General features: G+C 37.2%; 3 protein-coding genes across 3 annotated transcripts; 2 read left to right on the forward strand and 1 right to left on the reverse strand.

Moving 5' to 3' along the window:
• The first annotated feature begins 19695 nt into the window (after nucleotides 1–19695).
• On the forward strand, nucleotides 19696–24316 carry LOC133803537 (putative disease resistance protein RGA3). The gene is made up of 2 exons (XM_062241619.1): nucleotides 19696–23104; nucleotides 23698–24316. Exon 1 carries the CDS (start codon nucleotides 19791–19793, stop codon nucleotides 21036–21038), a length of 1248 nt encoding a protein of 415 aa, XP_062097603.1. The 5' UTR covers nucleotides 19696–19790; the 3' UTR covers nucleotides 21039–23104; nucleotides 23698–24316.
• Nucleotides 21296–23082, forward strand: LOC133805652 (disease resistance protein RGA2-like). Its single transcript, XM_062243822.1, has 2 exons — nucleotides 21296–22129; nucleotides 22213–23082. The coding sequence occupies exons 1-2, from the start codon at nucleotides 21296–21298 to the stop codon at nucleotides 23080–23082; spliced, it is 1704 nt and encodes a 567-aa protein (XP_062099806.1).
• Nucleotides 24317–36270: 11954 nt separating the features above from the next.
• On the reverse strand, nucleotides 36271–38238 carry LOC133805653 (uncharacterized). Its single transcript, XM_062243823.1, has 2 exons — nucleotides 37665–38238; nucleotides 36271–37571 (listed from the first exon to the last, which is right to left on the reverse strand). Exons 1-2 carry the CDS (start codon nucleotides 38236–38238, stop codon nucleotides 36271–36273), a joined length of 1875 nt encoding a protein of 624 aa, XP_062099807.1.
• Between the last annotated feature and the right edge of the window lie 33851 nt (nucleotides 38239–72089).

The raw sequence follows: 72089 nt of genomic DNA on the forward strand, positions 1-72089 counted from the left end.
TCATTGTGTGTAAATAATGTGTGCAATTTCTATGTGTCTAATCATTACTCAATTGAAAAATGTCTTCAATCCACACAATTGTTATTCCGAAGTTTGATTTTTCATTCCTTTCTTTTTCATTCATTGTTTTTTTTTTCTTTTTTTTTTTTGGAAAGAAATGATACTTAATTAAATTTGGTGGAAATTTCTTCTTTGTGAAAAAGCAAAGCAAAAAAACGATCAAATGCTTTACGAAAAGTCTCAAACAAGACTCAATTTTAATAGCATGTTCCAACATACAGTCAATTACATTAATTGCTCAATGACATCAATGATCCCTACAAGTCAAGATACAATAATGCAGTGGTGTTCGATTAATTATTAATAAGTAGTAATAGATATATTATATTTTTCATCACATACAAAGTTAAAGTGTTGTCATCACTGTTATAAATATTAATATATATATATATTTGCATCATTTTCCTGATCACCTTTCAAAAAATGATGGCCGGCCAAAGATGTTTTTATTTAACATTGCTGAAAGTTTTATTAATTTGATAAGTATTTGGTTGGCGAAGCATTAAAAAAAATATTTTTGAGCTTTTAAAATTTAACAATTATTTTAAAAGTTTAGTTAGATTTTCGATGTACATCATGCTTTGTTTGGTAAGGATGGAAAGAGATAAGGATGGATTGTATATATTGTGTGAAAAAGTGAATGGAATGGATGGATTTGGTTTATACTTAGAAGTTGTTTGGTAAATTAGAAGGAAAGAAAAGAGTATTCCCTCTCCATTGTTTGGTAGAAGAAAGAAAAAGGAAGGAGATGATGAAAATATATTAGCACATTTACTATATTACCCATACTATTGTTTAGAGCAAATTATGATATGATCTATTGATGATGCTTTGAACATAATATTTTTTTTTTTATAAAAAATCATTATGACAAGTATATATCTAAAACAAACAAAGTATTGATAATTTGGCTAAATTATATACTCAACGAGATACAAAAAACTATGCACTTAATTTAATAATTTTGCCAAATTTAAAGATAAATTGTAACGACCCAACGAATACAAGACCAAAATTATGCAGAAATTTAAATTTTTTTACTTTTAACTCATTGTACCGAAAATCCATATAAAAAAAAAATTAAAAAGATCTTGTGCCCACACTTTTAGTTTAGCAAACAGAAATACAACTACTCTTCCACAGAGTTGTAACAAAACAATTATCCCAAAAGAAATAACAAACTTACAGCTTTTTCTTTTTAAAATGGTGATCCATCAAAAACCTCCCCAGGTAAGGCCACATGTACATATCTGCAAGCAGACTTTAACGTTCACTGATCCACTTTGCCTTTGCACTTACCTACAACATGAACAACTAGGTAAGCGACAACGCTTAGTAAGAATAGCCTTACACACAATTATACTAAAACCCAGTAATGGGTCGACCTAAGGTAGATATAGCTACCATTTACTAGGGTATTGGATATGTTCCAACCCTATCATACAATTTCACAAGTAATAACCATAACAGAAAATCAAGCACTTTGGTAGCACCCAACAACCAATTTTCATACATATCATAACTGTTGGGGTTTTATGCCCTAATTAAAACTCAAATTCTTTGTAATCTCGTTTTATTATCAATAAAAGAATAGAAATCATTTTTTGACTTGGTCAATCACTTTGCTCACATGTTTTATTTTCATGATTATTTGTTTAATATAAACTTCTATTAAATCCCGAGTGTAACGCCTTGGCTACCCCAGAATAGTTACGGTGAACGGTGGACCGGAAATTTGACTCATTGCCTGAGTCCTTTGGTCAAAAACATGCTCTAAGTGTGATTAACAGGTTAAGGTACAAACCAATAAAAAGGAAATGGAGATTTTATTACAAACTGCTCTGCAGAGCTAAACAAAACATTTACAAGTGGTTCTCAGTTCAAAATGGTCATTATAGTTTTAAATTTACAATCCCGCCGACCTAAGCGGCAAAAATAGGGCAAACCCCCTAGTTCCTCTGAGAACACCATGACCGTGGCGGTCAAGCGGCCGCATATGTCACACCACCACATCTGCTCTCCACTCAAGGCTAGGTGAGCTTTTCTTTCCCTTTACCTGCACCACATAGCACCCATGAGCCAAGGCCCAGCAAGAAAACATAACACTTTTCAATGACATTATCAAATGATTATCATTTTAATCATACTAAACATAAAGCTTTCAACAAGAAAATGAACATCACATGATTTTAGCGGGAGAGTGGCTGTTAAGTAAGCCACTAGCCTCCAAGCTCTCTATTCTAGCAGGAGAGTGGCTGATGGATAAGTCACTAGCCTTCAAGCTCTGTTTTGTAGCGGGAGAGTGGCTGATAGGTAAGCCACTAGCCTCCAGGCTCTGTTTGTTCATCGACCCTCAGGGTCGGTCAGGCATTAATGCTCCTTGAGTCATTCAATGCTAATGGTCGATTAGATCTAATCTCTGTTGGCTTGCGTGATTCACGCTAAGGCCGTTCTGACAAGTAAGTCAGCGCTTCCTGACCTGTGTCCAGTAACACTGCCGAGCCTGACAAATAAGTCACAGTCTCATAGCTGATACTAACACTTTTGTCGATTCTGTATTCAATCCATGTCCATATTTATACAATCAACATGCCTCACAAATATCCATGCATGTCACACTTTGGGTGCAATTTTCTTACCTCCGGTTCGAGCAAGAATAAATAAAAGAGTGACCCTGAGAACGATCGACCTTTTTGGTCCTTTAGCGATTACCTGGTCATAACCAAATTATGGGATTCCATCAATAAAATGAATAATAAAAGGTTCCCAAACCAAAACCTAACCTCCGGGACCTCAAACACTACTCAACCGGGTAGTAGGTTCAATCCCGAGGCCTTAGACTTGAATCCCCATGCTTAAAAGCTCACTTTGCCCAAAAATGCCTTAAGGGCCGCGGCCCTCCTTGTCCATGCCGCGGCCCGCCCCTCAGACAGAGGCGCCTAAACCCAGCAGCCACCAAGGGCCGCGGCTCACCCCTGCCATGCCGCGGCGCAACACCCAGTTCAGCCAAAAACCCCGTTTTTCTTCCTCTACGATTTCTCTTAGAACCAACCCTTAAAACCCATTTTAAACACCACCCAAACCTCTTTCAAACACCCATCTAACCACCAAACATCACCCATAGCTATCCCTCATCATAACCCAAGTAAAACATCCCAAGAACTCCCCTTAATTCCAACTTTCCACACCTAAATTAAGAGCTGAAATCCATGAACGAAAACAGAGCAAAACCAGTAAAACAATGGATAAAACTCACCTCAAACCTGGAATAGAACCCTCTCCAATGGCTGAACCAAGTCTATAGCTTAAGCCCCTTGATCTCCTAGCTTAGTTCCACACCTTGAGCTCAAAATCTCCAAAGGAGAAGCAAAGAAAATGAAGAGAAGGGAAGGTACGGGAAGGATGAAGCAAACTCTGTTTTGGGTTCTGTTTTACAGCCTTCCATACATCATATATATCCATATACCAAAAGACCATTATACCCCTAAGCATAATAAAGCTTCTAAAACCACCCAAGGGTAATTTTGACATTTTCCACCTACACCGTTAATGATAGTTAACGCTTCCCAATTCCCGCTAATCTCAATATTCTCAAACACCAATATTTCACCTCCCGTTACCCTTTAATACCCGGTAACACTCTAATCATTAAAAGCACCCCGAGACTCACCCCGAGCTTAAGCCCGTTATGACCAAACCGATATTTAACATTCCTTGATCGCCTCATGCAAAATGGCTCGAACAAACCCACATCATAATGTGGTCTCAAATTATATCACCAACATGTGAACAAATAATCAATTTACCCTCAACGGGTCAAATTACCATCACACCCCTGTATAAAGAAATATGGACACATATGCATGCATTTCACATCAATCATAATATAATCAACATATACATGCATTTAATCAATTAATAACATAATTAAGCAAGTACGGCCCTCCTGGCCTACTGTTCACGCCGTTAAAAACATCGGAGAATTCGGGTCATTACACCGAGCATATAGTTAATCTTATTTATAGTGACGTAATCACAGTGGAATATAAATATGATTATATGTTCAAAATAAGTTAGTCCTAAGATTAGTCAGTGCCCATGATTTACACTAACTTGCCAATCTACGATATGATATACTTACACATTATAGTGTTATGTTCTTTCCAGAACATTAGTAAAGTAGATAAGATCGGATGTATTTGTTACATCGGACTGGACCGATATTGACAGTTGATAAGATAAGTAAACATACCGTTACTATCTATTCTAGTCATATCATATAGTTGACCATAGGTCAATTCAATCTCAATTCTGAGTGGTTAGTATTCTAACTGATTGTATTATTTTAGTTCTTTGACTTGTTCGTTACCAGCTTACCCTACGGACTAGCCCATACTTACATCTTGGGAATTCGGTAGTATAATTGAGCGGGAGTGTTAATCATAGATATGAACATCTATAGCTTCTGATTAAGAAGTGAAACGATGGTTTCCTTTTAGTTTGGTTCAAGGTGTTAAATGATAGAGATCTCATTTTAGTAATTGAATTAGTTTACTAAAATACCATTTACAAGGAACTAAGTGTTTTAAGGATAAAATACAATGAGGGATAAAATAGTATTTTAGTCCTATCTCATTGTAGACCGTCTATAGAGGATTGAGTGACAATTATGGTTGTAACAATGGATAATTAATAGTATATCTATATTTGTTATAGAGCGTTCTATGAATTCAAGAGTGCAATTCCAAGTCTATAGTGGAGTCACGAGGAATTAATAAGTTAGTAAATTTATTTGTTAGATTTATGATAACTTATTGGAGCTTGATTTCATAGGCCCATGATCCCCATTGTACCTTGGATAAAATCATCTAGATAGTGTCAATTAATTGATTTAATCATCAATTAGAATTATCAAAGTTGACCAGGTCAATTTTGGATAGTTTCACAGAGTTGTGTAATTTTGAGAAGAAAAGAGAAATTATGACAGATTTATTAATTAAGATAAATTGGTATCTAAATTAATAAATAAGTTTAAATCAAGGTTCAAATTATAAATAATTAATTTGATAAAAGATTTAAATAATTATTTAATTAATTAAATCAATAAAAAATAATACAGGCTTGATTTTAAGTCCAATGGGCTTATAATTAAATGGGAAATTTCACGGGCCTATAGCCCATGATAATTTCGACCTAGGGCTTCAAAATGGCTATTATTTTATTTATTTTTTAATTAAAATAAATGGCATAATTGATTCTATAAAAGGAGTGCTTAGAGAGAAGCCAAAACATAAGTTTGATAAGTCACGAGTCAGATTTTCTGATAGTTTTAGATTCTCTCTAAACACAAGTCCTTTTCGAAGCCTCTTTGTTATTTTCTCTTCTTCTCTCTATATCTATCTCATGTGTTGATAATTGCCCACACTAGTCTAGGTGGTTCTAAGGATACATTGGAAGATTGTGAAGAAAATAGAAGATCGGTTCAGTTTCTTGATAATACTCTGCGACAGAGAAGATACAAGAGTTAGAGAAACTGAAGGAATGACTCTTTAATTCCGATGTGTATACTGTAAGTATTCTATTCTTTGTTTCTCTTTGAATTCAATTTTAGAAACATGTTTTAGGCTATCTCGTATTAATTTTTTTAATATTAGATATACATGAAAATAAATAAAGGTCCTGTATAAGTTTTTTCCATCAACTGGCCTCAGAGCCTTTGGTAATCTTTATTTTCATGCATGAACATGTTTAAAATTGGATTATTTGATATGTTTGAATAATTGGATGGTTTTTTCATGTTTTTATGAACATATTGATTTTATGTAAATTTTAGCAATTTTTAGGTTATTTTATTGTGTTTTCTATGCTATTAATTTTTATATATGCTTTATTTTGTGTAAAACATGTTAAAAATTAATTAGAAAATGGTTTTGTTTTGAAAAATTTTGAAAAAAAAAAATTTGAAAAAAATTTGCACTGGCTCCCATGCGCGCACGCGCACCCCAGCCCCCGCGCGCGCCACCACCAGCCCAGCCAAGGGTGAACAGTACCCATTTCGGGTACTGTTCATCCAGTTTTTTTTTTAAAATTAAAAGAAAAAATTTATTTGTGGAAATAAATTATTTATAATCAAAACTAAAAAAAATATCTTTTTTGTTTTATCATTTAAATTTTTTTTTTAAATAAGATATTTTGTTAGTTGAGATTTAAATAATTATATATTTTCTATAAATATTCAAATTCAAATTTAAAAATAAACTAACAACTTAATTTTAAATCTTTTAATATATTAAAATATTAGAATTATGATATTAGATATTTAAGATATTTTAATTTAAATTCTTGATATTTTTATTAAATCTTTATTTGAAAATATAAATATCTTTTTATTCTATAGTTTTTTTAATATTTAAATTATTTGAAATTTGAACATTGTTAGTTAGATATTTTTATGGATATTTGAATTTGTTTAACTATTTGTGATATTTTAGGGTTGTTATAACTATTTGTATTTTATTATTTTTAAATGGTTAAAATATTAGATAATAGTTGTAACAACACAAGATATTTTTGGAAAATAGTTTAGATATTGATTTTAAATTTTAAAATTGGTTAAATTTTGAAAATTATCATTTTTTCAGCCAATTAATAAAATATTTTTTTTAATAAATGAGATTTAAATTAACTTTGGTTAATTGTTGATAAATCCTATTTAAATTAAATTAATTTTTTTTTTTTTATCAAATTAACCTAAAACCAAGTTGATTGTTGATAAATGAAATTTAAAATAACTATTGTTAATTGTTGATAAATTTCATTTAAATTGACTTATTTTTTTTGTAAAAATTTAATTAATTTGAATTTTTTTTTTTTTTGATAAATTCTAGATAATTAATTATGGTATTTTTGCAAATAAAATAAATTGTGGTATTTTTGCATAAATTCATAGAATTGCTCATATAGTAACATGATTAGGCCCATCCAATTATAACATGTCTGTTTGCACTATATGTGGTATTTTTGCAATTGGGCTTAGATGCATATAGTGGTCCATATGTTTGTTAGATATATGCTATTTTGCCAAATAAAATATTCATAAAATGATAGGTTTTATTTGGGCCCATTAGAAAATGTAAAGTTGAAATTCCTCTCTTGTGGGTGATTCCACTTGTGAATGCCCATTTGCTTTGCATGACTATAATGGGCCTAATCAATTAATAAAACGAAGATTTAAATTCCTGTCTTTTGGGCCTTGTATGGAAGATGGGGGCCTTTGTAGTGGGAACGACATACTGGACCCAACCCTCCACTATACAAGCCCAATTGTTAAGGCCCATTTACCTGAGTTGGACTTAATTGTATAGGTTTATTATATTAGTTGAACCTAAATATTGATTAGCAACAAATTAATTCTAAATTAATTGAATTTGTTTCAATGTGACACTTTAGAATTAATAAGAAATTATAGGACTTTGGTTTTAAAAATTTTAATCTGTTTAATTTTTTTTGGAAAACCATAGTCATTAATTTTCTAAAAATAAATAATAAAAATACTAATTTTAATTTTATAATGAGCTTATTTTAAGAATTTTATTCGATCTCCACCGTTGGTTTAACATAGTCAATAGCTTAATGGGGCCTCGAGGCGCTTTGATTCGTCCCCCTACGGAAGGTGTTCATTAGTTATTTTGACAAGGTTAGATTTCGAAAGATAGATAATTATAGGTCAAATTCTACTAGACTTACCCCTACGGTGACTACTAAGACTAAATCTATGATTATTGAAACCGTGGGTCTAGCTCATAAAATAAGAGATTTTGTTTTCTTATTTTGATCGAATAGTAGGTTGTTAATAACAATGTCCATTATTAAATGAGTTTACAACTCTATTTAACTAGTGGTATTTTTTACTCTCACCAACCGGGACAAGAATATCATAGATTAGTTAAAAACCTAAAGAAATAGAGATATGATTGTTTTTGGTATTTTTTTCTCATATCATACATATTTTTGGTATATGTTGTGCTATTTCTTGAAATTTGTGTGAATAGAAGTTTTATTGGGCAAATGTGATTAATTTCTATTTTATTGATAATTTGTAGTTTTAAGTTAAGTAGTGTCTGTGTCTACTCCCATCCTTTCTCAACTTTCGATGGAGAAACTCACTGCAGAAAACTTCCTTAATTGGAATCATAATATCAACATAGAGTTGATTGGTGACAACTCTGAATACGTCATGATTGAGGAATCCCCAGAACGAGCACCGTGTCCGCACGTTAGTGATGGCACCGTCAATGCTCGTGATGGTACCGTAAATGCTTGGATATCACCATCTCTGCATGTTCGTGATGGCACCGTAAATTCTCGGATGGCACCGTGTCTGCACGTTCGTGCTCAACTCAACTATAGTCTAACGCAGCTCATGAACGAGCTTCAGATTATTGAACCTGTCATGGGTGGACCTAGTAAAGGAGGAGAACATAAGACTACTGATGTTGCTGCTGATCTAGCTAAGGTTGAAGCTCATCCAGCTTTGTCTTCGAAAATAGAAACAAGAGGAAAGGTGGACAAATCAACAACCCCAAGCCTGCAAAGGCTGCAAAGACGAGTGCACAACCACGTGCACAGACGCCTAAGGGGAAGAACATGAAAAACAAGAAAGGTAAAGATAAATGTTTTCATTGGAAAGAGAAGGGGCATTGGAAACGAGATTGCCCCAAGTTTCTAGCAGCTAAAAACAAAGGTAACGATTATAGTTCATTTATCTTGGAAACATGTGTTTTAGCGAATGATAAATCCGTTTGGATTATTGATTCTGGATCTACCAACCATGTTTGTAACTCTTTACAGCTTCTTGAATCGTGGGAGGAAGTGAACGAAGGCGGCTTAAAGCTTAGAGTTGGGAACGGAGTGTTCGTTAAGGTCCAAGCTAGAGGAATAGCTCGTCTGAAGTTCAGAAATAAATACTTAATTTTAAAAGATGTATTTTTTATTCCAGATTTTAGTAGAAATTTAATTCCAGTTTCCATGTTGCAATTAGAACGATTTGTTATGACTTTCACAAGTTTTAATATATCTATTTCTTTTAATGGATCACAATTGTGTATTGCATGTTTGGAAAACGAGCTATATATTCTGCGACCTAATGAACCCCTCGCTCTTAACAATGATTTAATCAAAGTAGCTAAACCTAGGACCAATAAACGTCAAAAGACCGATAACAATAATATGACGTATTTATGGCACTTGAGACTAGGTCACATTGGCTATGATAGGATTCAAAGACTTACAAAGGACGGACCTTTGAGGGAACTCACCTTAGGTGAATTACCTGTCTAGAAGGCAAACTGACCAAGCGTCCATTCTCTGCAAAGGGTGATAGGGCCAAAGAACCACTTGGTCTTGTGCATTCAGATGTTTGTGGACCTTTGAATGTACAAGCCACGGGTGCTTTTGAGTATTTCGTCACTTTCATTGACGATTACTCTAGATACTCATGTCTTTACCTAATGCATAGGAAATTAGAAACATTTTCAAAGTTTCAGGAATTCCTAGCAATGGCTCAGAACCAATTAGGTAAAACGTTAAAGATCTTGTGATCTGATAGGGGTGGAGAATATTTGGATATGCAGTTCCAAGATCATTTAACTGAACTTGGGATTTTATCACAACTTACTACCCCAGGTACTCCGCAACAAAATGGTGTAGCGGAACGCCGGAACAGAACTTTATTGGAAATGGTTAGATGCATGCTTAGTTACTCAACTCTACCAACTTTGTTCGGGGACATGCAATTGAAACCGCGAATGACATTCTCAATGTCGTGCCGTCAAAATAAATCCCCAAAACACCTTTAGAACGCTGGAATGGTCATGAACCTAGTTTACGCCATTATAGAATCTGGGGGTGTCCCGCTCACGTCCTGGGGAAAAAGGAGGGAAAGCTAGAACCGTGAACTAAAGTTTGCATGTTTTTTGGCTATCCTAAAGGTACTCGGGGTGGACTTTTCTATAGTCATTCAGAAAATAAAGTGTTTACTTCTACAAATGCTACTTTTCTAGAAAATGACTATGTCCAAAACTTTAAACCTCGCAGCAAAGTAGTTTTAGAGGAGATGGTCAAAGAATTGACTCCAACCAATGTTCCATCGTCATCAACGCAAGTCGATGATGAAATTCCCACTCTTCATGTACAATCGACGTAAGTTGATTTAAATGAAGAAAGTACCACTGTTCCTGAGCAAACAATCACGGAGCCTCGTCGTAGTGGGAGGGTTTCTAGGAACCCAGTTCCCTATGGTTTGGATGGTGAAACCAATATGGTTGTTGGTGACACTAGTGATTATGATCTGTTTTCTTTCAAACAAGCAATGGCTCGCCCTGAAAAAGTTCTATGGCTCGAAGCCATGAAACAGGAAATGGAGTCTATGTACTCAAATTCTGCCTGGGATCTTGTGGAAGCACCTAGTGACTTTAGGGCCATAGGATGCAAGTGGATCTACAAGAAGAAACGAGGTGTTGATGGAAATATCGAGACTTATAAAGCTCGATTAGTGGCAAAGGGTTATACCCAAAGAGAAGGCGTGGACTATGAGGAAACTTTTAGTCCGGTAGCCATGCTTAAATCCATTCGCATCCTCCTATCCATAGCAGTTGCTCTCGACTATGAGATCTAGCAAATGGACGTCAAGACAGCTTTTCTTAATGGAAAGCTTGACGAAGTCATTTATATAGATCAGCCAGAAGGATTTAAAGTATTTGGACAAGAAGGAAAAGTTTGTAAGTTAAATAGGTCCATCTATGGACTTAAGCAAGCTTCTCGTTCCTGGAATCTTAGGTTTGATGAAATAATCAAAACCTATGGCTTTGAACAAAATATTGATGAGCCTTGTGTTTACCAACTGAAGGCAAATCAAATAGTGGTATTCATGGTTCTTTATGTAGATGATATCTTACTCATTGGAAACAATGTAAAGAAATTATCAAATGTGAAGAATTGGCTGAGCACTTAATTCCAGATGAAGGATTTGGGTGAAGCAAGTTATGTTCTAGGTATCCAGATCATCAGGGATAGAAAGAATAAACTTTTAGCTCTATCTCAAGCAGCTTACATTAATAAAGTGCTTGAACGTTTCTCAATGACAAATTCCAAGAAAGAGCATCTACCGTCCCGCCATGGAATTCATCTTTCAAAGAAGCAGTCTCCCCAAACTCCTGAAGAGGAAGATGCAATGAGAAAAGTTCCTTACGCATCTGCAGTTGGAAGTCTAATGTATGCCATGTTGTGTACTAGACCAGATATCTGCTATGCAGTGGGAGTAGTGAGCAGGTATCAGTCAAACCCAAGACCGGAACATTGGATAGAAGTTAAGCATATCCTGAAGTATTTGAGACGGACTAGGGATTATATGTTAGTCTACAAGGGCGGTGTTCTGAACCCTGTAGGCTACACCGATTCAGATTTTCAGACTGATGTCGATGACAGAAAGTCTACTTCTGGAACGGTGTTTACTCTTGGGGGTGGAGCTGTGATTTGGAGAAGCGTAAAGCAGTCTGCAATCTCATATTCCACCATGGAGGCTGAGTACATAGCCGCGTCAGAAGGAGCTAAGGAAATAGTCTAGCTAAAGAAGTTCTATTCGAATCTTGGTGTTATTCCAAAAATGGATAAACCGCTTGTGTTGTTTTGTGACAATACAGGAGCGATAGCCAACTCAAAAGAACCTCGAAGTCACAAGAGGAGTAAGCATATATAAAGGAAATATCACATTATTCGAGAATATGTGGCCAGGGGAGATGTGAAGGTTATGAAGATTGCAACTGAAGACAATCTTGCGGATCCATTTACAAAGACACTACCAGAAGCTACATTTGATAAGCATATCAAGGAAATGGGATTAGTAGAATTAAGGCATTAGTTTCAATTAGTGCAAGTGGGAGTCTTTTGGGGTTTTATGCCCTAATTAAAACCCAAATTCTTTGTAATCTCATTTTATTATCAATAAAAGAATAGAAATCAATCTTTATTTGCATAAGCCTAGACCCTTTACCAGATAATCACAACGGCTATAAAAATTCACGAAATAAAATAATTTCATATAATATCATTTATCAAAATAATATTCCGCATAATTCTTCATTGGCTCAAACCGGCTACTAACGCGTGTTCAAAACACGGGACGTCACATAAATTGTAATCATTTGGTAAGAAATGTTTGTCCATATATAATCAAATGCAAAAATAATCAAACATACATTAACATAATATTTAATTAATAATAATAAAATAAATAATGTCAAGACCCATTTCACAAGTGGAAACATTGTAGCTCATATTCAAGAGTTTTACATATATGATAAAAAAAAAATTACAAAGCCAAAATGTTGTGCAAGCTAAATTAGCCTCTAAAAGGTCAAAATATTCCAAAAATAAATCATATTTTTCTCTGAAGCATATTATCACATATGTTGGCCAGTGGCTTGTTCTCTTTCACCATAGTTAGATAATTTATATTGTACTTTCCAAAAGGCATATTGTTGTTTAGAGTTAAAGTTCCATTCAAGTGAGTTCAATGCTCACTAGATGGATACATCCACTTCACTAACAATTCATAACGTTTCTCTCTTGGTATTGCAAAAAAAGCTCGCATTTTTTGTGCACCATTGATAAAAAATAAGAAGACATCTAGTATTATAGTATCAGGCACACCAATTTCAATTAGCTCTGCATAAACTTCATCCTCTGAATAAATACGTGGTCGTGATTTGTGAAGAACTTCAACCCATTTTTCAACAATGGCATTACCCTCTCTAATTGCTTCAACGACATTGTTTATACTAGATTGGATCAATTCAACTTGTGTATCTTGTGAATCCATCATAGATGCCTTTCTTTTTAAATTATTATGTATGGTTCCACTATGAAAATTAAAGTGTGAATTAAGAGGGTCAAGATTTTTTTATGTTACCTCTTCTTGTCGATCCAAGTCTACAAATTGGGTTGAACTTCCCTATTTTTCCCATTGTTGGATTTTTTTTTTCTTTTGCACTCAAGGCACCCTCCCTTATAGCTTGTAATATAAATAAACACAAGAATAAATATAAAGTCACAAATATAAAAATAAACATATAACACCTTATAAATCAAAACCATATCAAACATCAAAATTATAAAGCAGCTTTTGAGGCTAACACATTTAAAACATAATATGTCAAGTGAATAACTAATAAGTATACAAAAAGAAAGAAAGAAAGAAAAAACAAAACTAACCTCTAAAAGAGTATTCCAAACTTAAGCCTCTGCCTCAAACATCTTTGTTGTTGGACTCCAAGAAAATTCACTCAGTCCTTTAAATATATCATGACAAGTATTGAAGTGACTCTTTAAAGTTTTGATGCGATTCTTCAAATGTTCTTTGTGAAATGGATATTTGAGCTCTTCTCGACAAACTTTCAACACATTGTTATAAGCAGTTGATGTAAAATTTCCATCAACACAATTTCCATTAACTTGTTTCTCCAATAATGAATCAATTAATACAACATCCATATGATCACTCCACTTCACTATGTCTTTCTTTGGTTGATCTCCTTCAATGTTGTTGCTTGCTTTTTTAGTCATATTCACAAGTTGTCAAAATAAATTAAAAATAAAATGATTTTCTAATAGCATAATAAATCTCATGATAAACTAATATTCACTTATCAAAAAATAATGTTTCATAGGAAAGTGCAATAATGAAATTTTCAAAGAAAAGAAGTATTTCTTAACATATGTCCATACTAGATTAATCTCCACCATTATTGTAATCATTCCACATCCTTTGTGCTATATCATTTCTTATGGCTACCCCTTTTTTAGCATCTTCGACGTCATTAATTCTTGTATAAACTTCATCTCCTTGTGAAATTTGACTTAAAATCTCTTGATCAACTTCACTGATTAGATTTTCATGTGGATCTATACCCATAAGAAAATTATGTAGTATGCAACACCCTAGTACAATTTTTCTAATTGTCTCAACTGGATAATGTGGTTCTGTTGCTCCAGATATAATAGGAAATCACTTTTTCAAAACTCCAAAAGTTCTATATATAACATTTCGCAGTGCAATATGTCTTAGATTGCACAATTCTTCAGAATTTTGAGGAGCACATGTTGAATATTCTTTCAAATGATATTGAACTCCTCTATAAGGAGTTAGAAGGCTTCGTAACATATAACCAGCATCTACCAAATAATATTTGCCTATAAAAAAACCATAATTTAGTTAAGTTACAAACTAAAATTGTATCTTACTTAACATATCTTACCTTTAGGAATAATAAGTTTATCTTCTCTCACTAAAGCATTTTTTTATGACTCTCAAATCAAATTTCATCCCTTCCCAACTGATAACTCTACAAAATAGAGTTATTTTACCATATTTTATATGCTAATTGTTGCTTAGTTCTTGAGTTTTTAATTAACTTATTAAGTTTTTAAGTAATTTTAAATTTATTAGTCTTATTTTGACTTTATATAATTTTGTGTGTTTTTATAGTTATTTTGTTGTAAAATATTGTAGTTAATTATTTGAATTAATGTTGTTTAGTTTGAGGTATAAAAAATGTTGTTTTAGTGAAACTAAATGTTCAATTAAATTAAGTCTTAATTAATATTTTCAATGAACTAATATGATTTATTTTATAATTGAAAATATTTGAATTTGATTTAATTTATGTTTCTTTTGTTAGGGATTTTGGTGTATTTTTGCTCTTGAAAAGCAAGAAAAATAAAGATAAAGAGTGGCATTTTTGCTGAAAAAGAGATGGATAATGGCATTTTTGAAAGCATCTCAGCCTTTCTCCTCACCAGGCCCAGCGTGAAGCCCATCTGGCTCTCCCAGCCTTGCGTCTGGCACAGCCCCAAGGCTCAGCAGGTGTCTCCAACCAAGCAGCCATTTCCCTTCCAGCAAATTATCCTCCAGCCGCCAGCTGTCATCCATTCAACATCACTTCACACCTGATGCCACCAAGTCCCAAGCCATCTCTTCAGCAGCTCTCCTTCACGCCAAGACAATGCCCAGCCGCATATATGAAGCCAGGCCCAAATCATGCCCAGCATGCTCTTCCAAGCCCAAACGTGGGCCTTCCTCCTCTTCAACCCAACCGGCCCAGGTCCCCAACTTGCCCAGCAGGCCCCGAACCTCCCAGCCGCCTGTCACTGCCGTACAAACACCTCTTGAGCCCATAAATTTGCTTATTGTCCCCTTGTCTAAAATGCCACCTTTTTACCCATTTTCTACACACTTTTTTACCCCAAAATCATCATCACTCCTACAATTTACCCCTATTTACCATATTATTATTAATTTAATCAATTTACTTAATTTAAATTGATTATTTTAATAATCTCATTTTGGCTATAAATAAGAGTTTTGAAGACCATTTTGGGGTGCTTAATTTTTGGTTACCATCTTTTGTCTCCCATTTTCTCTCTATCATTCTCTCTTCCATTTGAGTTTTTCAAGAGCATTTTGCAAGTATGTATGTCATTTATTTTGTAATTTCTACTCTAGTTATGTGCTTCTAATCTTTTTCATAAGATTATTAAGATCATGATGAAGCAACTTGTAACTAGGTAATATTTATGTTGTATGTTGATTTCCCTTGTAATACAACAAAGTTTATGGATTTTTCTTCTTCATATATTTCTTTCATCTTAAATATCTTGTATTTTAGATTGTTAGAACATATTTACACTTTGTTCTTCATTAGTGCATAAACATAATATTCTTTGTGTAAGATGTGTCATTAAATTGTACACATCCATGCTTAGAACAAAAATATTATGTTTTGCCTTATAAATAATGTTCATTGATTTATTTGTTATTTCGTTAGATTGATTTACACTAAATGCTTTGAAATTATAATTTTGAAAAGTGAAGAAAAATCCTATCTTTTTATAAGAAATTTGTGTTTAAAATTATAAATCTTTTTGGAAAAGGATAGTTTAAATTATTTTAACTATCACTAAAACTTGGGAATCAATATACTAATAAATATTATTAAACTTACATTTTGTGCATTCTAGTATCTTAATAATCTTTTCTTTTAACACTTATTGTCAAATCATTATTGGTTTATTTTCATTATCTTAAATAGCTTTATTTTTCAATCTTTTATTTTATGTTCATAATATTAAAACTCATCAATCTTTGGAACTAGGTTAGAATTTATTACTTTTGATTTAAAATAGTTTTCTTTTTTATTTTAGGCAACTCATTTGGGTTCGACCTCGTGCTTACACGAAAACTATTCTATAAATACGATTCGTGCGCTTGCGAGTATAAATATTTAAACATATCCGTTTTGGGTCCATCACCAACCAGGTAAGACATAACTAAATCTCATGTCAAAGTCACATGCTGCCATAACATTTTGTGTAGTATAGTCTTTTCTTCTGCGATATCGAGGTGCATCCTTCTTCGATACTTTCACTCGAATATGTGTTTCATCAATTACACCAACACAATCCTAAAATATGTAAAAAAAAATATTTTATTTTATTAAAATAAGAATCATCACTAGTTTATATATAAGTTGCTCAAGATACTTAAGTACCTTAAAGTATAGATAGAATCTTTGACTATTAAGTATTTGTTGTGGTACTTCCGCTCCATTTGGTTGTCTTAAAAATTGATCTTCTATAGAAATTACTGCACGCAACACCTCATGAAAATATCGACTCATTGTCTCACCAGATCAACAAAAAAAGAAAACCATCATTCTATTTTTCACATTATGTGCTAATATGTATAGAAATTTGGCCACTTGTTCTTCCACTATTGAGTTTTTGTTATCTTAAGGCGACAAGTGTCTCGTAATAATTCACATAGCCTACCAAATGCCAATGGACTCATTCAAATTATATCACAACATTTTCCATTCGTACTAAGGCGTAGCATGAGCTCACTCTGTACATTTTCATTTTCAATACTGTTATTTCTAAGGCTTTTGTCCATATAATTTGAAAAATTCCCTAGTTTCATTACATAAAGCAAGTGCACCACATAACAAACTATTTGCACAACAGCCATTTGTCTTTGACATTCCCAACTACTAAGGAAGCTTATGAAATATTTCTCATCAATATCCATTTGAGTCCCTTCATGATTTTCATATTAAATTTCCTCAATACTTAGATCCAAAATTTCATCTTCATCCATCTACTTATTACACTTTAGTTATACATCAAAACAATGTACAAATATTTTCAAGATACTAACTAGTTTCATGTGTTTTCAATACAAAAAAAAAAAATCAATCATCTAACAATATAAGAAAAGATGAATAAATTCTAACATCTATCATGTCTTTCCAGCCATATTCATAAAATATATATATATATATATATTAAATTGCATTACTCTTTTGTATTCAGAATATGATTACCTAAAAATAGATCTTATCATGAGTTCGTGTACAAAAAATAAAAGAAAACTATGAAAAAAAATAATATTTCATAGTAAAGTTAATGTTAATATCTTTCAAATTAATGTATATATATATATTGATAAATTTAACCAGTTTTTCTTATCTAAAACATATAAATATAGAATCTAAAAGTACATAAGTCTTCAAACCTTAATTGCATTTGACCCAAAAAAAAAACTAAAAAAGATAAAAGCATAAAGTATAATCAAGTTTGTTAAGATTTTTTGTACTGAGTTATAACTATGTTTTCCTTTTTTTTTTTCTTATGCTATTCATGTTGAAGACTACAAAAATCTTTCTTTCTTCTTACTTTTTTTTTGTGGAAATATCGTATTTTCTCAACCTACAAAAATCTTAAAAATTGATTCTTTCTAGTTCTCTAGTTTTTCTTCTCAAACACAATTAACAAAAAAAAAATCCTTCTTCTTTCTCCAAGTTTTTCTCAAACAAAATCAAAAATTATAAATTTTAAAATAAAAAATAATCAAATAATTTTATAAATAAAAATAGGAAGGAAAAAATAAGCAAAAAAAAAAAAACCTCATAAAAGTATTTTGTAATTTGTAGAGAATTTTGGTAGGCTTTCTCCAAAGATTTCAAATCTCTTCCAGAAAGATGAATTCGTTGTTGTAATTAGAATTAATGGCAAAAAAGAGATATATGTGTAATGAGATGTCTTCCCATCAATTTACTTTTTTCTCTTTTTTTTAAGCTTGACAATCCCTCCTAATAAGAGGATTAATTTTGGAGGGCCTGATGGATTTAGAATCCACACCTCCATCCTTTCCTCAATACTTCCTTCTATACCAAACACATATTGGCTAAGGATGGATTAGCCCAATCCACATTATTAAATCAATCAATCCATCTTACCAAACACACTGTTAGGAAAGAAAAATAGGAGGAAAGAAAGTTTTGGAGAGAAAACTTGAGAGAAGCAAAAATGAATATTGTTTGGTAGAAGAGAAAATGTGGAGGGAAAGAAAAGTGAGAGGAAAAAAAAAAAGTGGGATCGACAACAAATATTTTCTCTCCAAATTGGAGAGAAAATAGGAGAAAATGCTTAATAATTTTATTTCATTAAAATAATCTTGTGTTACTCCTACATTTTCTCTATTTCCTTTTTAATAAATTAATTCTTTTAAAATATTTTTTTATTTTATATATACATGAATATGAATGTCATTACTACTATCAATATAAACATCCTATTTATATTTATTTTATTAATTTGTTCACAATACTTTTTTTAACTTTCTATGTTAAAATCATTCATTTATATTTTATCTTCATATTTTTATATATCGCTCAAAAATAATATATATTAATTTTAGCTTTTATATTTGCTCCTTTATTTACTTTTAGTCTAAATTTTATAACATTATTATTTATATGTTTTATTTTAAGAATATGTCAGAAAAGAAAAAAAAATAGAGAAGGTAGACATAATTATTTATTTAAAAAAATATCTAATTTTAAATAATAGGCAGAATAATTTATAAAACTTTGGGGTCAAAATAATAAAAAATACATATAAAGATTAATATGAGTATAAACAACATATAAATATAAGGGCTAAAATGTCAAAATATATTTCTTTTCTCTAAATTTTAACTCAAATACCAAACAAATAAAATAAAGTAACTTTATTTCCTCTCTTCCGAAACAAGTGGGTGAGAAAATATATTTCTTTTCTTTCTTTTACTTTTTCCATCTTTCTTATTTTCTTTCCTCCATACCAAACATAGAGGCTTAATGTAAAAAGTTATTCTCTGTAAAGCTAATCTTTATAGCTAGCTTCTCTAAAGCAAAATGTTGCCAACCAAAGCCTACTACCACTATTATTATCTATTTATTTCTTTTTCTTTCCTTTGGCATGACCACTTGAATGAATTGATATCAAAATAACATGGAAGCAATTTATTCTTTGTGGATAATAAAAACAATATTCCCCCCGAAGAAAAGATCAAACAAATCATTTGAGAAAAATCCCCTACACACACAATTCAAAAGCAGTGGGCTCAATCAGTTTTCAATGATACCTAAAAGACAAGAAATAATAAAGCAGTGGGACTTGATTACATCAATGATGCCTATAAGTCAAGATGAAATAAAGTCGTGGTGCTTATATAAACCAATAAATATATGTATTGTTTATTTTCATTTTCTTATATGTCATTACTCATCTCAAACTAAGACATTAATTACTCAAAAAACATACTTGCCTGCTTTATCTCACCTTCTAAAACAACAATGGCCGAAGGAGTTTTATTCAATGTTGCTGAAAGTCTTGTTGAGATGTTGCATTCTGCAGCATTCGAAGAGGTTGGAGTGCTTTACTGTGTGAAGGACGAGTTTCAGAAACTTGTTGATACGACAAACATAGTTAAAGGTGTACTTCTTGATGCAGAACAGAAGATGGCTGTCGATAATAGTGTCAAAGCTTGGCTCAAACAGCTTGGAGACGCATTTTTTGTTGCTGATGACTTGGTGGACAAGTTTCATACAAAAGCTATGCAACGTAGAGTGATGTCTGGGAATAAATTCACCAGACAGGTACGTGTTTTCTTCTCCAGCTCTAATCAGCTAGTTTTTCGTATTAAGATGGGTCATCAGATTAAAGATATAAGAGAAAAACTAGATGATACAAGAGTCGTTAGCAACAACTTTAACTTAACTCATCGTCCAAAAGAAACAATAGTTGCTAGTGGAAGTAGTATGAGGGAGACCTACTCTTATGTGAGTGAAGAGGAAGTTATTGGGAGAGAGGATGAAAAGAAGGAAATTATTCAATTGTTGGTGGAAATGGAGTTTGAAGAGGATGTGTCTTTCATTCCAATAGTAGGTATTGGAGGGTTAGGAAAAACCACACTAGCTCAATATGTTTACAATGATGAGAAAGTCCAAAAACATTTTGAACTCAAAATGTGGGTGTGTGTTTCTGATGTTTTTGATGTCGATTTACTAGTTGCAAAAATTATAAAGTCGGATACTTGTACCAATCTAGGAAACCTTGAGTTGGAACAGTTACAAAATGAACTTAGAAGTAAGCTAAGTGGAAAGAAATACCTCTTAGTATTGGATGATGTGTGGAATGAGCATGGTGAAGAATGGCATAAATTGGAGATGTTGTTAAAGTGTGGAGGAAGGGGTAGTAGAGTCTTAGTAACTACTCGCAGTGAAATGGTTTCTAGGATAACTCAGACAGTTCAGCCATTTAAAGTAAAAGGTTTGAGCAAAGATATGTCTTGGTACTTATTCAAAAGAATGGCATTCGAGAAAGAACAAGAGCCGGTTGAGGGCTCAAAAATAATGGAGCTAGGGATGGAGGTTGTAGAAAAGTGCAAGGGAGTTCCTTTGGCCATAAGGACAATAGGAAGATTATTGCAGGTAAGATTATGGCAGTCTCAAAACCCAGAAAAGGAGTTGTCATGGTTTCTGAATAGTGAATTTGCAAAAATAGATCAAATGAAAATTACATCTTACCCACCCTCAAGCTAAGTTATAACCATCTCCCTTCACATTTGAAGCATTGTTTTGCTTTCTGTAGTTTGTTTCCAAAAGATCATGAAATTTGTGTGGGTGAGTTGATTCAACTTTGGATGGCACAAGGATTTATAAAATGCTCTGATCACAAAAACCAATGTCTTGAAGATAATGGCTATGAGTATTTTATAAATCTCCTATGGAGATCCTTTTTTCAAGAACCAAAACAAGGCAGCCTGCATAATTTTGGTGACATAATAATTTCATGTAAAATGCATGACCTCATGCATGATGTGGCTGTTTTGGTGGCGGGATCAGATAGTGTCATAATCAATCAGAATACTAAAATCTCTAATGGAAAACATCTTCACATGTCATTAGCTGATTTTGATTTTGATCTAGAAACCCACAAATCAAGTGAGATTTTAGAATTCTTTTCTCAACAAAAAAGACTTCGAACTTTTCTTTTACATAATTGTCGATATTTGGGCTTCTCTAAACTTGAGGATTATTTGTCCAAGTTTAAGTGTGTACGAGCTTTGAGTCTTTCCCGCATGGACATTGAGGTGTTGCCAAAGAATTTGTGTGAATTGGAACATTTGAGATATCTTAATCTTTCTTATGATTCTGAATTAAAAACGCTTCCAAGCTCTTTGGTAAGATTACAGAATTTGCAGACTCTAAATCTCGTAGGTTGTGAAAACCTTGTTAGATTACCTCGAAACATGAAGAAATTAGTCAACTTAAGGCATCTTATTATTGAAGGATGTTCAAGTTTGACAGAGATGCCCCCTGAATTTGGGTATATGACTTCCCTTCACACATTAGATAGATTTGTTGCATCTGAGTCGAGTGGGTTTCCTGAAGTGAGCAACCTTATTAACAACTTACAAGGAGGCTTAAGAATTGAAAGACTGAGACACACAAACTATGTTGCATCAAAATCCACGGCACCAACTTTAAAGCGAGTCATTTGTGAAGGGAAGCATAATCTTCAACTGTTGATTTTAAAGTGGGAAGAAGTTGATGATGGCAATAATATGATGGAAAATGAGGAGATGGCACTAGAAGGTTTGCAGCCACCTTCCAGTGTAAAAGAGTTGCAAGTGTGGAATTTCATGGGCGTGAGTTCGGAGGTTGGCTTTCTTCATTGGATAACCTTGTTCTATTGGAGTTATACGAATGTAAGAATTGCCAATATCTCCCAAAATTAGATCAATTGCGTTCTCTCAAGGAACTTAACATTAATTCTGTTGAAGCAGCGTACATGTGCTCCTCGGCCGAAGATGAATACTTTGATGATGCCCACTTGTTCTTTCCATCCCTGGTGAGTCTTTGTATTGAAAAATGTCCAAATCTCAAGTGGTGGTGGTGGAAGAGGGGATCAGATGGTAATGGGATTAGATCATTTCCTCGTCTTTCCGATCTAAACATATGGAAGTGCCCTAACCTCACTTCAATGCCCTTGTTTCCATGTATTGAAACACTTGATCTCACTGCAAGTAGTTCAAAGTCATTCCAAGAAACGTGGATAATGATGAGGGGGAAGAACACTCAAGCCAACATTTCATTCCTCAAGTCAATCACCATTAAGGAATGCCGCGATTTGACAACACTTCCGGAAGGGAGAGAGAACCTTCCTTCCCTTGAGTCTATCACGATATATAGCTGCCCCAATTTGACATCACTACTGGAAGGGGTTGGGAACCTTCCTTCCCTTAAGTCTGTCTATATATACGGCTGCCCCAAGTTGATTTCATTGCTAAAAGGCATTGGTAACCTTCCTTCCCTCGAGTCTGTCACCATAGATAATTGCCCAGTGACTTCACTGCTTCCAGGAATTGGAAACCTTCCTTCCCTTCAAGATTTCAGGATACGTCACTGCTCCAATTTGACAGCAGCACTAGAAGGGATTGAAGAGATTGGAAACCTTCCTTCCCTTGAGACTACCAATATATGCAACTGCCCCAATTTGATATCACTTCCACGCAACTTGAGTAATTTTAAAAAGTATCATATTATGTATTGCCCCAAGTTGGAACAAAGATGCTATAATTGAACTTTCTCGCTCCATTGTACACGTGAGTTCATCTTACCCTTTTCTTTTTTTCTTTTATTAATGAACTAGGCAATATAGCCGCGGCTCGCCAGGTATTTATAATAATTAGTATTATAATTATTTTTTGAAAAATAAGATTTTGGTTTTTTTTTTTTAAATTTTAAGTTTTTTTTTATATATATATTTAGAATTTATAATTTAAGGAGTTGTTAACATTTACACTAAATGAGTAACATAATATGAATCATGATCTTTTGATGTTTGAGAATCATTTATATATATATACATATTTGTTGATTCATTTTAGAATAACAATGAATATTATATTTAGTAAATAAATAAAAGAGTTAATGTAATTCACGATTTGGGGAAAAAAAATCATATGTAGTATTATTTTGATTAGATGAGTTGTGAAACAAATAAGGTAAGGAATAATATTGAAATTAGTTAATACTCATTTTTTTTTTTACTACTATGTTTGTGTAATGAAGTTAATATTGTAATTTACAATAATATAAACACATTGTTACACCCAGATTTCGAGCTATATTAAATATGACCTCGAAATTCAGATTCGCAAACAAGCGGACTCATAAGGCTGGAAATATGCTACAGGATTAAATATCGAGCCTGCAGGACATAGACGACCTCGAATATGGTGACCTCGGAGTGTTCATGATCTCGAAAAGGTGGCTCCGGAGACGCATCCATCTTCAGGGATGGCCTCGGATCAGGGGTCCCGAGCTCGACGCACATACGATCTCGAAAGCCACGTGACCTCGGGAGATGTTTCTAGCTCGAAAGATGGCGGGAAACCTGGGAAGCTAAAGCCTTGGAGATATATGATAACCACCTTGAATATCTATAAGTGATGTAAATACGAAATGTAATCCTCATTTATTACTGTAAATCCCCTAGAATCGTGGGATATTATTTGGACAGTTATACGTCCCCTGGTCTTCAGGGGACGTTTCCTTTTATATCTGATTATAGGCATTAAAAGCCATTTATTTCATATGCACAAAAAGAGTAACTACCCAAAATATGTGGGATAGTATTCTGCATATTTCTCTATAAATAGAGAGGTTAAGCACCATTGTAATGGACCGAAAATTCTGATCCTTGAGAGAAAACTCTGAAGAATTCATTCCTGAAGAATTCTCAGAGATAATCTTGAGTATTAATAACAGAGACTCGTGGACTAGGCAGATTTAACTGCTGAACCACGTAAAAATCGTGTGTTTATAGTGTCTTATTTAAATTGGCCATTATCAGTTATTGTTTACGTGCTCTTCTTTCACTGTTGACGAAAAACGGCGTCAACAGTTTGGTGCTTTCATTGAGATCCTTAAGCATTCATCCCTGAGAAAATCATGGCCACAAACAATCAGAACACCCCTGAGGAAAATTACCCAAGACGTCCTGGAAAACAACCAATGGAGAACCCGAATGTTGAAGAGAGAAGTGGGTCCTCTGATTCCCGGGGACCACCTCCTCCACCAAGAGATGAGGATATGTACTACAATCCTAAGCGGTACGTTCCCATTGTAGAACTTGAAAACCGGCAACTGAAGCAGCTGTTGGCAGAGGCCAACAAACGGAATGAGGAGTTGACAAGGATAGCCGCAGAGGCGCAGGTGGCTCAGCCCCCGCCTCCGCGCGAAAACCAAGTCCCTCCTCCAAGGGACGTACATGTTCCTCCCCGGAGGCCCCGCGGGCGTCCACGAAAGGATGCTGCCACAAGGAGGCCGACTCAACCTCCGGCACCAGCGGAGCCATCCGCTCCACCTAGGCCCCAGAGGAGTACTCAAGCTCGGGCCCTGGCTAACCCGCCTGTAGAAGTGCCTGCAGGAGCTGAGAATAACTGAACCACTATAGAGGCTCGGACTCAGGTACCTGGGAGCGCACCGAATGCGACTAACCCATCTCGGGCAAATTCTGGACCCTCTAGACCGCGACAAGGGTGGCAGCCACCGTCGCCTATACGGTTCCCTTCGTCACCCATAAGATATCCTTCGCCCCCACGCAGAAATGCTCAACCTGTTCGAGATCAGGATCAAGGGCGTGCGGTTGAAAGACAGGGAAACAGAGAGACTTTCCAGGAGCGGAGAGGCGCTCCATCTGAGAGAAGTCAGACGTCTCGGTCTCGCACTGCGGAGATGAGGCGACGTGGAAAGAATTCATCGCGAAACAACCGAGCAATGAGTTTCACCAGTTATGAGTCCGGAGAGACCAGGTCCGTCAGTAAACACGACCGAGGTCGTAAGAATACTGGAAGTCGCAAGAATCGTCCCGACCTGCGAAATCATCTGAATCAGAGTCGGGGGAATGGAGATCAAACAAATCCGGACCTGAGGGATCGCTTGAATAAACGTAGAGATCCCTTGCGGAGACGCGAGCCTGGAATCACTATCAATGATAGTCAATTCCAGACAGCACCTCCTACTGACCCAGTCCAAGAAAGAATCGATCAGCTCGAAAGAGCCTTTAGGCTTTTAAAGAATGAATGAGGAAATGGTCGATATGAGGACTCTGATGAGGAGCTCGAGCCGTTTGCTCCCCATATTTCTGACACTCAATTTCCTCAAGGGTTTCGGATTCCTCACGTCCCTACGTTTGAAGGAAAGACCGACCCGTGTAGTCACCTCAGCACGTTCAACACTATCATGAGAGCCAGTAACGTGGGTTACGAGCTCAGGTGCATGTTGTTTCCAACATCATTGGCAGGACCTGCCAAAAGTTGTTCGAAAAGTATAAGAGACACTCAATAACCTCATGGGAGCAGTTGTCCAAAGACTTTAAGAAGCAGTTCAGAGCAATGGTGGGGGTCAGACCAGAAGCATCCACCTTAACTAACGTCCGGCAGCAACCGGGCGAAACATTGAAGAGTTACTTAACAAGATTTAATAAGGAAGTAACCCCGAAGCTGAGGGAGGAAAGAAAAAGAAAGGGGAGAGGTATTTCTCCGTGTATAAGGTATACACCGAGCTCAATAAGTCTCAAGAGAACATATACCTGGCTAATGAGAACCAGGTCCCCTTTAGGCGTCCTGACCTGATGAGAAATCAAAAATCCAAGAGGGATTCCAGTAAATATTGTCGGTTCCACAGAGACACCGGACATACAACCGATGAATGTCGACAACTGAAGGACGAGATCGAAGGGTTGATCTCGAGAGGTTACTTCCGGCATTATGTCAAAAACCAGAGTACTGGTCAGGCGGCCGCGAGCCAGAGAGTAGCCGCGCCTCCGACCACACAAAACAATAACTCCCGATCTCGGGAAGAAGATAGGCCCCCGCCAATAGATGGAGAGGATGTAATAACCATCTCGGGAGGGCCTCACCTCGCAGGACGGGGCAGGAATGCCCAAAAGAGGTATGTTAACGAGTTGAAGACAGGGGATGGGTCTCCTTATGAACCCGAACCCAGGGCACCAAAAAGCCAGAGGATTGAGACGCAACCAATAACCTTCACCGAGGAAGACGCCTCCCATGTTCAATTCCCTCATCATGATCCGCTGGTCATTACTCTTCAGTTGGCCAATAAAAGGGTCCACCGAGTTCTCATAGATAATGGGAGCTCAATCAACATCCTCTATAAAGCAACCCTCGAGAAGATGGGACTCTCCCTTCGCGACCTGAAAGCATGTGCAACTACTTTGTACGACTTTTCAGGAGAAGGAACTACCTGTATGGGATCCATTGAACTCCCCGTGACCTTGGGAGACTATCCAGTCTCGGTGACCAAGATAATGGAGCTCGTGGTGGTAGACTTACCATCCGCCTACAATGTGCTGCTCGGGAGACCCGCCCTGGTCGGGCTGGGGGCAGTTTCATCAGTACGGCATCTATCCCTTAAGTTCCCGACCCCCAGCGGAGTCGGGACATTAAAATGAGACCAGTTGGCAGGGAGAGAATGCTATAGCATCTCCTTGAGGGGAAAGAAACAAACGAGCGCTCAAGCACTCGTTATCATACAAAACAAAGACGGAACAGTTTTAGAAATTGACGAGGAGATTGATCCGAGGATTGAGGAGAAAGCTGACCTCGAACCTTTAGAGGAGCTCGAAGAAACTGATACCTCGAAGAAAGTGAAGATCGGAAAACACCTCCAAGATGAGGCAAAATAGCAATTAATTTGCTTTCTGAAGAAAAACCAGGATGTCTTCGCGTGGTCGCACTCAGACATGGTAGGAATAAGCCCGAATGTAGCAAGCCACACTCTAAACATAGACAAAAGCTTTCCCCCAAAGCAACAAAAGCAAAGACAGCTGGACGAAAACAGAAAGAAAACACTGAAGGAGGAGGTTGACATGTTAAAGGCAAACCATTTCATTAGGGACGCCTTTTACACTGACTGGGTAGCCAATCCGGTGTTGGTCCCAAAGCCCAATGGGACATGGAGAACCTGTATTGACTATTCGGATCTCAACAAAGCTTGCCCAAAAGACTGTTTTCCGTTACCAAGGATTGACCAGCTCGTAGATGCCACGGCAGGGCATGGCCTGATGTCGTTCATGGATGCCTATTCTGGATATAACCAGATTCCCATGCATGCCCCCGACCAAGAACACACGAGCTTCATCACAGATAAAGGGCTATATTGCTATAATGTCATGCCATTCGGGCTCAAGAATGCTGGAGCCACATACCAGCGGCTCGTAAACATGATGTTTTCAGAACAAATAGGGAACAACATGGAGGTTTATGTTGATGACATGCTTGTAAAGTCACAGCTCAACAAGAACCATGTTGATGACCTTGAAGAGTGCTTCGGCGTGCTCAGGAAGTATAACATGAAGCTAAATCCTCAGAAATGCACTTTTGGGGTATCTTCAGGAAAATTCCTGGGCTTTATTGTGAACTCCCATGGAATTGAGGCTAACCCCGACAAGATCAAGGCCCTGATTGATATGCCCTCACCTCGAAGGCACAAAGATGTCCAAAGCCTGACTGGTAGGATGGCAGCCCTAAGCAGATTCATCTCGAAATCTACAGATCGTGGTCTTCAATTTTTTAACTTACTGAGAGGAGGTAAGAAATTTGAATGGACAGAGGAATGCGAGCTGGCCTTTCAGGAGCTCAAAAAGCACCTTGCGGAACCACCCATCCTGTCAAAACCTGAAATGGGAGAAATACTGTACCTATACCTTTCAACCTCCGAACACGCGATAAGTGTGGTGCTCGTCCGAGAAGAAGAGAGGGTGCAAAGACCCGTTTATTACATCAGTAAAAGATTACTGGGGGCAGAGTCAAGGTACCCATTGATGGAGAAACTCGCGCTCAATCTAATTCATTCATCCCGTAAGCTCCACCCCTACTTTCAGGCACATCCTATCCATGTACTGACTGATCAACCACTTAGGCAAGTCCTATCTAAACCAGAAGCTTCAGGTCGGCTTCTTAAATGGGCTGTTGAGCTCGGACAGTTCGAGATCACCTACCACCCAAGAACGACCATTAAGGCACAGGCATTGGCGGACTTTATAGTGGAATGTACGGGTATAGCCGACAACGAGGTAATAACCACGGCCCACGAGCTGTGGAAACTTTACGGCGACGGCTCGTCAAATGAAAATGGAGCAAGGGCAAGGGTCATTTTGGTTACCCCCGCAGGAAGCAGATTTCATTCTGCCCTAAGATTTGACTTTAAAGCATCGAATAATGAGGCAGAATACGAGGCCCTACTCACAGGACTTCGTATAGCTAAGGAGCTCAAAGCTAAAGCTATACATTGCTACAGTGACTCCCAGCTCGTGGTTAATCAAATCTTGGGTGAATATCAGGCTCGTGGCACGAGAATGGCAGCTTATTTGGAGAAGGCAAAATCTGCGTTAGAGTGTTTCGAATTCTATACAATCGAACAGGTTCCCCGCAAGCAGAACTCGAATGCAGATGCCTTAGCTCGACTCGCCACGTCCACCGAAAATGAAGAGTTGAGTGTTGTGCCCGTAGAACACCTATCAGAACCTAGCACTAACGAGCCAGAAGAGGAAGATGTGTGTATGATCGAAACAGAGCCGACCTGGATGACCCCCATAGTTGATTATCTCGAAAATGGAGTTCTTCCAAAAGATTGGAACCAAGCTCGAAAGTTGATGTATCAGCTTCCCCGTTACACAATCTTGGATGGAAGGCTATACCGAAGGGGATATTCCATGCCGTTACTCAGGTGCGTAACCCCTCCCGAAGCTAAGAAAATCATTGAAGAAATTCATGAAGGGTTCTGCGGAGATCACACCGGGGGGCATAGCCTATCCAAGAAGATCATACGCCAGGGATATTTCTGGCCAACCATTAAAACGGATTCTTTCGAGTATGTGAAGAAGTGTGACAAATGCCAGAGATTCGCCACGATACCCCGAGCCCCACCATCCGAGCTGACCATGTTGACATCCCCATGGCCTTTCGCGATATGGGGCATCGACCTCATAGGCTCTCTCCCGACTGGCAAAGGCGGAGTGAAATATGCTATAGTCGTCGTGGATTACTTCACAAAATGGACGGAGGCTGAACCGTTGGCAACTATACCCTCAAAGAAGATCCTTGATTTCGTTGTAAAAAGCATCGTGTGCCGATACGGAGTGCCGAGGAAGATCGTATCCGATAACGGAACCCAGTTCGATTGGGACCTATTCACCAATTTTTGTGAAAAGAACGGTATAATAAAGAGTTTTTCATCAGTGGCTCACCCTCAAGCGAATGGCCAGGTCGAAGCTGTGAACAAAACTCTCAAGAGTTCTCTAAAGAAAAAGTTGGAGGAAGCAAAGGGACGGTGGCCCGAGGAATTGCCCCAAGTCCTTTGGGGATATAGGACAACGGCTCGAACCTCGACAGGACATACCCCGTTCTCTCTAGCATACGGCTGCGAGGCAATGTTACCCATAGAAGTCAAAATCCCAACGATTCGAACTCAGATTTACGACCGAAATTCAAACCATACTCAGCTCGAGGAGACCTTAGACTTGATTGAAGAAAAAAAAGAAGAGGCCCAGCTGAGAAACGCTGCCTACCAGCAACGAACTACCAGATATTTCAACAAGAGGGTTCGAGATCGAAAATTCGGAATGGGAGATCTGGTGTTAAGACGCGTATTCTTGGCAACTTGAGATCCGGCAGCTGGAGTGCTCGGGCCAAACTGGGAAGGACCATACCAGATAGAGTCAGTCATCCGACCTGGTGTGTACAAACTTGCGAGATTGGACAGGAGCCTAGTACCGCGAGCATGGAATGGCGAACACCTTAGACCTTACTATCAGTAGTGTAGGAAAAGTGTTGCCTATAACCATGAGTTTCTATTTGTATTAGCTTATTTGTTTTTGAATGTCATCAAATAAAAGATCCATTTCGTTCAAATATGTTATTTCTTTTTATTTTTGCAATCTCTCTTAATTTAATAACCTATGGTCACACTCATAGGATATTAAGGGGGCATCATTGGTACATATACCATCAGCTTAAAAAATAAAATAACATATACAAAAAATATAAAGTATTTGGATGTAACCAAATACGCGAGCTTAGATAGTTTAGACTTAACTGAATTATCAAAGATATATAAAGTATTTGGATATAACCAAATACGCGAGCCTAGATAGTTCGGATATAACCGAATTATCAAAAACATATAAAGTATTTGGATGTAACCAAATACACGAGCTTAGATAGTTCGGACATAACCGAATTATCAAAAATATATAAAGTACTTGGATATAACCAAATACGCAAGCTGAGATAGTTCGGACATAACCGAATTATCAAAAACTGAAAACATTTGGAGTTAACCAGATGTGCAAACTTAATAGGTTTGGAAAAAACCAGCCAAAAGAAAAAAACTAATCGATGGTAAGTAGGAACCTAAACCTATTTCGAAATCGAGACTGGAATATCTTAAAGAAGATAGTTTCGAACTCTTAACCTCAGAACAAAAACTGAGGATGAGGAAAAGTGACTAAACAAAAAAGATATAACCAAATCATTCACATTACATACCATATAAGTACTTTCGGGTTCATGGTTAAAGTAATACCCGACCTTGAAAAATAACGAGGTCGGAAGTGGATAATTTGAACAAACTGTGCATGAATGCATTGAGCTTCGAACCTAAATCCATAATATGTTTGTATGACTAAATAAACATAACTGATTCATCAATATAAAATGTGCCAAATATTTCGAGCCAAGAAATGTAAAGCATATATAAGTAATATCTAAAGAAATTGTATCAGCCCCGAGGACATAAATAAAAATAATTACAGAAATAAGGGGACGCAGCCCCAATAAATGGTTCCCCCGAAATCAGAGTCAAGGAAGAGGAGTCTCCTTGGCCTTCTCAGCATCTGCAGCACCAGATTCCTCAGGACGAATAGCATGGCTATCCTCCTGGGCTCCCTCCAGAACGGCATCCCGAGCAGTATTCTCCTTCTCGAGCTGCTCAGCCTCTTCCTTCTCGAGCCAAGCATTCCACCTGTCGAGAAATGTCGCCTTGTGAGGACCTAAGAAGCTGGTGTCCAGATTTTCATTGAAGGCCCACATTCGGTACATGGCTGAGTCAACCGCTTGTTCCTTCTTCTCTTTATACTCAGCAAGGAGACGAGCTTTTGCATCCTCCATTATGTCAAAGGTGGCAGCCTTTTCCTCTTCAAGCTTCTTGTTGGTCTCCTGAAGCTGGGTGATCTCCTTCTTATGCTCCTCGACCTCAGCTTTCAGCTTCCCGAGCTCGGTGGCCATGTCCTCACGTTCCTTGGCTCCTACCCCAAGCTCCACATTCGCTGCCTTCAGATCATTGCATGCTTTGAGCTAGAGATCCTTCGCCTCCTGAGCATGAGACTTGCTCGAGTGGATCTCATTGTTCAGCTTATAGTTGAGCTGGGCAGTGAAGGAAAGAGCCTGAAAAAAGGAACAAACCACCATTAGCTCCAGGTCAGTGTGATTATAAGCAGAAAAGGAAGGACTATAGAAAGATACTCACCGCGGCAGTATGCTCGATGCTCTTCTCGTAGAGAACAGTGCAGTCTCGGGTGTCATTTAAGCACTTCCATTGGGGAGCTTTGAGACTGCCATAGCTCTGGCTGATCCGGGACATAACATCCGATACCAGCGTAGATCCGTGGGACCCAGCGGCATTATCGACCACATATGCATCCATGTGGGTGGAAATTGATAGCTTCTGAGATCGATAAGCAGAAGGCCTTCTGGAAGGCGGAACTAAGGATGACTGAACCACCACAGGAGGTTGGGACTCAGCCATAATGGAGGGACCAACCAGCGAAGTCGGCGCCATAGCAGAGGCGACAACCTGAGAGGACGGCACCGTTGTGGATGCGCCGGCCTGAGAAGTCGTCGCGGCGATGGAGCTCGAAGCCGGCGGAGCAGGAGGAGGGGTTTTCTTGGACCTCTTGGGACCTTTACCCGGCCGGTCGGACTTAAACGACCCCGCTCTGGGATGTTTGCTCCTCTTGGCGCCAGCGCCATCAATGATGTTGTCGAGGTCGGAGTCCATCTTGCTTGCACGAGTCACAACACAGAATGAGTTAATAATAGAGAAGCATACAAGTTTTTTCAGTATCACAGACATATAAAGTGATGATAGAAGAAACCTAACTGGAACTCTCCCCCGAGCTCGAACTTGGGGACCATGAAATTCCCCCGTCTTCGGAGGAGGCGGGGGGAGTGCCTTCCCTATATGTGGGCGATAACCTCGAAAGGTCCCTATAATCGTTGGTCCCATACTGAACGGCTATCCCGTTCCACATCTCGTCTGTGGTGTACATGGTGTCGTATTTCCCGAGCCCACTATCAAACCTATGGACACAGTCATCTACCCAACTCCATATGTAGAAATGGTATTTATCCTGTGGGCACGAGACTAACCTATTGGGCTTGTGTTTTAGTAAGGTGGGGGACCACATTCTCGAGGTAGGAAGGACTTTACCTTCATCTGAATCCGAGCTCGAGGCTTCATCATTAGCCTCATTCCCAGACAACGGACTCCTCGGGCGAACTGGAAGTGGCGACCTCGTTTCTCTCCTCAGAGGAAGGGCGCCTGTGGGCAGTGGCACCTGCTCCCAGTGTTCATATTTTTTATTGGACCAGTCAAAGGTGGACTGGCCCTTCCCCAGAAGCCCGCACTTTCAGAGCTTATCCTCGTGTAAAAGGTATAAGAGAGACCTCCTGCCATGTGGGAGTTGGAGCAGGGTCTCTCTATGCTCCTTCATTGTATCGTCGGGAGTAGGACGCTGAAAATTGGCTGAAAGACAACATATTTCTACTAAGTACGGATCTAAGAGCTAAAGTCATGAGCACAGAAATAAAGATAACAAGAATACTTACGAATCCGCCTGAACGAATAGTGTCGAGACGGGGACAGACCGTCTGTCCAGAAGAAGGCCCTTTTGAAATCGGGCGGATGATTGGGAAGATCTTCAAAGAACTTCTTCTCCTTGGGATAGCTCGAGAGGTAATAAAAGCCATCCCCTCCCCGAGCTCGGGAGGGGTTACTTTTCAGACAAAAGAGATACAAGATCTCTTGAGGTGAAGGTCCTTTCCACCCCATCTCGTGGTATAAGGACCTCAGGGCAGACAGTACCCTGTAAGAGTTGGTGTTGAGTTGGAACGAGGCCAACCCAACGAAATTCGTGAAGTCCTTGAAAAAATACTTCAAGGGCAACAGAGCTCCTGCCCTCATGTGTTCCTGGCTCCAGGCCGCGTATTTCACACTGGCGTCGCGACCCCCAGGGGCGAAGCAGCTTCGTTCATGGTCGACTGGAGGTCGACACTTCAAGGAGTCTGACAGGCTGAGGCCGTGGAAAGCCAGGATTTCAGTTATCTGGCTAGTTGTGGTAACCGAGCTCCAGTAGTGCTCGGCCTCAAACATTTCTCTCCTCGGCTGTGAGGAATAAGGTTCCCCCATTAGCGAAAAGTTGAGCTCTCCTGGATGGTATGCGACAGTAACCTTTAATGCAGGATCGAGAGGAATCGGCCTAGGTCCTAGATTGGATTCCGGATAGAGGGCCTCCCGAAGAACTCTCCTCTTCCCCTCTATGACCTCGTCTATCTGGTGGTGGTAGTGAGCTCGAATGTCCTCTTGCTCGCGCGCAAGCTCATATTCTCCTATCCGACGTTGATTCCGGGCGAACAGCGATTCTGGGCTCGGAGATTTTGGCTCGTAAGGGATTGCCAGCAACGACCCTCACCGTCTTTCCAGATTCTGTGACATCTAACGAGAAAGAAAAAATGGTGAGGGCCATGCATGCAAGAGTTCCGAGCTCGAACTTACGAGCTCGGGGTTAAGAAGCAAAACAAGCTATAAATTTAGACCCTTATTAAAGAGTCAGGACGTGCGTTCCACGGGAAAGGAAGGAGAGTGGAAATTTTTTTGAAAATCCCGAAAATCAAGGGAAAAGAGAGTGGCGGTTAACCAGGAAAGGCAGCCTTGGGTTTCGTGCATTTATCAAGGCCCATGTTTTTTACCCAAAAAGTTAGTGTACAAGAAACGTCGCTTAAAAATTTCAAAACCCAGAAAATAGGAACCTCACTCAAATATGAAAACTGGGTATAAGCCAGTGATATAAATCCAGTATGGAAGTCTAAAAAGCATAAGATCCTATCGGATCAAAACCTCCTATCATATTATGCTAAGGATGTAAACTAGTATATACACATACACAGCAAGAACAGCAAGAACCGCATGAATAAAAACTGACAAAATGGAAAACGAAGATTGCATACTTACACAATAATGGCGATTGCAGAGAGATTGTCGATTGAAGAAGAGGTTGCAAATAAGAACTCATGGACTCGAACAGACCGGGGTTTCTTTGTTTCTTTGGCCGAGAAAACATGCACAGAATAGAAACTTTATAAAGAGGTCTATGGTTTCATTTTTCTTCTTTTCTTGTTTTTGGTGAACGAAGGTAAAAATGAAGATGAAGAGTGAGGTCTCGTATATATAGATGGAAAAGGGGGGATTAATCCGGGGCGTTGGATGAAATCCTTGCTAGATTGGACGGATGGGAATCAATGACAAGATGGCGCCGAAATGGTGGCAGACGGATGATCGTGGGCATGTTTCCAAGGTACTCAAGTACCAAAAAATGAGCAATACCCAGCTGACGCGTGTCCATTTTCAAAAGTGTGATGGTGCAATTCTCAAAGAAAGTAGTTCAAAAGTTTCCTTCTCTTAGGATTCGAACAAATACTTTTGAGGGGGCAAGATGTTACACCCAGATTTTGAGCTATGTTAAATATGACCTCGAAATTCGGATTCGCAAACAAGCGGACTCATAAGGTTGGAAATATGCTCCAGGATTAAATATCGAGCCTGCAGGACATAGACGACCTCGAATATGGTGACCTCGGAGTGTTCATGATCTCGAAAAGGTGGCTCCGGAGATGCATCCATCTTCAGGGATGGCCTCGGATCAGGGGTCCCGAGCTCGACGCACATACGATCTCGAAAGCCACGTGACCTCGGGAGATGTCTCTAGCTCGAAAGATGGCGGGAAACCTGGGAAGCTAAAGCCTTGGAGATATATGATAACCACCTTGAATATCTATAAGTGATGTAAATACGAAATGTAATCCTCATTTATTACTGTAAATCCCCTAGAATCGTGGGATATTATTTGGACAGTTATACGTCCCCTGGTCTTCAGGGGACGTTTCCTTTTATATCTGATTATAGGCATTAAAAGCCATTTATTTCATATACACAAAAAGAGTAACTACCCAAAATATGTGCGATAGTATTATGCATATTTCTCTATAAATAGAGAGGTTAAGCACCATTGTGATGGACCGAAAATTCTGATCCTTGAGAGAAAACTCTGAAGAATTCATTCCTGAATAATTCTCAGAGATAATCTTGAGTATTAATAATAGAGACTCGTGGACTAGGCAGATTTAACTGTTGAACTACGTAAAAATCGTGTGTTTATATTGTCTTATTTAAATTGGCCATTATCAGTTATTGTTTACGTGCTCTTCTTTCACTGTTGACGAAAAACGGCGTCAACACACATGTAGCTTCAAAATATATATATTGCTAAAGATAGAATTGAACTATGTACAATAGCAGGAATGGAGAATTTATTTTATTAAAACCAGTAAAATTTATACCTTATAAGGTAAGAATTTGAAGGACATGAATAAGGAGACTATATCATTTTCTAGAATAAATAGATTTTCTATGAGTGGGTATTTTGAAATACTTCTTTGTAAACAATATTTTTTATTAAGGTTGGGTCTCCCACCTCATCATCAGCATTTAGTATGATTAATCCTTCTCTTGTGGTAACTCGGGACACAGCAACATATAATTGATCGTGGGTGAATACTTGCTTAGGGAGGTACAAGCCAACATGTTTATGAGATTGTCCTTGGATTTTGTTGATTGTCATGGCAAAACATGGTGCCAAGGGAAGTTGTCGTCTATTAAGCTTGAATGGCCATCTTGATTCATTGGGAGACATGATAATTCTTGGAATTGTGACATTTTCACCAATATTTGTTCCAGAAATGATGTCGCTTCTAATGGACCATTTACCAAGATGCCTGATAATCAATCTTGTGCCATTGCATAGGCCTTCTGTTTGATTTAGATTTCTAAGGAGCATTACAGGAGCACCTTCCTTAAGTCGCATCTCATGATTAGGGATGCCATTAAATTTCAAACCATGCAAACATTCAGCTGGATACAAAAGATCTTCATCATTTGTCTTTACACTTGCTTTGCATATACTGTCTGAGCTAAAATATGTTCTCCCTTCACCTGGTATAATATTCATAATCTTGTCATTTAGTTCATAGACCATTTCATTTTTTGGTGTTAATATTTCTCTTTCTGTCAAATATGTAGGATCATTGTACTTTTGTAAAAGTGATGGGTAGATAACTTTAATTATGGATTTCATTGGATCTTGAGATGGATTTATGGCGATATCAGAAGGAAGCTTAATTAATTGTCTATCAATGTCATCATATAATGAACCATCTCCAATCTGCAACATCCATTTGTCAAAAGAAGCTATTTTGGCAGCCTCAAAACCAGTCAAGCTTCCATTATATAGCCTCATATTTTGGTTGAGCTCATATATTTTGAAAAATGGCCACAAATATGATGAGTTAAGATTAGCATCAACAATATCAGCTCTTGTACCTTTTGGGACAACTGGTAATATTTGTCGGAAATCACCACCACACACTATTGTAAGTTCTCCAAAAGGTTTGTTAGAGCTATTTTCAAACCTTGTTCTTAGAATATCTCTTAAGGTCTTATCCAAAGCTTCAAAGCATAACTTATTTGCCATAGGTGCTTCATCCCAAATGATCAAAGAAGTTTTCACAAGAAGTCCAGCTAGTAGGGTGCCTTGTCGAATTTCACAAGTCGACTCTGCTGTAACATTCAAGGGAATATGAAATCGTGAATGAGCTGTCCTACCATTAGGCAATAACAAAGCAGTTATGCCTGAAGTTGCTACAGGCAAGACTATTTTTTATTGTGATCTGAGCTTTGCAGTTATTGTATTCCATAAAAATGTTTTACCACTACCACCATGTCCATTGATAAAAAATAAATTGCCTTGTTCATTCTCTACTGAATGTACTATTGCTTTATAAGCTAATTTTTGGCAAGGATTTAGAGCAGCAAATGATTTCTCATGCAATATCTTTAATTGATCTCGGTCATAATCAAGCTCTTCATTAACCAATCTATTACCCGAGTCTCTTATCAAAGATGGATTAGGCATGGGCATTGCATCTATATCTTTCAAACTTTTTCCCATCTTCAGCATGATACTTTCAATCTCGAACAATGTGTATGCTTCAACTTGTTGTTCAGTTAACTTAAGATCATTCATTCTAAATCTCTTCCTTTGCAATGAAGTTATGTCTTCTGACAATGCAATATAAATAGATTTCCAAAGTTGTGATGCATCAGAAACCTGACAGTGAATAAGTATCGTGACGAAAAGATGTCTTAATTCTTTTCCAGTTGCCCATATTGCAGCTTCAGTCAAGCAATCTATCCACTCTTTATCATCGTCTAACAATCCCAAAGCATAGCATGCGCCTTTAAAATTAGGATATGTCACCCCATTTATTGTTCTAATACTTTCATAAGAAGTGCTCCCTTTGACAAAATTTAACAACATTCTCAAATAGAAGCATTCTCCAGTCGAAGGATGCGCGAAGTAAATTCTTCCAATTGCCAATCCATTTTTTCTCCTAGTCCATGTTTTCTCCTTTGAATTCCAAACCCAACTTATAGGGAAATCCGAATAAGTTAGATCTCATGCATCATCATAATTCTTGTTTGCCTCCAACCATTGAGTGAACTTTGTTTTTTCTATTCCAGGTATGCAAACAACATTTTCAACACATTTGTTTTCTTCGAATATTACTGTGTGCTCTCCAGGTAAATGGAATGGTAATCTTTCAACTGTTGGCTATCTGTAATGTATGTCAAATTGGAATATTCTCCAGCAAGCTTCAGTTGCCGAGATATATCTGCAATCCAAATATGCTTTTATCTCATCTATTTCTTTGGTAGTGTCAATAGATTCCATTGTTGCAGTAGTTCTGTCAGACCCTTTATGAACAAATTTGAAAAGGTATTTGACTGATCTAGAGTAATTGCAAAGCTCGACATTAATATGTGCATCAAATTTGACAACCAAATTCCTTTGATAAGGGACTACATATCGATTATCTAAAAGGACACCTTTCTTTTCGACATGAATATCTTTATTTCTCCTTTTGTAGACTGGAAAGCCATCTATGTCGATGGTCATTTGATCATTGAATTTTTTTGGAAAATGTTTTGTGCACCTATCTTGCATCATACATGGAGAGTTTGAATTAAGTTTTCCACAAGGTCCATGAATCATAAATTTATTGACGGCATTATAACCATCAGGATCAACATTTAAGTCCGGGATTTCCGCACTTATTATATTATCAATATGGTCTGCTGAAGGATTTTTCAATGTCGAATGCAAGAAAAGTAGTATGTGTGCATGAGGCAGTCCTCTTTTTTGGAACTCAATTGTGTATATACCTGCGACAACATAGATAAAAACTTAAAATTTAGAAATTTTGGTGGGAATTGTGAAATTATTGTTGGTAAAAACATTTTTTATAAACAATTGAGTTGAGTTCATTGTGGATACTGTTGACGCGGTTCTTCACCAACAGGTAATTAAGAGAAGAAGAGAAAGGGATTAGTGCTGAATATAGAACCGTCGCAGATATAAAATCTTAGAGAATGAACTAGGTGACTCAAGACACGTTTTTGAGTGGTTCGAAGGTTAAAATCCTTCTACTCCACTAGTCAATATTATTGATATACTCTGGGTATTTGGTTACAAAGCATATATCTATTCAGAGACTATTTTCCCAACCCTTATCAACTCCCAGGTTCTCCATATTTATAGGAGAAGGCACTTGGAAGTTGGTAAGGAGGTCATCTCGTGACCTTATTATTTGTCATATCAACTCTGTGACATTCATGATTAATTCCTAAACCTGACACATAAGTATGGTCAAATCGATAGGTAAGGAGATAATGGGCCGCACGGCCCAACCCAGCCGTGGGTTTCTGAACATGCACGTTCCTGCTGCGTGTCCGAGAAGTCAGGGAGATATCGGACACGTGATGTCAGATATACGCACGTTTATCTTGCGTGTGTTGACTTTACAGAGGGTCAGAGCTCCGTATATAGTTCGTGCCACGAGCTGCTCCCCTGACCCGACCTTCGGCCTTCAGGTTCTTTCCCCCAGTCCTGGGAAACCTTGGCGTGTCCTTAGGGATTGCTCGAGCTAAGAAGGTACGACCTCGAAGTGGGAGCTCCGGTCTTGGGGATGTTCATGGACTAATTGTGATTAGTCAACAACTCGGCCTGCTAATCAGCCCGTGGGAAAATCAGGGCGTACATCTGCCCCCCAAGCTCCTGCTCGTGGTACATGACGTCGTATATAAGACCACAGTGGGGGCTTTTAGACTTCCCCATAAACTCTTCGCATTCCACTCCTTAAGCAGGCGTCTAATACGTGGACCGTCGTGGGTGGTGACGGTACGTTTTACGAGAACCGCATTTAATGGCCTAGCCTATGCCCAGCCGTCATTTCGTATTTCGAGTGGAAGGCCTCGGATCCTTCACCAGGGCCATCCAAGAGCCTTCTACACGTGATCCTTCACGTATATAAAAAGGGGGTGGCCACCCTACGCACGGGCCACCCTTTCATTCGAAATTTCCCAAATCTCCTTTCTTCTTCCCTCTCCATATTTCAGAAGAACGAAACCCTCAACCCTGTTGCTGCCATTTTCATCGTTCACGAAGCTTAGGCGCACGGATTTCTCCAAAGCTTTGGAAGCTACTACACCGACGAAGCTCCTACCAACGCAACGCCCTCGTCTACCTCCCAGCCATACACTGTAAGCTTCCTGACCCTGTTCACTTTGAAAACATGCTACTGTAGCTTAGGTAAAAGTTTTCACTGTAGCCGCATGCAAGCGTTTTCTGGGGTGTGTGAATATGGGGGGTGACAGCCCTTTTTAGGTTAGGGCACATTTGTTGTAGGAAATCGCTTTAGAGTATGGGTTTCAGGATGCTTTTTCTGGAAAAATTTCTGGGTAGGAGTTTTGGGAATTTTTGGGTGCGAAACCAGGTAGCTTAGGGAACACGCCTTTAAGCGGTTTTGTAATTTTCTGCCTATTGAAACTTCCCCCCCCCCCAAGGCAAATTCTATTCTGAACCCCCTGACACGCGAATTCTGAGTAATCTGGGATCTGTTGGGAGTATACGCGCGTGTTCACTGAACCGCGTGGTTCCACTCTCCACGAGCTGGGCTTACCTCAGCTCGTGCAAATAATAATTGCTTCTTTCTCCTGCTTGGGTGGCCTTTTCTAAAGTGTTTTCTTTTGTTCGCTAGGCGACCAGATGGCTCCAAAAAAGAACCTCCCCCAGAAGAACGTTGGAAGCTCGGCCTCCCAGCAGGAAAAGGGAAAGGCGGTGATGCTCAGCTCCCCGATCCCCCGCTTCGGGCCGGCTGTGGAGAAGGAGGTCGAGGTGGCCCCCGACGCATTCTTTGAGGCGGAGAGAATCGTCTCAAAGATAACCGACCAGACAAAGATCAACAAACTCTTCCTCAGTCACAACATTCCACTGGGGAAAGCCTCCGTTATTGCCCGACCTGCCTCGGATGGCGAGAGGAGCTGCACGCCGCTCGATGAATCGTTCGCGGCCTGGAGTGGTGAACACTTCAAGGCAGGGGCCTTCCTTCCACTGGATCAGTACTTCGCTAATTTCCTGAACTACGTGGGGTTGGCCCCTTTTCAGCTCCCCCCCAACTCGTACCGTCTGCTGGCAGGGTTGATGTATTTATTCAAGAAGCAGGAGTGGGAGGTCCTTACCCCTGCTGGTATTTTATATTTCTTTTGCCTCAAAGCCAGCCCGGATCAGCGGGGGCGAGGTGGCGGGTTTTACTATTTAACCCGTTTTCCCAATACGGCGGCGGTCATCGAGCTGCCCAGCCACCCAAATGACTTCAAGGACCAGTTCTTCATGTCGACTGGGTTCCGGAACTGCGACCACCACTACTTCAATCGTCCTCGTAAGTAATCTCCGATCTTAGCTCGCCTTTTAAGTGTTATTTTATCTTAGCTCCTTCCGTATTCCATTCTGATTCCAGCCAATCTTGCAGCCATCTACGCGAGGACCGAAAAGTCTGTGACCCTCGGGGGCCAATATGAAACACTGGCGGGCTTGCCCCCCAGTGAGAAGGACTATCGCGTGCTCGCGACGAACAAGACGATGGTGTTCTGCAAACTGATTTTCCCAAATCAGACTCTGAACCTGAAGAGGCCCCGGGGGCCGCCCCTAGCCCGCGACAACAGACCTATCATCGTGGAGGAGGTCGCGGTAGAGGAAGACAAGGAGGACGAGGCGGCCGAAGTTCCGCTCGTGAGGAATAGGAAGAGGGCCTTGGAGGAGAGGATCCAATCCGGAGCAGCCGCGGGTCCTTCCGGCCAAGGTAACCCTTACTTGTTTAAGCATCTAGATAGGGCCACTGCAGACCCCCGGCTGGTTAGGTTCAATCCTAGGCAGATCGTCCACCGTCACCGAAGGGACCCGGACCTGAACACACTCCTGCTCCATTGTGTTGACCGGCTCGTGCTGGATCACCAAGAGAGCCGACCTAGGGGTACCGTAGTAGTAGATAACACCCTAGCTTTTAGGTCGATCTTATTCGAGGAGTATGGGACCAACCTACGCACATGGCCATCACTCCAGAGGGGTATCTATGCTCTGGGGCTTAGCCCTGAGTCAGAACCGGACCTAGAACCTGCGCCAGTTCGTGAAATAATCGTCTTAGGTTCTTCCAGCTCGGGGGGTAGGGCTCCCTCAGTATTCACATGCTTTTTAGCTTTAAACTTTTGTCCTTATCTTTGTATGATTGCTAACTTGTAATAACCATGTTTTTCGTTTGACAGAAGAGATGTCTTAGCCTGAGGATAGCTTACGGGGCATAGTCTTTGGGGGGAACCCCCCAGCCGGGCCAAGACTGAAAAGGCTCCGGGGTTCCAAGAGCTCTGCCGGGGTCTCCACGAAATCTCCAGCAAAGGAGAAGGAGAAAACCCCGCTAGCCCAGGTCTTAGGGGCGATCCTTCCAGTTGCCGGAGCAGGACAAATGCCTCCACCGCCTCAGCGAGTTCCGCCTGCCCCCCAAGACGGAGGAATGGAGATCGGGACTCCGGTCGTGGTAGCCCCCGAGGTACGCATCCCAGTCGATCCCCAGGACCTGGAGAAGATCCCAGAGGCCTTCTAGGGAACGGTGTACGAATCGGCGAACTACGCCGTCAGCCATTTTTACAAGTTCAAAGAGAAGGAGCTCCGGGCTATTGAGACAATGAGCCCGGTTGACGTAATAGAGTCTTCAATGGGCATGACCCTAACGGTAAGCTTCCCCGTTCTTTTAAAGCTTTTACCTCTGCATATCGCCTTATTTTTCCACTTAGCCAATTTATCTTTCATTTCTCGTAGGGCGTCGCTGCAATCCATCGGAGCATCACCAGGGCCAGAGCTCAGCTCGAGGAAATGAGGACCGAGCACCAGGCCGCTCTCCAGGAGGCTCAGGCGGCAAAGGACGCGTTGGCAACCTCGAAGGCCGAGTTGGAGAGGACACGCTCAAAGGTCCAAGAGCTCGAGACCTCCCTTGCCACCTCGCGGACAAACCTCGAGGCAGCGAAGACTGAGGCCCAGGCCGCCCTGGAAGCTAAACGGACCACCTCGGAGCAGTCAATGCAGGATCTGTTCTACCATTGCTGGATCCACAACCCGGAGGCTGACTTCTCTTTCATGCCACCGAGTCTCTGGGCGCGCCTACTGGTGAAGTTCCAAGCTCGCCTCGACAAAGAGGCCCCGCCCTCGGAGACTGGGGAAGCCTCTGGCGCGGCGGAGCATGGTGAGACAGCGACCTCCAAGGGGCCAACCGATGGGGCCTAGGACGCTTTTTCCTTCTTTACCTTCGGATATTTTTAAGTATTTTGTGTAACCTTTGGATGAGGTGCATTCACCTCGAGACGCTTTGCTTTTAATCCACACTTTTTAACTTAGGCTTTTTTCATGCTTTTGGCTACATTATATATATATATTTTAAAAAACTTAGTTCGTGTTAACTTTTATCCATATCTCGAGTTCTTTAAAAAGAACCACGATCAATAAGTTTAAGTTAACTTCCAAGTTTTATGACCCAGTTAAAACCAGGAACTTATTTTGAAAACTTAGTTCGTGTTAACTTTTATCCATATCTCGAGTTCTTTAAGAAGAACCACGATCAATAAATTTAAGTTAACTTCCAAGTTTTATGACCCAGTTAAAACCAGGAACTTATTTTGAAAACTTAGTTCGTGTTAACTTTTATCCATATCTCGAGTTCTTTAAGAAGAACTACGATAAATAAATTTAAGTTAACTTCCAAGTTTTATGACCCAGTTAAAACCAGGAACTTATTTTGAAAACTTAGTTCGTGTTAACTTTTATCCATATCTCGAGTTCTTTAAGAAGAACCACGATTAATAAATTTAAGTTAACTTCCAAGTTTTATGACCCAGTTAAAACCAGAAACTTATTTTGAAAACTTAGTTCGTGTTAACTTTTATCTATATCTCGAGTTCTTTAAGAAGAACCACGATCAATAAATTTAAGTTAACTTCCAAGTTTTATGACCCAGTTAAAACCAGGATAGGACTTAGTTGGCGTTAACCCTTATCCGTGTCTCGAGCTCTTTAGGAAGAGCAATGATCCATAGATAAAAATCAACATCTAAGTCGTTAAGGAGACCTGGTTATATCCAGGTACCATATGCCCCCCAAGTAACTGGGAAAGGGTCTTTCGTGGTTACTTTAAGATTACAATTGCAAATGTGCGTAAAAAGTTGATTTTTTATTAATATATAGAAAGTGGCCTTCCAGGCCTTACAAGTGGATCATTGATAATATTTCTTTAAGTGGATGGCGTTCCAGGTCCGTGGTATGGCTCCCCCATCAAGTCGGGCTAACTTATAGTTCCTTCCTTTATGACTTCGATGACCTGGTATGGTCCTTCCCAGTTTGGTCTCAACACTCCATCTTTGGGATCTTTTCCGGCCAGGAAAACTCTCCTTAGGACCAAGTCGCCAACGCTAAAGGCGCGTTTTTTGACTTTAGAGTTGAAGTAGCGAGTGATCTTCTGCTGATAATGGGCGAACTGAATTTGTGAATCCTCTCGCCTTTCATCAATTAGATCGAGGGAATGGCACAGGAGCTCATGGTTCCGATCTTGGTCGTAGGACTGGACTCTATGCGACAGAACCTCAACTTCCACGGGGAGGACTGCTTCACTCCCAAAGGCTAGGGAGAAAGGAGTATGACCCGTAGGAGTCCGATGCGAGGTCCGGTATGCCCATAGGACCTGGGGGAGCTGTTCTGGCCAGACCCCCTTTGCCTCATCTAATCTTTTCTTGAGGCTCGCCTTTAGAGTCTTGTTGACAGCCTCGACCTGGCCATTCGCCTGAGGATAGAGTCTTGGGGCAGGCTTTATTCAGATCGGAGAAATCAACGCAGGTCCTCCATTTCCCGTTGGGCTTTGGAACTAGCACGGGGTTGGCGACCCAAATAGGAAATTTCGCTTCTCGGATGAAACCACATTTTTTGAGTCGGGCCACTTCTTCTTCAAGGGCTTCAGCTCGAGTTGTTCCTAGACGTCTTTGCTTCTGAGACTTGGCAGGAACGCTTTTGACCAGATGGAGCGTGTGCATGATGACACTCAGGCTGATCCCTACCATGTCTTCGTGCGACCATGCGAATACATCTAAACTAGCCCGGAGGAACGTAATCAGCTCTGCCTTCCTCTTGCTACAGAGGTTTTTCCCGAGCTTGACCGTCCGTGACGGATTTTGTGGATCAAGGTTCACCTCCTCGAGCTCCTCAATAGCCTGGAGCTCGGACCTGTCTTCGCCTATTCGGGGGTCAATGTCCTCACTAAGGGCGACACTTTCCCCTTGGGCGTTTTGAGGTTTTTCAATCTCAGGAGCCGCCAAGGGCTCCTGGGATTCCTTTTCACTCAGAATGGCCATAGCCAGCTGCCCGGGTTTAGATTTTCCCTTCATGGAAATGTTGTAGCATTCCCTGGCAGCGAGCTGATTGCCCTTGATGGTGCAGATTCCTGTTGAAGTAGGGAATTTCATGGCGAGGTGTCGAATGGAAGTGATAGCCTCGAAAGCTATGAGCGTAGGTCGGCCCAAAATGGCGTTGTAGGCAGCGGAGCAGTCAATGACCACGAACTCAAGTAGTTTAGAGACTGTCCGAGATTCTTCCCCTAGGGTGATCACTAGCTCGATCGTCCCTATTGCTGCCGATCCTTCTCCCGAAAAGCCATACAGCATCATGGAGGTCGCCTTTAGATCGGCGACAGTCAGTCCCATCTTCTCTAAGGTGGATCGGAATAAAAGGTTCACCGAACTCCCGTTGTCCACCAGCACCCTTCTGACTTTCCGATTGGCGAGCTGGACTGTTACAACCAAGGGATCATTGTGAGGGAGCTGGACATGGCCTGCATCTTCCTCCGTGAAAGTGATCGGTTGCTTCTCTAATCGTTGTTGTTTTGACTGACGCTGCTCCGGGACGAACTCCACTCCGCTGTGAGCTTTTAGTTCGTTCACGTATCTCTTCTGGGTGCCTCTGCTCGTGCCAGCCATATGCGGTCCTCCAGAGATGGTGGATATCTCTCCTCCGATCACGGGAGGAGGGACGTCCTGATCTATCCGAGCCCCAGGCTGACTGGCTGGGACGTCTGGAGCAGGTCGACTTGCTGGGACCCTGTTCCGTGAGTATTGAGCCAAGGGGCCGGCTCGGATGAGAGTCTCTATCTCATCTTTGAGATGCCTGCAATCGTCGGTATTGTGGCCGACGTCGTTATGAAAACGGCAAAACTTGGAAGTGTCTCTCTTTCCCTTGTGGTGTTTCAATGGTTCCGGCCTCTTCCAGGGGACCCGAGTAGAGTTGGCCAGGAAGATACTTTCCCTGGACTGGGTGAGTTCGGTATATGTCGCAAACACGGGCTTAAACTTGTCTACAGACTTATTCTTCTTTTGGCCTTGCTGATTGTTTTCGCCATTTCCCTTTCTTTTGCCTCCACCCGGCTGGTTGTTCTGTATGACGCCTGGGGTCGCTGCCACAACCTCTGTCCTTACTCCGGTGGGCTGCTCGAGAACCTGGCTGGTTCCCGCGGCTGAGGCTTCTGCTTCTTCCAAGTTTATCCATTCTTGGGCTCTGTTAAGGAATTCGTTAACCGAGCTGACTCCCTTCCTCTGTATATCCTTCCATAGGTCTCCTCCGAAAAGGATTCCAGTTCTCATGGCCATGAGCTTGGAGCTATCATCCGCGTCCCTAGCTCGGGCAGCGAAGTTCGCGAATCTGCTCAGGTAGGCCTTCAGCGTCTCGTAGGGCTGCTGTCTCACATTGGCCAGGGAGTCGGCTTGAACACGGGCGGCCTGGGAGGCGCGGAATGCCCTTTTGAAGTCAGCTGAGAAGGCCTTCCAGGAGCTGATTGACTGTTTTTTTACTTTGCTTGAACCACTGTCCGGCAGGTCCAGTCAGTGTGGAGGGGAAGATCAAGCATCTCAGCTCCGGGCCAATATTATGGGCCATCATTAGGGTGTTGAACATCCCTAAATGGTCTGACGGATCTCCGTCCCCGTTGAACTTTGATAAATGAGGCATACGGAAACCAGGTGGGTATGCCGTCGCTGCTATGTTGGGGGCGAAGAGTTCCATCTCGTCTCCCGAATCATATTCGTCTTTTTCCTTTTCTGATAAGAGCTTCTTCATCAATTCCTCCATCTAAGTGAGGCGCTCGAGGGTTTGATCTTGAGATCCTTGGTTATTCCGAGGCTGTTCAGCAGCTCCGGATCCATTGTACATATTAGGTGGGTTATTGCCCCTCCTATCTTGAGATAGGTTATTTGGGACATTCCCTCCGTTACGTACTTCGGATCGGGCCCCCCCCCCCCCCCGAGCAAGCCTGACTACCATCTCTAGCCCGGTCCTCTCTGTGAGAGTTGAGGTGATCTCGAAGGTCACCTCCCTGGGTGGTCTGGTGGCTTTGTGCCGAACTTAGTCGCTGACGTAGATCTCCTCTAGAGAGATCACTCCGGCGACTACCGGTCCAATGACTCCTGCTGGATAGACTTGGAGTCCGTCTTTGGTGGTGAGGACCTGGGCTTTCTTTCGGCGCCCTACTACGCCGGGAAGGTCCCGCTGATGGTGGGTTTCTCCTACTACTCCCGTAAGCTGGGATGTCTCGGACGGGCCGAGGAGTAGACGGATATCTGATCGGAGATGGAGGATGCCTGACTGGAGAAGCGATCCTGGTTCCGTCTAGACGGATCAAATTTGGTGGGGGCCTTTCTGCCCTGCCAGCTTGCTGGTCCCGCGCCGGGAGACCTGGACGAGGCGCAGGACGGTCTTCGGGGACGAGCTGACGTCTTTGGCCCTCCTCGGATCTCCTCCGGGAATTTCCTCGAGCTCTCCTGGGCGTCCTCGTGGATGGTTGAGAGCTAGGAGTCGACGTCCTAACCGAACGGCTGTATTGCTGTTGTCTGGTCCCAGGCATTTCCCCGAAGTTTGCGTCTCGATGGTGCGATGAAGGGGTGGAGTTGGCTGCTGGAAGTCTATCCGAACGGCTCTGCCTGGACCGACTACCTCGGCGAGACTTAGGAGCCTCACCTTGCCTCTCTCCAACGTTAGCGTTAGTTGTGAGAGGGGGTAATCGGGCCAAGATATCCTAGATTTTTCGACTAGCAGTTGCTAACTGGCTCCTCAGCTGAGCTTTCTCCATCTCCACCGCAGTATAATAACACGGGTTCGGATTAGGTGGCCGGGGCGCCGAACTACCAATATCGTCTTGGCCCGCTGGTTGCTTTCCTGGCCGTTGCTGGACTTCAGGAATTTGTTCATCAGGGATGGCGATATGATGAGCCTCCTGCCCATCATGCTGTTCTGTCTCGTTGCCATGCCTGGATCGAGTAGTCGCCATGGCTGGATGTTTGTAGCAGCACTAATCGAACTTGCTCTCAATGAAAGCACCAAACTGTTGACGCGGTTCTTCACCAACAGGTAATTAAGAGAAGAAGAGAGAGGGATTAGTGCTGAATATAGAACCGTCGCAGATATAAAATCTTAGAGAATGAACTAGGTGACTCAAGACACGTTTTTGAGTGGTTCGAAGGTTAAAATCCTTCTACTCCACTAGTCAATATTATTGATATACTCTGGGTATTTGGTTACAAAGCATATATCTATTCAGAGATTATTTTCCCAACCCTTATCAACTCCCAGGTTCTCCATATTTATAGGAGAAGGCACCTGGAAGTTGGTAAGGAGGTCATCCCGTGACCTTATTATTTTTCATATCAACTCTATGACATTCATGATTAATTCCTAAACCTGACACATAAGTATGGTCAAATCGATAGGTAAGGAGATAATGGGCCGCACGGCCCAACCCAGCCGTGGGTTTCTGAACATGCACATTCCTGCTGCGTGTCCGAGAAGTCAGGGAGATATCGGACACGTGATGTCAGATATACGCACGTTTATCTTCCGTGTGTTGACTTTACAGAGGGTCAGAGCTCCGTATATAGCTCGTGCCACGAGCTGCTCCCCTGACCCAACCTTCGGCCTTCAGGTTCTTTCCCCCAGTCCTGGGCAACCTTGGCGTGTCCTTAGGGATTGCTCGAGCTAAGAAGGTACGACCTCAAAGCAGGAGCTCCGGTCTTGGGGATGTTCATGGACTAATTGTGATTAGTCAGCAACTCGGCCTGCTAATCAGCCCGTGGGAAAATCAGGGCGTACAGATACAAATGTGAAATAAACTTACATGCAATTATCTTTCCAAACGGTTGTTCTTTTTTCAGATCGTGCATTAGTTGGAATAGCTTTATCTCAAATACTCTGCATATGATATCGACCCGATTGTTATCATCTTTTTTGCCTATTAAATGGATCATATCATTTATTTCTGGCCACTTTGGGTTGCAAATGAAAGTAAGAAATAAATCAGGATATCCTGCCCATTTACAAATTGCCATAGCATCTTGATAATTTTGTACTCTATATCGTGGTCCCCCAGTGTGTGACGAAGGCAAAATAATTGATTTCCCCACTTTTGAGCAATCTGAATCACCACGATGAATAGCGTCCATTAAACTAGAAAAAAAGGTCTGATCTGAGTTTTTTTTGGTTATTTCGTATCCAACGAAATCTTTCTTCTTCAATTGCCATGTAAGAATCAACTATATATTGTTGCATTAGTCTACCAGATCGAAGAAGAGTATGACCCTCATTTAATCTTTGCTGCAACCTAAAGCAATAATGTTGCCTCATTGTCAACTTTTGCCTTTTAAAAGAGCTTTCAGTTACGTCTCTCAAAGGTATCCCAAGTCTATATCCATCTTCACCATAAGGGTGTATTAATGGGTACGTCATAGACATGAAACTTGGATGTAGAACTGTGATTCTCTTAATTCCTTTAGTTCGGTGCTCCACAATAACGTCACGTTCGAAGTTCGCTTCACTAAAATCACCAACTATTAAGCCTGCTACTTCAGATGATGTTGGCATATTGTATTGACGACCATCTGTTGTCCTGCTACTTAGGAGGCGTTAACGAAACGTAGATTCTGGTTGTGCTTTGAATCTATCCCTTGCCATTCTAAAGGATTTGACCAAATTATTATGATGATCCAACATTTGAGATAATTCATGAACGATTTCGTGTTCAATCTCTGTCTTCCTCCCATGTCTTAGTAGTGTATCCATTCGGTTTCCTATCTCATTTTCAATGTCATATATATATAGTTGAGCAAACTGTGGTTTTTTCCCAACTTCTGCACTACAAGAAAAAATGTTTTTAATAACACCAAAAATGTGTTATCAAAACCTACGATAACACTTTCTGATGTGTTAAGACAGACTATGTTATCGTAGGTCAGGGTACTTTACATAACACTTTATCAGTGTTATACAGATGTGTTATTGTACTGTCAACGATAACACAATTTCTATGTTATTTTAATATATAGATAAGTGTTTAATTATGTTATTTATAGTCGATACTATAACACTTTTTTTGTGTTATACTACACTTTAGTATAACACTTTTTTTGTGTTATCCTACACTTTAGTATAACACTTTTTTTGTGTTATACTACACTTTAGTATAACACGTGTTATATTAGCTTAGAGAAACATAATCTTTTTTTACTTTCAAAACTAGGAAAATAAATATGAAAGTTGAAGCCAAATAAGGTAACATAAATAGATTTTTATTAATTACTCAAATGTAATTACAATATTTAATCTACTAGTCTAGGCTTAAGAAGTCATATTACAACATAATTTATTCCCAATTCAGATTCATTTATCACTAAATACAAAACAAGAAATGTATACAAAAATTAGTGAAATACATTCTTCCATTCTAAAGGCCTCAACTACAAATATTGTCAAGAGTTGCTCCAAAGAAATCATCTCAATATACCTGCACATTGTAAAAAAAAAGTCTTTATTATTATTAAGAACATAAGACTTAAGCTAGTTTCCACCTGTAAGCATATAAAGTTTAAATAAGCAACTCAACTCAACTCAAGCAAACATCTCTTTTATCGTACAAAGAATAAGCATAACATATCAGTGAAAATAAAAGTTTATATATACATAGAATAAGCATAACAGGCATTTGTGTTGATAGTCACACCCTAATAAAAAAGAAAAAGAAAATTCTTATGTGTCACTATGTTGTAAGTTGGTTATGTACTATTATATGGTTCGAAAATAAATTAGCTTTTGAGGAGAGAGATTTTTTAATGAGAATTAAGAGAGCTCAAAAAATTGGAGACTTTAAGTATGAATTCAGTAGCTTATAACAGATAGAAAATCTACAATTATATCCAAATATATATGTATGAATGCAGTAGCTTATAACATAAGGTCTAAAATTATGTATATATATATATCTATGTATGGATACGGCTAAACAATAATCTGGCAGCCATGGAGATGAACCATAATAGTACAACCTGGCATCATAAAGAATACTAAAGGCTCACTGCTAGTTATGAAATGGAATAAAGTAAATGGATTGTATGTGTTAGATGGGTAAACTGTATCTATTGTTGAAGTTGATGCTATTAAAGTTCAAGAAAATGAGATGCAACTATGGCACTCAAGGATGGGTCATATAAGTGAACAAGGCTTGAGGGAACTACACAACCAGAAAATTATAGACAAGATAAAATAAAATAACAAAATAAAGACAAACAAAGCAATAACAAATTAAGACAAAGCTTTTTCTAACAGACTTTTGGATTATCAACACTAATACAATCTAATCTAAAGGAAAATTTTGTTAATTTAAGAGATGAACTCTATCTCTAAACAGAGAGATACACCACAAAATGTAAGAAACCTATCATAACTTAAAAAAACTTTCAAAAAGATCACTCATGCAACTAAGAAGTTTATGCTCAGTCTAATATAAATTAAAATACTAAATAAGAGGAACACCTCATGTAGTTAATGACCATTAAACAAATAAGCTCCAAAGCTTTTCACTTGACTGAGAAACAAAAACAGGGCAGTACTCATATATTTCAGTTAAGGAAACAAAACTAAATAGACTAGCAAAAACAGAGGACAAATATCATCATCAGGCCAAAAAAAAAGTTCATAATCTAAGAAGCAAAGATGGGCCAAATTAGATATAGACAAAAACAAATCCAATGTAAACAAGAATGCACTGCAAACAGGTTCAAGTTACTTGATACAAAAGCATCAAAGGCATTGTCAAGTAGTGTTCAAAAACATGCATTATAAAACAGATTAATAATAAAGGTAATCTTTAAATAATTCTTCCTCTAATCTATTAACAGGTGATAAAGCATTATAAAACAGAGAATAACAAACTTAGATATTCAAAAGCCCTCAGATCTCATAAGCTAATATGGTCATTAACAGTGTACATGAGAATTTTCATTATAATCCTTAAGAGCACTCACAATAGATTCTGTAAAATAGACTTTTTCTGGTGAAAAAGTTGAGAGAGAGAGAGCAATATATATGTATGTATGTATGTATGTATAGAGAGAGAGAGAGAGAGAGACAAGGCTTATAATGCAAAACCATGAAACTGCTTCTGAAAATTAGATTTCCCATCACAGGGCAAATAAGCATGCAAAGAAAGTGAAAACTAACAAAAAAAAATGACAATATCTTCATATTATTACATAAGGCAATAAAATATATATTTTGTAGCTATAAAAAGAGACCATTTTAATATATAAATGCCTTCAGAGATTAATGCTAGAAATTTCATGAACATTGAAAATTCATTAAGAACCAATCACATCTTCAAGGTTTAAACACCACCACTTCAACCATCACCTTTGGCATTCACCACCACCAACAGCAAACACAGATCATCATCACCACAGCCAACATGAGAAAATAGTAATAAATAAATAAATAAAATAAAATAATGGATCATGGTGAGTACCAAAGATGGTGAGAGCAGAAAAGATAGAGGCTCAAAATGAAATCAATGCACATATCAATACAAAAATAAAAGTTTTCATCATCAGGCACAAAGTAATCTAGAAACAAACTAAAGAACCGTGGAAAAAAAAAGGAAAGTAATCATCAGGCCAAGGCATTGTTTCCAACATTGAGTTTTTCCATCACAGGGCTTGTTGAGGTACTGCTGAATAAAAAAAAATTAGTATACATTGTTCCTCTGATCTAAATAAATCATAAAGAAAAGAAATTCTTAAGACTTTAGTCATCAAAAGTTTAATGTGTTTAAGTAAGATCAAGAGTAATGTTAGTAAAAGAACACATTGTTAGAATTCTAGTTTGTTTTAACTACCTGGGGTACTTTTGCTATTCTATTGTCAGATCAAGAGTAATGTTAGTTAGTAAAAGACCATATTGTTAGAAGTCTAGTCGGTTTTAACTACCTTTTTTAGGAGTCGATATGAGTTGTTGAAATCAATTCTCATTAAAGTTTATTGAAACTTAAGCCTGTACATTTTCTCCACAATTCCTATTTGCACTCCTGGAAAGAATCTAAACTTCACTCTCACTACTTTCTGTTTCACCAAAACAAGACCATTTTCAACATTCTAAAGAATTCCAAAAAAATAAAAAAATAAATAAATCAACTTTTCTCATTGGAATTTGTGTGCGAGTAATGTTGAAACACTTACATAAACTTCTTACTGCCTTTAAATAATTTCTCGCAGCGATCTTTCAACTCTCAGCTGACTGCTCTATAGAACACACCTGTCAAAGAAGGCAATTGAATAGTATAGAAACTCTACATTGCATTAAATATTGATGTACAGAGAAAGAGAATTAGGGGCCTGGGAAAGGATTTGAAGGGCCAGTGGAAAGATAACCACAACTAATCACCCACTGATAATCTACTTTATCATTTTTTAACAGAAAAAAAATTTGTACATAATCCAACTAATTCAGGAAACTATTTCAAAACACCCCCACAGGACCTGTACCTTGTCAAAATAACTCCCCTTCTTTGCTTCTTTCTTCTCCAATCTGCCTTCTGCATTCAATTTCTGAATCACCAGGTGGTCAAGAACCTAAATGATACATGTAGAGATGTAAGTAAAACTTGTGAGAGAAAACAAAAGGCATTATTAGACTCTATAAAGCAAACAAATTTCTCAAGAATTTGAAGAGAATATCATCAACCATCTTTTCTTAGCTCGCTCCAAGATATCTTCCTCAACACTTTTGCTTGTGACAAATCTGTAGATGTTCACAACTTCTTGTTGGCCGATTCTATGAGCTCTACTCATTGCCTGAAAATGAACGCATTAATTAAGTAAAACCATTTTCTCTGATTATATTCTGCAATGAAAAAACCCATAAAAAATAACATAAAATACCCAAAAGAAATTAAACCTGTAGGTCATTTTGAGGGTTCTAGTCCGAATCAAATATGATAACTGTATCTGCTGTTGCAAGGTTGATACCTAGGCCACCTGCCCGAGTTGAAAGAAGGAAGCAGAAATCATCACTACCAGGTGCATTAAAATGACCCATTGCTTGATGACACAGTTCAGCCTTAGTGCTGCCATCTAGCCTTTGAAATTAAAACCCTCTATGTGACATATATTCTGCTAGTATATCCAACATTCTTACCATCTGCAATAAATCAGTATTATTAATTTAACCATCAGCAAATACTTATCTGGGCATTGAGTAATACAATATACTGCGAAGACATAATCACAGTCTTAGATAGATAACTCCCATAGTACAATAGTAAAGATACAGGAACACTGAAAATCAGCAACATGCCTTTTATTTATCTGGATATATTGGCATTATAATTTTCTTCAGTATGAAAGAAAACTAACATGGTCATCAAAATGAAGATAACAATTAAAAGAGCGTAGAATAACAAGTCTCACCTTTTCAAAATAAGTAAAGAAATAAATCACAACTCGCACAAAGTAACCCAAGGATTCCATCAACTTCTAAGGTCTAAAATAATAGCATACTCCACAAATGCTAGTACCATAAATAAACTTACAACATTTCTTCATGCTCAATTTTACTTATAAATCATATACATGACAAAGTCATAGCATCAAGAAACATAATTCCAGATACTGTTCTAACATAACAAGTTAACTACAAGTTAAGTTTTGTTAATTTTGACAAAAGAGCATAGAAAAAAAATTCTTATACTGCTTTGATGCCTACAAAAAACCATCTACTTTGGATTCCTCCATTGAATGTCGAATGAAGCACTTCTTCAACTCAACCACAATATTTAAAAGTGAAACCTGAAAATAATAATTACACAAATGTTTCAGCAATTGCTTAATACGAAAACTAGAACCACACTATGATGTTGATATGAAATGGTGAAGTTTTATCCATGGTAAACTTATGAGTAATAACATATCAAATTTCCAGTAGACACTAACAGAACATGGACACTAGAATCACAATACTGGCATTGCTAAAGAATATTAATTTATTAAAACAAAAAACTCTAGAAAGAAAAATCTCTTCCACCAATATTAATTTGGCATTTCCATGGAAGCATTATGTTATACATAAGAAGTTACAAAGACACCCATAAACTATGTACATTAAATTCCCTGTCATAACAAATTCAATAATAAAGAGTGTAAAACGAGTAAATAAACAAATATAATAAAGAGTGTATGTTTTGTTAAATCATCAGTTCAGCATGTAAAAGAATTAGGTGCTGCTTGGCTTTGCTGAAACAGGAGAATGAACAGTTGCTTCTAAATTCATCAGAACCAATGCATATAATTTCCTTCTTGTAAGGGTTGCATCTCACAAGGGTTTCTAATTTTCATTTAAAAGTTTAATGAACATAATGATAGTTCCATAACAAAATATAAGAGGAAACGACCAGAATGGCAACAAGAACCAATAATATCTAAAGAGTACACTACATAAAATTAGCGATCATGAATTAGAAATCAACCTTGCTTGCTTTCTCAACAGCTGGACCCATTGCACATGCAACATTACCAATGTTGCCATGACTAAATTTTTGTTGTTGTCACCTAGACGACCCCTTAGAGCACCAAACAATTCAGCTGAAAATAAACATTAAACAATAATTAACAAATGGGAGGATATAAAGGAGGCTGAATAGCATGTACAATAATAAATAATAACAATAGAGGGAGAGAGAATTTAAACACATGATAGAATGTACCAGTTCCATTGGGTTGGACGCGCTTGTTAGCCTCTTCCAAAACTTTATTCACAGCTTCAATTGACTCCAAGCGAGCCTAGAAAGCAGAAAATACAAAACATCAAAACACTACAATGGCTGCTAAATATCTCCCCTTTGGACCTTCCAGCAGCAGACAGGTGTCAGGCTCCATCCCAGTTGATTTGCAGCTGATTTATTGTGTTAGGAAAACATAATAAGGCTAAACCAGGAAGAAAACAGAGAAAACAAGAATTTGAGAACAAGAGAAGAATTTTAGCATGAATGCTTTGAAATCGTATTGATTCCAATGGAGGGATGAGCTATTTATACACACAGAAAGAGTGGTTAACTATCCACACTACAATGAGAGCTCACAACTCTAGTACAAGAAATTAAGAGAAACTAAACTCAGGGTAAAACAGAACAAAACTGAAATAACAAACATAGTCACCTTGAATAGTATTCAGTTGAAACGTGGAATGTAGGTTGGTGGTTATATAACAGTACCTTATATTGAATAGGCCTTTACGCTACTGTTGTCCAAAGTATATTCTAACAAACTACATAAAAATTTCCAATAATTCACTAGTTAGTGGAAGTAATATTTTAAGTCAACATATACATTTTTTCACCCAAACTTTTAACTATTTACAAATATGTGAATAACAATTAAATCTTGCAAGATGCAATACCATTCAAGTGATTCAAATGTACAAATACATCAAAATATGCTGCTGAAAATTTCATTTATTAGAACTTTAATTTTCAAGTACACAAAGTTAATGAACATTTAAACTAATATGCCCTCACAAGTACCTAGCAACTTGTGATACATCTTTGATTCTAAATCTCTACATGGTGGTCGGTTCAACTGAAACACCACTTTGACAATGGTGATGGAATAACTAACTGAAAAAAATAGTTGTCATTTACACATTTACACATTCACACAAAAAACATATTGATTGATTTAAATCCCATTTAAACATATATAAATTTTTCTATAAGAGGATTAATATTTGAAGAAGCCTTCCCTTTTAAGCTCTGAAATAACCACCAAGCTACAGAGTCCAACAATGACTAACAACCAACATCAATTGAAAAACAAATACCAAAGGTCACTCTAGTATAATCACCAAGCATCAGTAAAAAATGCTATATGGCTTTAGCAGAGCAGTTTAACAAAAACACAGCCACATAAAAAGTTATGCAGTACTAAAGCATAAACAAAAATACATGCAACAAACAAAACACCAATAAAAAAAATACACAAATGAAAGATTAGAAACATATAAACAAGTTCTCCAATAATAGCACGAAACACCATCAACCAAGAAAAAGACAGAGAAACATAACTTGAGACACAACATGACTAATAAATACTATATATATACTCCAACAAATGTTGTCTCCACTCTATACAAATAGCTAATTGAGTCTCCACTCTATACAACAAATAGAATAATAATGTAGCATTTGCTATAAACAAAATGATATAAGAATGACTTTGGATTATAATCCAGGCACAATATCTATATAGTTTGTCTTCATGCATAATAATTTCTTCCTTTATATTGTCTTTTACTAATGTAAATATAAATAAATTCATAAATAAGATCTTGTCCTCCCCCTTTGTAATCTTGAACTCTCATTTGAAAGGTGAAACAAGGGTCTCGAAATGAGCAATTAAAAAATATCTATTAAATTGTATGTAAAAATATTGGATAGTTGCGATCTACAATAGATTAAACTACTTGCAAGACACAGGAAATGAAGTTGTATCCATGGGAATAATTGGACTAAGATCATCATTCATCAGCATGCACCCATTTCTTAGAACGTTTGGAGGAAAAAAAGAGAGCAGGCACTTACATTATTGATTCCTTTATAATGGATAAAGGCACCCCCATTATTTAATACACATATAATTAAATATAAAAAATCATAAAAACAATAAAAACTAGCTAGCACCCACATTATTGATTTCTTTATAGCATATACGGATATCACATTATTTAATATATATATATATAACTAAATATAATAACAACTAGCTAACACCCACGTTATTTAATTTTAATATAAGTAGTTGATTGCTACAAAAGACAAATGTGTAGATACAACACAAATGGACAAATGTGTTGAAGTTATATATATATATATTTATATATATCTCCCATAGATAGTGAAAATGAAGCAACAAAAAGGTGTTAAAGTTACCTGAGTGAGAGGAGAGTGTGTTGTTATGATTGTAATGAGACATCTGGAACTAAAGTGAAAGCAGGTGGATCCATACTTTATATATAAATATATATAATAAGAACTTGCTAACACTGAATCAATATCCATTTAACGCTGAAATGAGCCTAGGCAAATACAGAGGAACTCTTCCAAATAACAAAAAAAAAAAAGGTAAAACACAGGGGAACTCATACTCTATTAAAGAAACTGAATCAGATAACAAAGTCACTACAATCTACAGAGTCTTTGGAAACTACAAAACAAAAGAAAGATAAAAATTAAAGTTTAAAAAGACAATAGCCATATTCGGTCGCTGATAGTAAAATCTAACATACAAAGCAAAAGTCTGAAATATCACATAAAAAAAAAAAAAACCAAAGCAAACACGGCATCCAAAGGAAGAACAAAACACCATATCACAGTTTATATCAAATGCAAAGTCAACAAGCTGAAAGGGCATATAATCGATCTATACATATATTAAAAAAATTCAAAACCCAAATCATAATCAAGTGGAAACACAACCAAAGAAATTTTAGTATAGATTTATATCATCTAAATATCAACATGAGAATACATAAACATGATCTAGTGTTTGGAAATATATTAAAATCTCAGAAGAAAAATAAAAATTACTAAAATTATTTAAGATATGAGAAAATGAAAGATGAGAATCAAACCAGGAAGAAGGAACACTACTCCGTGATTGCAATTCAGATTCTGAAGAAGAAGAATTCATGAGTTTCAGGGATTAACATATGTGTTTTACTTTGGACTTTTATCGAACATGTGGTATGCCAGATAATTATTATCATGCTCAATCTGATTTATTTATTTATACAACCAAGCCTTGAATTATTTAATTTATATAGAGAAAAGAGAATAGAGAAAACGCATCCAACCATTTTGATTTCTCATAATTGCTACTTTCTTGTGACAACGAATAAATATAACAAAATGAATAAACACACACGTGTACTATATGTAAAAAAAAAAAAGTAAAATAAATAAAATGAAACTAAAGAACAGAAAACCCTCTGCTCTTTCTCAGTATCCGAAAGGTATTTCTCAAAAAATCCCTCTACTAAAAATGTGTTGAATGAGACCCTATGATATGTATAGCTAGCAAGCAGAATAACTCTCATACGATGTAAAACAAATATACATATATATATACACATTGATTATCTGATATTAAATTGAAATCTGAATTAATAAAATACCTCACATAGACAAACGGAGGTCAGAGTACTCTTGCCTGGGTTCTTGCTTCCAGCATGAGAGATGTCGGCATGGAGGACATAGAGTAGCAGGAATCGCGTGAGGGAGAAGGAGCAGCGCACCTCGTACAAGTCGTGGTGTGATCCAGCGGCTCAAGGGAGAGACCGAGAGAGCTACTAGCCTACGGGAATGACCGAGAGAGATAGACCGAGAGAGACCGAGAGGTGAAGAGAAAGATTGAAGAAGAAGAAATGGGTAAGGGGAAATGGGAAATGGGTACACGGGAAACTAGAAAAAACTTAGTCATTTTGGTTGGCGGTACTTTATTTTACTTTGCCGCCCGAAATTTTTCACATAAACCATAACTCTTTTATAATACTATTATACTCATGTGTTATGGTAATGGGTGTTTGGTGTAGTGCTGGCAACAAAGAACCAATGTGATGATAATTCTGACCACTCATCCAAAAAGTATAAGGACCTACTGATTGATTGATAGACGTATCAACTCGGCCACCCATTGATGTGAATGCAAACATGGAGTTATAAGCTCTTATATTTTTTCGAAATTTAAACCCTTTTTGTCCAGATTCTGGTCCTAAGAGAAATTTAAGTAAAGGGGGTGCTTCTTTCAATAATGGTACCTGCACACGTCCTTCCATCCAACAAAATGTGAATTTGGGATGTGACACCTTTTGTGTTTTCTTTGTCCGTTCCTCATACCATAAAATGGCACCACAATATTGACATGTGTATGAAGGGATTCCAAAATTCCAAGGTGTTGTATAATGAGCTGTCAATTGAACAAATAATAATATATTAACAAATAAATGATGTAATTTCGTCCAAGTGAATATGGTAAGAAAAGTATTATAATACCTATTTTATCCTCGAACTGGACAATATTAAGTCCATGAACGGTAACTTGTTGTTTGAGCTTTTTTATTAAATATAAAAAAAAAAACTGAGAAAAGAAATTTTGATTCAACCTTCTCATATATAAAAATCATATCCATACTAATTAATTCTCCATTCTTCTTAGTATTGACAGACTCCCACACTCTACAAACTCTGATCCTTACCATCCAATCATCTCTATCATTGTTTAAGTCGAAAAGAAAAGAATACTTCATTATGAAAATTATTGAATGAGTTTAGAGAGAAGAAGAGAAAAAAAAATAGAGTAGAAGAAAATATGAGTTATAGAGAAGGTGTAGAATATATATATATATATATATATAAAATCATGAAGAGATATTTATATATAATATTATTAATTTATATAATAATTAAATGGTATAAAAATCAACATATGGTTACACCATAATAATATCATGTACTTCATATTTTTATATAATAATATATAGAGGGGGTCTACGTTAATTGCCTGCTGTAAGCTTATGCTATTTCTTAAATGTAAGTTGTATGATTCTATATCACATTAAGTATTTTACTTTAGAGAGGATCATTGATTTAGAATCATAGATTTTAAAGAAAGTAACAGCCTTTTTTGTTTGGTTTTTTATTGTTTTAAGAAATCGGGTGCTCTTTTTGTATGTAATATTTTGTCATTTATTTTATTATAATTAATTAAAATCTTTCTTGTTGATTTTGGATTCGAAAATATCTCTCCATAGCTTATTTAATTTATAATAATAAAATTACTCTAATTGAAATGATAAGGTCACCCTAATTAAAGATATTTCTCAATCTACCGAATTACTTAAATTAAATTACGCATTTTTAATTAATAATATTACAAATTAGTAACAAATTACCCATTCAAGGCACTATTTCTATTCTTTGTTAATAATAGTAACTCAAAAATTATCTTATATAAATATCTTATTTAAAATTTTGTAAGTTTATTAGGTGTTAAAATCAAAGATAATGTATATGAATTTAAAAATTAAAAAAAAAAAGATAATGAATTTTGTAAATGAATTAAAAAAATAGATTAATGGAGAAAAGAATTAGTGCTTTGAAGATATTGTAGAGAGATAATGTATATGAATTTAAAAATTAAAAAATAATAATGGATTTTGTAAATGAATTAAAAAATTAGATTAATGGAGAAAATAGAATTATTGCTGTAAAGAGATTGTAGAATGCCACATAATCTTTGTAAATGAATTGAAAAAATAGATTAATGGAGAAAAAGAATTAGTGCTTTGAAGATATTGTAGAGAGATAATGTATATGAATTTAAATTTTTTTTAAAATAATGGATTTTGTAAATGAATTAAAAAATTAGATTAATGGAGAAAATAGAATTAGTGTTTTGAAGAGATTATAGAATGCCACATATAATAATATATAGAGGGGGTTTACGTTAATTGCCTGCTGTAAGCTTATGCTATTTCTTAAATGTAAGTTGTATGATTCTATATCACATTAGGTATTTTACTTTAGAGAGGATCATTGATTTAGAATCATAGATTTTAAAGAAAGTAACAGCCTTTTTTGTTTGGCTTTTTATTGTTTTAAGAAATCGGGTGCTCTTTTTGTATGTAATATTTTGTCATTTATTTTATTATAATTAATTAAAATCTTTCTTGTTGATTTTGGATTCGAAAATATCTCTCCATAGCTTATTTAATTTATAATAATAAAATTACTGTAATTGAAATGATAATGTCACCCTAATCAAAGATATTTCTCAATCTACCGAATTACTTAAATTAAATTACGCATTTTTAATTAATAATATTACAAATTAGTAACAAATTACCCATTCAAGGCACTATTTCTATTCTTTGTTAATAATAGTAACTCAAAAATTATCTTATATAAATATCTTATTTAAAATTTTGTAAGTTTATTAGGTGTTAAAATCAAAGATAATGTATATGAATTTAAAAATTAAAAAAAAAAAAGATAATGAATTTTGTAAATGAATTAAAAAAATAGATTAATGGAGAAAAGAATTAGTGCTTTGAAGATATTGTAGAGAGATAATGTATATGAATTTAAAAATTAAAAAATAATAATGGATTTTGTAAATGAATTAAAAAATTAGATTAATGGAGAAAATAGAATTATTGCTGTAAAGAGATTGTAGAATGCCACATAATCTTTGTAAATGAATTGAAAAAATAGATTAATGGAGAAAAAGAATTAGTGCTTTGAAGATATTGTAGAGAGATAATGTATATGAATTTAAATTTTTTTTAAAATAATGGATTTTGTAAATGAATTAAAAAATTAGATTAATGGAGAAAATAGAATTAGTGTTTTGAAGAGATTATAGAATGCCACATATAATAATATATAGAGGGGGTCTACGTTAATTGCCTGATGTAAGCTTATGCTATTTCTTAAATGTAAGTTGTATGATTGTATATCACATTAGGTATTTTAGTTTAGAGAGGATCACTGATTTAGAATCATAGATTTTAAAGAAAGTAACAACCTTTTTTGTTTGGTTTTTTATTGTTTTAAGAAATCGAGTGCTCTTTTTGTATGTAATATTTTGTCCTTTATTTTATTATAATTAATTAAAAATATCTCTCCATAGCTCATTTAATTTATAATTAAATTACTGTAATTGAAATGATAATGTCACCATAATCAAAGATATTTTTCAATCTACAGAATTACTCAAATTAAATTACGTGTGATAATAAAGTCACCCTAATCAAATTATATAAATATCTCTCCATAGCTCATTTAATTTATAATAATCAAATTATATAAATATCTCTCCATAAATTTTGTAAGTAGTTTATTATCTTATTTTAATTTTTGTAAGTTTATTTTTGTAAGTAGTTTATTATCTTATTTAAATTTTTGTAAGTTTATTAGGTGTTAAAATCAAAGATAATGTATATGAATTTAAAAATTAAAAAAAATTAGATTAATGGAGCAAATAGAATTAGTGATTTGAAGAGATTGAAGAATGCCACATAATCTCCTTGAAGCTCTCCTTTATATATATATATATATTTATATTTGTGCGATTTTAGGGCTTGATTAGTGAGTGGTTGAAAAATAATAATTTTAAAAATTATTATTTTGAAATGAAAATCTAAATATTATGACTAAACATATAATTGGTTCACTGTGAATTATTTTTTAGTTTTAAAATATTGAATCTATGATTGATAAAAAAATTTGAAAATATAATAATATCATAATATATAATTAGTTCAGTTAAATCTGAAAACTAATTTAATAATTGTAAAGAAATATTGCATGATATTAAATTTTAATTTATCAAACTAAATTTCCTTATATCATTTACATACAATAATATATTTTTTTAATATGTTTTATTCTTTTTAAATTTTTACTTTTAATTATCAATAATATCTTTATATTTTTTAATATTTACATTATCTACCCATTGAACTCTAAATATATTTTTTTTTGTATCTTTTTAATTTATAATCAAATACATTATTTTATAATTAATAAATAATTATAAAATTACTTGAATTTAAGTACAAAAAATGCTTAAATTTTTAAGATTTATAATAAACACATCTAAATAGCACTTCTAATGAAATATGTAACTGAAATATATTATTAAATATTTAAGTCAAATTTAATGCATTTTTAAACAAAAAAGTCAAATTTTGGATGTTTTTTATTTTTGGATTGGATAAAATGAAAACGTGATATTATCGTTTTCAGATTTTGGCTTTTCTGTTTCTAAATTCATAAAATAGAATCCTGATTGTATAGGCCCTTAATTTCTTTCTACTTTTTCATTTCATATCTTTTTAACCCGGAACTAGATCACACTGATGAATATATTTATATAAAGGATAAGGTGTAAGACTCTAAAATCTCATCAAAATATTTTTTTTTATTAATTAATAATTATAATGATAGTAATTAATTATGATTCCACTTCTTAACTACTTAATTATTAAAAATTAATGATAATATGTCACTCTAAAATCTATTCCTACCACTCTATCATTTAATCTAATTTATAATAATAATAAATATAATTTTTTAAATTTAAATAAGATATTATTATTTAAATGCACCATAAAATCTCTTTAAACCACTCTATTATTTAATATAATTTATAATAGTAATAAATGTAATTTTTTTAATTTAAATAATTAAATAAGATGTTATTATTTAAATTAAAAATAAATATATATTCTAAACATTCTCTATTAATCTCATATTTTCCTTTACTCTAATTTTTTTTTTTTTTCTTCTTCTCTTTAAACTCTTTCAACTTCAATGATTTCTAATACATATCTCCAAATTTGATTCATTTACGTATTAATGATAACACAATCCACTCAGGTATTTATTCAATTATTAATGTTTATTCATCTTTTAAGTTTTTATTTTAAATTATTGATCTTTATATTTTAACATATTTATCTTATTTTTCTATCATGTTTTAGATATTGTTAGATGTTTATGTGGTGTGGGTGATATTGAGAATGTTGGAGGTGGTTGGAAAAAGAAACATCAAAGTTTTAACAAATCAGTATAACTTAATCGATAAAAGTAATATTACAAATATATATGTTTATTAATGAATTTTGTTTTTTCTTAAATGTCATATTTTATTTTATTTTTATATTTATTGCATTATTAACTTTTGTTAAATTTTATATATAGTTTGATCACATCAAATATTACTTTGTGGCGAAAGTTAGGGGAGATGTTCAATCCAAATTTTTACAAGAAAGATGGTGGTTTCTTTTATTGTGATAGTAACTTCTATAACCATTAAAAAAATTCAAAGTAATTGTTTATTTATATCACAATTTAATATTTGAAAATGTAACATATATATATATATATGTTAATTTATATTTACTGTAAATAAGTGAAGTTAGCTACACTACCACAAATGCACTCTAAAATCTCTACAAAACACTGTTTATTTTTTTCATTCTTTCTTATTTTTTTATTATATTTTTCCTAATTTATAGCTATTTAATTAATTTTCTAATAATCATATAGTCACAAAAATAGTTAAATTATTAATTAATAATAAAAATATAAATAGTAGGTATCATATACATATATATTTATTTAAGAGCTTTAAAATCTACTATAACCATAAACCAATATAAATAAGTATCATGCATATATTTAATAGCTTTAAAATCTATTATATAACCGTAAACCTAAATCTATATTATAAATATTTTTCTAATATTTTAAATAACGTAAAACATGGATTTAAATTATAGAAGAAAAAAACTAAAATATTTATAATAATTAATTAATTAGTCATTATAGATAATTTAAAAATTAAATTAAAAATAACTAAAATATAATATATTATTTTATTTAATGTAACTTAAATTCAAATAAATGTTTAATTGAATTTAAATGTTTATTATATTGCAAGAAGATATTTATAAAATATTATCTCATAAATTATCTAAAAATTAAATTTAAAATAACTAAAATATTATATATTATTTTATTTAATGTAAGTCAAATTCAAAGAAGATGATGCGACTCTCTAAAACCTTCTCAAACCACATTAGTTTAAAATAAAATAAGATATTTAAAAGATATTGTTTAAATCAAAGTAATAACATAATTGATATTATTTAGTATTTCGATAATTTTTTGATTTTTTATTTATATTTATATTTATGCTTTCTTTCTCTTTGTTAAAGAGATAAACTCTTGTATTCTTTTGTGTCAGTGCTTTTGTTTTGCATTGGAATATGAAAAAAGTAACCAATACATTTACTATTAATAAACATACCTGTAAAAAAATATGTAAGCATATTTGCAGCAATGGTCATAATAGCATTTGAATCATCAAGTTCTTGAGAGTCTAAAAATAACTAATCAAGGTATTATTATTAATTTGATCTAAAAACTATTACTAATAATAATAAAAAATATATTATTACTATTTACTAAAAACCATGTATTTACTCCTTACACACTTCATATCTTAAGATCATATATAATTCAAATTTGATTATATATATATTTTTTTTATTAAATAATCTATGTACAATCTATAGCATAAATTTAATCAAATTAAATATCTAATTTTAAAAAAATTGACAAATCATAATTAATTAAATATCTAATTTAAAAATCCTACCTAACCAATACACATTCAATTTTTTTAATGAATATATGTATAAAGAGAATAAAATAAAATAAAAAATCTCAAAATAACAACCAACCTATGTATACAATTTAAATTTGAATTATCTATTTTCTCTTTTTTTCTCATTTTTATTTGAATAATAATTATAATAGATAGAAATTAAATATATATATAATAATAAATAAATGAATAATATATATTTATATTTTTAGCCTTTAACATAACACGGGATCTAAAAATTAGTTTTTTACAATAAAGGGTCTAAACGAGTAATCAGTCAAAATACATGTTGTTCAAATAATTTATCTATATATTCATATTTTTAAGATTTTGATAAAACACGAAATCCACAAGTTAATTTATAAAAATAAAAGGTCCAAACGACTAATTGGCTAAGATACAATATTCAAAATGGTGTGTACCCTTACAGAAAACATAAATGATATAAATATATATATATATAATTTAACCTTAAATAAATACATACTCAAAATGTTAATTTTTAAAATTAAAGGGTCGTAATGGGTAATCGGGCAAAATACAGTGTTCAAATAATTTATCTATTTATTCTTATTTTAACTTTTTGACAAACTACGATGTCGAAAAGTTAATTTTTAAAAATAAATGGTCTAAATGGGTAATCAACCAAAATAATAAATAAACAAAGTATGCGTACAACAAGTTGTTACTTTATTTTTTACAGTTTAATTATTTAGGATTTCTCGAAATCCTGCAAGTTTGCTATACAATGAACACTATTGTTATCCCTCAAAAATACAAGAATGACGCGGCGAATGAGAATGTGATACGTGACATCACCAATCAAGGAAAAACAATAAAGTATTAAGAAAACACCGACGAGCAAAAACGATAATTCCAAGACCTATAGGAAAGTCGACTGAGCCTATACCCCCTAGGGGTAGTCGACCCAAGCAGGCCCTATACCCCCTAGGGGTGGTCGGCCCAAGCAAGCCTTGTACCCCCTAGGGGTGGTCGGCCTGACCATACCCCGAGGTGGTCGGTCCAATATGCCCAAGGAAATTAGGGGTGGTCGGCCTGACCCTATCCTCCATAGGATGGTCGGCCTAAACCCCCAGGTACACTTCACTGAGAATAATTACTCTCGTTCAAACTAAGATCAATAAGCCTAGCACCCCGAAGATCAACAGGCCCAGCACCCAGAAGGTCACAGGTCCAGCACCCAAACTTTGGTCATCGCGCCTAGCACCTAAGTCTGACATACCAACAAAGACTTAATATCTCCCAGACATTTCTATCGTGCATTATCCACCACGATCTATAGAAACAAGAGAAGACCCACGATCTCATAATCGTGGGAAGGTGACACGTATCTCCATTCACAACGATCATGTACCAAACCACTATCTCCAATACGACTAATCGTGTAACAGCCCTGGTACTATAAATAAAGGACCCAAGGCTTCATAAAAGGGACTTTTTTTGGAACTCTTTTTTGGACTAGAAAAACTCTCCTGAGAAGTGAATTACTAAGTTCATACTTGTAATTGTCGAATAACTCAATACTAAAGACTAAGTGGATTAGGTTATTACTGTTCATCAGAACAGGGCTGAACCACTATAAATTTCTGTGTGTTTACTTAAGATAATCGTATTCTATCATTTATATTACTTATTTCGTTCAAAAGGTGTCGTCTATTATACTTAAGACCGTTGGCCAATTTCATAGGTCAACATTTTGGTGCTTTCGTTGAGAGTACGAAATCCAGAAACACACTTTCGTCATTTTTACGATGCCTCCAAAACCCAGTCAGACCAAGAAGACTGCTCCCAGGGATTCCACCACCCAGGATCCCATAGATCCCGTTAACGAACCTCAGGTGGAGGTTGGAGATCAACCTGAGGCAGAAGATCCACAGGACGTTCACCAAGAGGAGATGGTGCAATTTCTGGCAAGGCAGAAGGCCTTTTCTGCAGAAATTGCCCTTAAAAGGGTGACTATGGAACGACAACAACGGGAGATCGATGAACAGGTCCAGAAGATGATCCAGAAGGAGCAGGAGGCTAACCGGAGGCACCAGGAGGCTGCTGTGGCCTTAGAGGCGGCTACTTAGTTAGCCCAAGCTAACGCGGAAGCTGCTGCTCAGGCAGCGAAGGAGGCTCGGACCAAAGCAGTAGGAATGCGAGACCATAGTAACAGGGAGTCCCAGGGGAGGAGTAGGACCCCAAGGACACTCTCAGAACCACTTTCCCAGGAGGCACAGTCCAAGACTGCCTCCTCCATGACTAAGACGAATAACACTCCATCTAGGAGTAGGAGTATTACCAATCCGAAGGCCCCCTCTCAGGGGGACCGACGAAACAACGCCGGAGATGAGGGCCAAACATCTGAGAGGCGTGACAGGAATGGAAACGGTCGCTCTAAGTCTCTAAGTCATGCAGGAGGAGAGGCTCGGGGGCAAGGTTGCACCGACAGGGGCAATGCAGACCTACCACCCCTACACCCTCAGTCTCGCAAGGGAAAAGAACCGATGAATAATACAAGCACTGTGTTCGATAGGCTGGGGAAAGATGCACAACCTCAAGATTTGAGGGAGGTCATCAATAGGCGGACCAGCGCTCAGGAGGAGGTACCAGGAACCTCTACCCCACCTGGGGCAATGATCCCACCAGTAGTACAGGCTCAAATAGATGCACTCATCATGGCTATCCAAGGTCTGACAAAGAAACTTTCCAACATCGAGTTGGCACATAGAAGTGGGAGTCCTTTCAGTGCTAATATCCAAGCTGCTCAACCACCACCGAAATACAAGACCTCGAAACTCCCAACATACACTGGGAAGGAGGACCCAGTACGACATATTGGGAAGTTCGAGGATCAAATGGAGTTGCTCGATGTGGAGCATGATTATAGGTGCAGGGTATTCCCTACCACTCTCTCCGACTCAGCTCAGGAATGGTATTGGAAATTCAAACCTGGATCCATCACTTCCTGGGAGCATTTCAGGAAGGAATTCTGCAAAGTCTTTAGTGCCGGGCATATTTAACCAGTTTATGCCAATCAACTAGTTGACATCAAGCAAGGGAAAGATGAGTCCCTGAAAGAATACATTCAAAGATTCATGAGAGATGCAAACCGAGCAGCCACGGTAGGAGATGAAGGGAAATTTGTTGCCATCTCGGCAAGAATAACCTATCGAAGTCCCTTGTGGGATAGTATACACTATCAATACCTTGCAAGAGTTCTTAGACCGGGCCGACAAATACATGAAGCTAAATGATGCTATCATGAAGGAAGAAAAAGGCATAAACCATCCGACCTCTATTAAGAAGGATAAAAATAGCGCGAACCCTCAGGGCAGCAGTGGGGGCAACAGAAAGAAGAGGAATACCTCAGGGGCCAAGCAGAGTGGAGAGAAGAAAGCTAAGTCAGCACCCGCTGACAAACAAGCTAAGCATCAACCCTTACAGCCCAGGTTCACCAATTATACCATCTTGACAACATCAAGGGCTGAGATTTACTTGGCAACATACCAGGAGGTACCGTTCCGAAAGCCACCACCCTTGTGCCCAAAAGGAAAGAAGGACAAGAATAAGTTTGTCGTTTCCATAATGATTATGGGCACGACACAAACGAGTGCAAACAATTGAAGGATGAGATAGAATTTCTTCTCCGATCAAGAAAACTCTCGAGGTACCGAGGCAAGACCGAGACCCCGAGCAGAAATCCAGAATTTCGAAGGCAAAGGAGTCCACTGGAGCCGGCAGCTGTAGACTTCACATTGGACACCATATGTGGAGGGCCCCACATAGCAAGCAACAGTAACAATGCCCGGGAGCGATATGCAAGGACCCTCAGACATGAGGTAGGGGAGTCTTCCCAGTGTATGGCAGTTGAGGAGCGATCTCCAAAAAATCCAAAGTATGAAAGTGAAACTCTCACTTTTACATAGGATGACACCAGGCACGTGAGGTACTCCCACAATGACCCTCTGGTCTTTACCATTCAAATCGCCAATGCCCGAGTGAAGAGATGCTTGGTGGATACGGGAAGCTCGGTAGATATCATCTACAAATCATCCCTTGAGAAGATGAAGCTCACGGTCAAGGACTTGACACCGTGTTCCCAAGTGATATATGGGTTCACGGGAGAATGCCTAGCACCAGCAGGAACTATCAAACTACCTGTCACAGTGGAGGATGCCCCCAAGCACGAGATTGTGATTACAGAGTTCCTGGTGGTAGATTGCTCATCAGCTTACAATGTGGTGCTCGAGAGACCCCTCTTGTTGGCATTACACGCAGCAGTGCCTATCTGGCATCTATCTTTGAAGTTTCCCACCAGCGCATGGCAAGGATGCGTACAGGGTAACCAAAGGGAGGCACGAGAATGTTATAATGTATCAGTAGCCAAGGCAAAGAAAGGACCATGCGTAAACAACACGATAGTAACCTGCTGCGAATAGGATAAAGGAACCGATGAGGTTGTCAACATGGAGGTTGACGTTGAGAGAAACATTCTACTGGAGCTGAGGGCTCCTTTTAACGAAGATTTGTTATTATAGCAAGTTTCCCAAAGCGAGGGAAACGACATTGATCCTCGCTTTGGGGATGACGTCATGGGGGTAGAACCAGTCGAAGATCTTGACGAAGTCCTACTAGATGAGGAGGACCTGACTAGGGTAATCAAAGTCGGGAAAGAGTTAAAGGTGGAAACTAAAGCATAATTGGTGGAATTTTTGAAGAAAAACTAGGACGTCTTTGCTTGGTCACATAAGGACATGGTTGGAATTTCTCCATCCGTAATAAGTCATGTCCTCAATATAGACAAGAACTACCCACCAGTGCAACAAAAAAGGAGACTGCTTGACAAAGACCGATCTCAAGCCCTAAAGGAGGAGGTCGAGCGGCTAAGGGTAAACGATTTTATAAGGGAGGCCTACTACCCTGATTGGGTATCAAACCCCGTGTTGGTCCCAAAATCAAACGGGAAGTGGAGGACCTGCGTGGACTTCACAGATTTGAATAAGGCCTGCCCCAAAGATTGCTTCCCATTACCTAGAATAGACTAACTGGTCGATGCAACGGCAGGACATGAAATACTCTCATTCATGGATGTGTATTCTAGGTATAATCAAATAAGTATGCACCCTCCCGATGAGGAACATACTAGCTT

The sequence above is a fragment of the Humulus lupulus genome, chromosome X (genome assembly GCF_963169125.1).
Source record: "Humulus lupulus chromosome X, drHumLupu1.1, whole genome shotgun sequence".
Lineage (NCBI taxonomy): Eukaryota > Viridiplantae > Streptophyta > Magnoliopsida > Rosales > Cannabaceae > Humulus > Humulus lupulus.

What these genes read in the sequence shown, in the direction of transcription:
- LOC133803537 (XM_062241619.1), top strand. Translation starts at nt 19,791, where the DNA reads ATGGCCGAAGGAGTTTTATTCAATGTTGCTGAAAGTCTTGTTGAGATG.
- LOC133805652 (XM_062243822.1), top strand. Translation starts at nt 21,296, where the DNA reads ATGCATGACCTCATGCATGATGTGGCTGTTTTGGTGGCGGGATCAGAT. An exon ending in CCAGTGTAAAAGAGTTGCAA is followed by an intron (nt 22,130 to 22,212) that starts GTGTGGAATTTC and finishes TACGAATGTAAG; the next exon opens with AATTGCCAATATCTCCCAAA.
- LOC133805653 (XM_062243823.1), bottom strand. Translation starts at nt 38,238, where the DNA reads ATGTTGTTAAATTTTGTCAAAGGGAGCACTTCTTATGAAAGTATTAGA. An exon ending in TTCAGTAGAGAATGAACAAG is followed by an intron (nt 37,572 to 37,664) that starts GCAATTTATTTT and finishes AATAAAAAATAG; the next exon opens with TCTTGCCTGTAGCAACTTCA.